At 44.1% G+C, this 72,089-nt stretch overlaps 1 protein-coding gene, 1 non-coding gene and 1 pseudogene across 2 annotated transcripts; 2 read left to right on the forward strand and 1 right to left on the reverse strand.

The window, feature by feature from the left end:
- Positions 1-1,934: 1,934 nt before the first annotated feature.
- LOC136507260 (uncharacterized) lies at positions 1,935-2,480 on the forward strand. Its single transcript, XM_066502043.1, has one exon. The coding sequence runs from the start codon at positions 1,935-1,937 to the stop codon at positions 2,478-2,480; it is 546 nt and encodes a 181-aa protein (XP_066358140.1).
- Positions 2,481-31,176: 28,696 nt separating this feature from the next.
- Positions 31,177-56,714, forward strand: LOC136507261 (cysteine-rich receptor-like protein kinase 44; annotated as a pseudogene).
- A 9,838-nt stretch (positions 56,715-66,552) lies between these two features.
- Positions 66,553-66,659, reverse strand: LOC136509803 (small nucleolar RNA R71). Its single transcript, XR_010772543.1, has one exon. It is a non-coding gene; the product is annotated as a small nucleolar RNA R71 (small nucleolar RNA).
- Between the last annotated feature and the right edge of the window lie 5,430 nt (positions 66,660-72,089).

Here is a 72,089-nt window from a genome sequence, read left to right on the forward strand (position 1 = left end):
TGGTGGACACAAAGCATTGATTTGCTGCCTCCTAACAAATCCAACAGCCATGAGCTACAGGGACTACCAGAACACTACCAACTCCCACATATATCTAAAATTAAGGGATATGGCGGTATGCATCAACGGTGTTCAATCCAAGCAAAATGCCCTAGTCCCGTAGGAGACCCATGTCGAGGCAATCCCCAAATGAAGAAACAAACAATAAAAGGGGAGAAAGGAGACCTGTGGATCGGATCTATCGCCTTTGCCGCGGCACACAACTGACGTGGACGCCAATGATGCCGCGCTCCACTGAGAAAGCCCCGCTGCCAGCCTCCAAATGGACGCTTAAGCCAGCACAACACACCGGGGATTCTCCGCCGCCGCAAGTCCAACGGGCAGATTTGTTTCCACTTTCAGGGGATATCCAATCCAATATATATAAATATAAGTGAACCTGTTGGCCATTCGCACAGAAAAATATTTCATATATAGAGACTCCAAAGAGATGTCAACACAGGTAGACATCTAGCGCAATGGAAAAGGCCTTCAGTTCTTTGAGCTAGGTCCCGGGTTCGAATCCCCTTGAACCCATGGTTTTTTTGGAAATTAAACTTCGGTGGCAACCTGTTCGGCACGGATGAGTGATGGCAGGTCCCATAGAACTGACACGCAAGTCCCACAGGTCAGATGGAGAAGGGTGGTCCCACATGAACACATCGGATGGAGAAGGGTCCCCGGTTCAGCACGGATGAGTGATGGCGGGTCCCATGTAACTGACACGCAGGTCCCACATGTCGGATGGAGAAGGGTCCCCCCGTTCGGCACGGATGAGTAACGGCGGGTCCCATACAACTAACACGCAGGTCCCACGGGTCGGACGGAGAAGGGTGACACGGATGAGTAACTGCAGGCAGCTCCTACATGGACACGTCGGATGGAGAAGGGTCCCCCGTTCGGCATGGATGAGTGATGGCGGGTCCCACAGGCTAACAGCGGATGGAGGTATGAGTGATGGCGGGTCCCACAGGCTAACGGCGGATGGAGGTATGAGTGAAGGCGGCTCCCGCAGGCAAACGGCGGAGGCTCCCACAGGCAAACGGCTGATGGAGAACAGACGGTGCGGAGATCTATGACGAAGTGTAGCCGGTCAGAATTCGAAAATATTCATCATAGAAGCGTAATCATTTCAATGACAAAGTCCCATTCATCACAGTTCTATAGAAATCATGACAAAGTAGCGATGAACAGTAGCACGAGCAATTCTATGACGAATCTGACGCAGATTCCATGATAGCTTTCATGACAATTTCTTTTTTAGTCATAGAAATGAAAATCGTCACAGAGTTCTATGACCAAACACAAAAGAACGTCATGGAAGTGACTCCTTTATGACAATTTCGGAATTTTCATTAGCGAAATGGACATAGAAGGTGAAATCTCTACTAGTGTTCCCGATGACACAAGAAATTCAGGAAACTCATGATCTTCCTTCTGAAGTTCAACAACTTGATGTGCAAGTGTAGCCAAGTCAAGGTGTTGAGCGCCCTTGCAGTACAAAGGGATTGGCTAAGAGGACAAAGAATTTTGATCCAAAGGAGGATCTAGTTGTATGCTCAGCTTGGTTGAACGTTAGCAAAGATCCAATTCACGGGGCCAATCAATCTCGTTCCACGTTTTGGAGTAGAGTTCATGCTTTCTTTGAGAAACACAAGACAACTGCAGCTGTTAGGATAGAAAGTTCCCTTATGCATAGGTGGCTGATAATTCAGTTTCAAGTGAACAAGTATTGTTCATGCTAAGAGTCGATTGAGCATAGGAATCAAAGTGGATCAACTATCCAAGACAAGGTTTGTTTTCCACATTGGTTCTTTGTTCTTTTTTTTATTTGGTTCATTTGAAAAGATATATACATTGAGAATTAACATGTACAGATTTCAGAAGCATCCGAGATGGACAAGGAATTAGACAAGGACAACAAGACATTTACTCTTATACATTGTTGGAACAAATTGAAGGAAGAAGACAAGTGGAAAGCCAAGAGGTTGGAACTGGCCGAGCAGCAGAACCAAGCAAGCAAGAAAAAACAGAAGGTTAACAAGGACTCGACCCCAAGGGATGTAGAAGCCACAAACACTGAAGATGTCACAGAGATTGCAGCTCCAGAATCCGAAGCAAGAAAAAGGCCACAGGGTGTGAAGAAGGCAAAAGAAGCTCTTAGGCGAGGAGGTGGCGAAGCTTGCTTGGAGGCTTTGGATAAACTGTGGGCTAAGGAGGCTTTTGACATGGAGAGAGAGAAGAAGAAAGAGGAAAGGTTCCTGGCTTCACTTGAGCTAGAGAAGAAGCGACTCACATTAGAAGAAAAAAAAGCTGAAGCGGACTTGATCAAAAAGGAAAAAGAAATAATGTCAATGGACATGAGCTCCCTCACCTCACTGCAGCAGCAGTACTACGAGACGATGCAGCAGAAGATTGTCGCTCGTCGTTTGGCAAATTAAATTTAGTTCATGTCATATTATTTCTGGAATTAGTGAACCTTTGTTTGTCTTTGTGATTCAGAAAACCTTTTCCATTATCATATATGTCGAAGTACAATTTCATCTGTGTTAGTAATATTCACTGAACTATTGTCGATTTATGCAGCAGTACTATTTTCTTTGTGTTTTCCATTATCATATATGCTTGTACGCTGGCTGCTATATAGTACTCGCTAGCTGCTGGACTGTTGCTTGGCCAGACGTGCATGGTACTGTTGTCTCCGATTGGAAAGAAGATTGCCGCGCTGCTGCAACTGTAGTATCAGATGGGAATGTGCAGAACTGTAGGTAGATGCTGCTGCTCGTGGCCGGCAAATGTTGCTGGATGGGACGTCGAAGATTTCCTGCTGAACTTTCGCCGCATGACGGCCTGCTGCTGCAGCTACCGGTACCAGATGGGACTGTGAAGATTTCCTGCACATCCCCAGCACAGTACCATGCAGCACCTAGCAGAAGCTAACAGACAAGCAGCGAGCAGCAGCAGCAGGTACTAGATTACTGCAGTACACAGGGTTTCTCTGATGCTGCTGCTCCGTGACGACAAGCAAGCACATAGGATAAACAGGTAGCACGATAATAGTCAAGATAGATCAATGTACTGATTACACACTTTTAAAAAAAAATGTTCATTACACTTGAGTGAAAACATAAACTGATCCGAACAATTAAATGAAAATACTATATAGCTAATATAAATCTGGATAATGGTTCCATAGGTGCTCGATGAGGTCTTCTTTCATCTGGACATGTGTTTCCTTGTCTGATCCTTTTATGTGCATCAATAAATTCAGCAAGTGTTCTAGTAGCCCGGCCATGAGAAGGTTCCACATTTTGACCACCATAATCGAACCGCTCAGTAGGATCGACGAATCCTTCATCTTCAATAATCATATTGTGCATGATCACACAAGCCCTCATGATCAATCCAATTGTCTCTGTGTCCCAAATGCGAGCTGGTCCTCGAACAATTGCAAACCTAGAGTGCAAAACCCCAAAAGCTCTTTCGACATCCTTCCTCGCTGCTTCTTGCGCTTTGGCAAAATATGTCCTCTTGTTCCCCATAGGAAGAGAGATGGACTTGACTAAAGTAGCCCATGAGGGGTATATACCATCTGCTAGATAATAACCCATGGTATAATCATGACCATTAACGGTGTAGTTCACCTCTGGAGCTCTACCCTCCAACAGGTTTGCAAATAAAGGAGACCGGTGAAGGACATTGATGTCGTTATGCGACCCAAGCATTCCAAACAAGGCATGCCATATCCAAAGATCGTTCGAAGCAACAGCTTCTAAAATGATAGTGGGCTTATCTACATGTCCCTTGTACTGACCCTGTGATTCTAATGGACAATTCTTCTACGTCCAATGCATACAGTCGATAGACCCTAACATTCCATGAAAACCATTTTGCTCACCGAGTGCCAGAAAGCATGTTGTGTCAGCCTCATTGGGATGTCTCAGGTATTCGGCTTCAAATATATCAACAACTGCAGCAACGAACCTACGTAGGCTCTCAAGTGCAGTACTTTCGCCAATGCGAACATACTCATCTATAGCATCAGCAGGAACCCCATATGTGAGCATACGAAATGCAGCAGTGACTTTTTGGAAGCAACTTAATCCAAGTACATTGGCCGCATTTCTTTTTTGCACAAAGTAATCATCGTGTGATTCAACAGCATTCATTATGCGTATGAAAAGCTCCCTACTCATCATGTACCTGAAGAAAACAAACAAAGGTTCAACAAGTCATATAATAATTAAGTGCATAGTACGGGGCTAATCAAAGGTGAATGAACACCAACCTTCGACGGAATAAATGTGGACCGTACGCTGGATTATCCGCCAAATAATCTTGAAACATCTTTTGATGGCTACCTTCTCTATCTCGATAAATAACAACATGGCCAGGGACAGAACCACCATGTCTTCGTTTATCATTCGAAGACGTTTGCACAATACGAGCAGCTATGAAGATAAAATAATCATCGTCGTCAGAAGATGAATCGTCATCCAATTCTCTTTGAAAAAGTGATTTGAAAGCACTCATGACGTCTAACCCGCCTACGAATGACAATTGTACAAGATCAAACAATCTGTACAGGATCCCGGCCGGCCGCAAGTAACTTCCAGCAGCTATGTTGGAAATCGAATTGTTTCTTCTAAAAAATCCTATTAAATCAAACGTGCACATTGTCTCCGTCGCTTCAACTGAACTGATCTACGAAGAAGCACGAACCTAGGAGATTGCCGGCCTGCCGTGCCTGGCGGATGGCCACGAGGCCGGCCTGCAGTGCCTGGGGGCCGGCTGGAACGACCTGGGGGCCGGCTGGGACTACCTCCGGCGACCAGGGCGACCTGGAGACCTGGCGACGTACGGCGACCCTATCGAAGACCCGCGCGACCTGGCGACGCCGCGCGAAGAAAAGACCGCGAACAGGCGACGGTGTGGGAAGAGAAAGCGCGGGGAAAAATCCGTGTGGGTCCACAATTTTGGTCTTTTGGAAGTGAATTATGGAAAACTATTGGAGATGAGCTTTTTTTTTCCTTTACCATAATATTTTGGGAGTTGCCAAACTCCATAATTTAGGAAACAAAATTTGCCAAACTGTTGGAGATGCTCTTACGTCTCGGTAGCTGTAATGAGCCTTGTTTTACCGTACCTCTTCTGGTCAGTTTCAGCCACATCATGCGTGGGTTGCTTGTGGAATATACCAGGATCCATGATAGTGAATTAGTGATCCTACTGCGGACATATATGCATATGGTATTTTGGATTGTGATGCACTACTATATATTAGCACATAGATGGCAGAGATCCATGAGTCGTCGTGTTCACAGCTTATACATTATAGGCGCTAGCTACTATTATATAGTAGCACATAAACCCGTACTTGTTGGTCCGAGTTTCATGCCAGGCCAAGGTGTGCACTACCGGACAGAGCATCTTTACCGAGGGCCTGAGAATTTGCCGAGGGCAAATGCTCGGGCACTCGGCAAAGAACAGCCCTCGGCAAAGACAAGTACACGGCAACAATAATTCTTTGTCGAGGGCTAAGGGCCGGCCCTCGGCAACATCGTCTGACACGACTTCCATCCCCTGCCGTCAATCTTTGCCGAGGGCATCACCGTTAGGCCCTCGGCTAAGACTTTTTAACCGTTTTTGAAATTTTTCTTTTTAAAAATTCTTTGCCGAGTGCCCGTGGCCCAGCACTCGGCAAAGACAGTATTTGCCGAGTGCCAAGGTGGCACTCGGCAAATTTTCAGTTTTTTTTACCCCAAATTTTTTGTTGGGTCCGCCTACATTGTTTACAACTTCATGTTCAAATTTGGTGCTTTTTCTAGTTTTTTTGTTATATTTGGTTGATTAATTTGATTATGTTGAATTTTTATATATAATTCAAATTTGAACTGCAAGTGCATGGAATATTGTAATCTAGTGCTTCGAAAAATGTTATTCATGGTATTTGGTGTATGTTGAGTCTCTATCCACGAACTCGCATCAAATTTCGCGCATCTTCTTCATGTAACATGACGAGTCACTTGCCGGAAAAGTGTTTTAAAATTATATAAAGTCCATACGAAGTCCGAAAATCACGAAACTTGTCGAGCTGTCATGTTATCGCATGTGTAGGCTGTGGTAAAAAATTGAGAATGTTTCGAGCAAGTTGCGACGTCAGATGCATAAAACCCAGACATCTCCACGTCGCAACTTGCTCGAAACTTGTGGAGATATCTGTGTTTTATGCATCTGACGTCGCAACTTGCTCGAAACATTCTCAATTTTTTACCACAGGCTACACATGCGATAACATGACACCTCATCAAGTTTCGTGATTTTCGGACTTCGTATGGACTTTATATAATTTTAAAACACTTTTCCGGCAAGTGGCTCGTCATGTTACGTGAAGAAGATGCGCGAAATTTGATGCGAGTTCGTGGATAGAGACTCAACATACACCAAATACCATGAATAACATTTTTCGAAGCACTAGATTACAATATTTTATGCACTTGCAGTTCAAATTTGAATTATATATAAAAATTCAACATAATCAAATTAATCAACCAAATATAACAAAAAACTAGAAAAAGCACCAAATTTGAACATGAAGTTGTAAACAATGTAGGTGGGCCCAACAAAAAATTTGGGGTCAAAAAAACAAAAAAAAACTAAAAATTTGCCGAGTGCCAGCTTGGCACTCGGCAAAGACTGTCTTTGGCGAGTGCCGGACCAGGGGCACTCGGCAAAGAATTTTTTTTAAAAAAAATAAAAACATCTTTGCCGAGGGCCCTGGATCTGGGCCTTCGACAAAGACCCAAAACCTAAAAAACCGACGTCGGCCCAAAATCCCCAAAATCCCTCTTCTTCCCTCCGGCCCGCGTCCGCGCTCGGTTCTTTACCCCCGCCGGGGCTCACCTCGCCGCCTGCCCGCCACGCCGCTGACCGCCCCGCGCCTGGCCGCCCCTCCCCCGACCTCAGCTCCCACCGGCGGCCGCCCCGCGCCCCACGCCGGCCCCCCTCTTCCACCCCAGCCACCACCGTCGGTGGCCTCCTGTAGCTGCGCCCGGCCGCCCCGGCGCCCGCCCCCGGCGTCCCGCACTGCCCGCCCCTGGCGTCCCTCACTGGGCTCCCCCGGCGTCCCTCACTGCGCGCCCCCAGCGTCCCGCACTCGGCACAGCCAGACTTGGGAAGCTGCGCGGCCGGAGCAAGTCCTGAGCGAGGAGCAGTGTGCCGCCGAAGCACCCCGTGGCCAAGGCCAAGAGAGCCGCCGCGCGCCCGCCCACACCAAGACCGAGAGCCAGCGCGCCGATCCGCTCCCGGTCGACGAGGTATGCCGCCGCTGCCCATCAATCTATAGTTGCTGAACTGCTGGTGGTGTCGCCCTAGTGGCTGTCACACCCAATTTTAAGGATAAAATTGGATGCATAAAACTCATGTGTGCCCAGGAATCATTCATACACACAAGCTGACAAATCATAAAAAGTATCATCACGGTGTCTCTTACATCACGAATTACAACACTAAATAGTCTTACATAACACAGCGGAAAAGTAAAGGATAACTCTCTCGTGGAACTCCATCACAGGGAAGGTCAACTGGTTGACCACAAGCCTAATAATCTTCAGGAAACTCCTCATACATGTTGTCATCTGTTACCCATCCGGGATTTTTATCCAAATATTGAAAGTAAACAAGCGTAAGTACATCCCGTACTTAACAAGTTAACATGGGTTTATGAAGCTCAAAAAGGTTGACTCTGGTTTACTGCAGTTAGCATTTTTAGTAAGTCAAGCTTTTATTCTCAGGTATTATCAAATTATGCTTAAGCTCCCATTTAATCCCAAATAAATAGGTATCAGGGTCAAGTGTATCATATATCATCATAGAACAACTTAAATGATCAACAAGTAGCCAGTTATTCTGTGAGTTTTCCGGGCCGCTCATGACCGTGAGCACGGCTGTTATAACAGTTTGTTACCCTCTGCAGAGGTGGTGCACATTCACCACGAGTCGTGATCCCCATATGCCCGGGTTAATTACTCCCATGTCACTGCCAAGGTGAGCGGACAGAGTACACTATGAAGCCATTTCATAGGTTTCTCTAACAAGTTAGGGCCGCTAGATTTCCTTGGCAGGCAGATGTAGGAACCCCCCTTTCCTATGGCACATATCCATCGCGGCTATACTCATAGGAACAGGGGCAGCCCTATACCCAACGTGGCAAGCCCCATTTGCGCCAAAAAGGTAACCTCTGACTAGCTAGAAAAGATCCTATTACCGAGCTAAAGTCAGAGCCATATGACTCTCCCGGTTGCACTGTCAGTCCCAGCTTTTGCCGACAGATAAGTCCTTATGGAGGGCCGGGAGCAACATGATCAAAAGTCATTTGCACCTTCGCCCTATGGAACAGTTGTTATAAATCATGTTATACTTTTAGTTCCATAGAACCATTCATCATCATGTAGATCAAGTTCAGTTAGAGCACTAGCAATCTACCCATATGCAATTAACCCATAGGAGACAAGGAACAGGATAATCAATCACTAGGATGTCCTTACGGGTATCAAAATTAGACACATGCAAATGAGTAATTGATTAAAGTGAATTAGGACATCAAGGTAGGCCCATGCTATACTTGCCTTGATTCACAAACTCTTGCTGGTCTTGCTAGTCGTCGAAGAATTCTTGGTCTCCAACGTTCTCCTCATCGTCTGAACGCGACCAACACGGCAACATACAACATCCCAAAAGCATTCATGCAAAGCAAACATTCTTATCATTAGAACAGTACACCAACAATATAGAAAACAAGATAAAATGTTTGTGAAAATAATCTATGTCTCGCTACGATCACGTCAACGCGGAGTTCACGAAAACGGAACTAAAATACGAAAGTTATGATTTAAATGGGATTTCCTATAGCAATATATTTAATTAAATCTAACCAGGAAATTAAAATGTTCCAAACTTGACTAACAGTGATTCTAACATGTAGATTATAAAATTACGAAGCTAACGCGATTTGAACGGATCAATTCGGAGCTAAAACGACAATTTTATAAGCAAAACAGTTCCAATGGCATTTCTGTAAATACTGAAAACGTATTTTAGACTAAAGCAGTGAACTTCACGTTTTCAAAACGAGATTGCGTACTCGGGGAAATGCGCTTTGGACTGCGGGTTAGGACTTAGAAATTACAGGGTCTCTTAAGCAAAATGACCCCCGAAGAGGTATCGGCCAATCAGAGCCGTCGGATTAGAAAGAAACGGCCAGAAACGGATCCGGGGGAGAGAGAAGAAGGCTGGCCGGCCGGAACAGTGGCAGCGCGGCGGCTCCGCCATGAACGGCGGCGAGAGCTCACCGGCGAGCTCGGTTAGGGCCCCACGGGCCACGGAATGCATATCCGAGGGCACCGGGAAGAAGCGGAGGAGCGGGGGATCATGGCTGGACCAAAAAGATGGCCGGAGGGTGCTGCCGTGGCGGCGGTCGCCATGGCCGGCGTCCAAGAGCAAACGGCGCTCGCGGCTATGGCGCTAGGAACCATCTAACGCCAAAGAAAAAGGCCGGGGAGAAAGAGGAGAGCAAGGGGAGGCTCACAGCGGGGAACTCGGTGACGGAGTCGGCTCGGGGAAGGCGGCGACGCGGACGGCGATCTTCGGTCGGCGGAGCTCCTCCATGCAGTGGTTGCTGGGGCTTCCGAGGCGAGAGCGAGGCGAAAACGGAGCGGGGAACAGCAGGGGGCGCGCGGGGGGGCTCGGCTTCACTTAAAAAGAGGCCGGGGCGCGGGGAGGCGCTCCCACGACGTGCGACGTGGGCGGCGGTTGCGGCTGCGCCAGGCGCGGGCGGTTTCCGAGTCACGCGGAGGAAGGGGACGGCGCCGACAGGCGGGGCCCGGGCGTCAGTGGCAGGGGAAAGGGGGCGCGGCAGTTGCTGCAAAGCCGTTCGGCTGGGCTGGGCCGACGGTACTGGGCCAGCGCAGAGCGCAAAGGGGGAGGCCGAGCTGGGCTGCGGGGTGCATCGCGCGAGCTGGGCCGCTGGAGGGAGCTGGGCTGGCGCGGTGAGGAGAGAAGGCCTGCAGGCCGAAAATAGAGAAGGAGAGGAAGAGAAAATGATTCTTTTCTTCTTTTTTTTAACAATTTTCCAAATCCATTTTTAAATAGGTTTTGAATTCATTTGAACTTTGAATCAAGATCAATCATCACAAAATTAGATATGCAGCAGCATGTATGCATCAAGAAGTTTCTAACCTTATTTTTAATTTTAATTCCACAAAATTTATTATTTTCCTATATTTTAATGCACACATATTTGCATAAATAAATCAAATTTACTAATTAAAAAAAATGTAATTTTTAGGGTGTTACAGTGGCGAAAAAATAAACTTATATTGTCAGATGTGTATTTAGACTACTTGTGCATGAAACCTTTGAATCCTACTTACAGTATTATATCGATTGTCAAATGGAATTACACTTTGATCAGTATTGCTATGTTGTGGCCCAACAAACATCTTAGAGTTTATTTTTTTAAGTAGCCTAGAAATATGCTGGATGTATAAAAAAAACACAAGAATACCGGTTTGAGCATGGTACTTAGTAGTCCATATCCGAACATATGTATGTAGTTCAGCGTTTTTCGGCGCGCCCGTCCTACATGAAAGCCTGGATATAGAGTTAACCCTCAACTCGTCATTACAGACATGATCATTTCGGCCCTCCAAACTCACAGCGCTGGGGTCCGAATGCAGAGCAGCCAATTGTCCCAACTGTGATGACGACTCCCCCTGCGTGTTCCACTCGATCCGCCGCGGCAGTAATGCTTCTTTCTCCAGGCGATCTGTCAGCTCTTCCACTTGCCTTCCTAGCTCCTGCTTTAACATCGGCACCCATCTTCTTGTCATCTTGACCACCATCAACAACAAACGTCTGATCCCAGTCCACGGCACTCCCTGAAAGCAGATTTCATTCCTTAGTTTCCAAATTGACCAAATCACAGACGAAGAAAACACATTAGTTAGTTCATGTCTTTTATTGGCCAGCCATAGACGAGTTGCAGATTCAAAACTTTCCCCCAGGTTCACACCCAGCAGATCTGAAATCGAAGACCAAAACAACTTGGCCACACAACACTCGAAAAACAGATGAGTAAGAGATTCCATCTCATTACACAGTAAACATGTAGGATCACTTACTTCCCGCCTTTTGGCTAGATTATCTCTAGTCAAAACTCTGTTATTAGAAACCAGCCACAAGAAAAGTTGTACCCGAGGTATACTCAACTTCCAAACAGAACTAACATAGATTGGAGCTACTCCTCTAAAGGAGATCACCGCATACAAAGATTGGACTTCATATCTGCCAGATGAGGTATAGTTCCATACAATATGATCCTCTTCTTCAGAGAGAGAGACCTCATCCAACAGAGAAAGCAGTTCCCACCAAAGGTTCATGATATTCTCTGAGACAGCTCTTCGAAACGTCAACCTAAGGTTTACACCATCCCAAACATCACTAACAGTTTTACCCTGCTGCTCATTAATTACATAAAGCGGCCAATATAAAATGGCCAGGCTGGTATTTCCTAACCAAATATCTTCCCAAAATCTTCCTTCCTTCCGTTGCCCACAATCCATTTGACACCCATATGGGCAGCCTGTGCAGCCCAGAGCACCCCTTTCCAAAAATGAGAAGCTCCCACATCCGGACAGCAGAGAATGTTAGGATTTTTAGTTCTATATTTAGAATCCAAAATCCTAACCCAGATGGCATTAGAATTTAAATGGTATCTGAAAATCCAGGCACATAGCAAAGACAAATTTAAGCTTCTTAAGTCAGGAATCCCCAGGCCCCCAAAGTCTTTTTTTTTTTGAGCAACCAATTGCCAATTTGCTAGATGGTATCTATGCCTATCCTCAGTATTATTCCACAGAAAGTGTCCCATTTGAGAATTGATGATCATGTCAATAGCCCATCTAGGGAATTTTATCATGGATAGAAGGTATATAGGAATACTTGCAAGGCATGCTCTTAATAGCTAGAATCAGCCTGCCAGCATAAGACAGCAATCTTCCCCTCCACCCAGCAATTCTTTTAATTATCTTATCTATCACAGGTTGTAAATCAACTCTTCTTAATTTGGTAAAATGCAAAGGCACACCAAGATACTTGATTGGGAAATCACTTAGCTTGCAGCAGAAAACTTTTGCATAGTTATTAGCACTATCTGGGCTTAAGCCAATGGTAAGCAAATCACTTTTATCATAATTGATTTTCATTCCTGACATCTTTTCAAAACAGACCAATAATCATTTCAACGTTTGTGCCTTTTCTATATCATCTTCTAAAAACAAAAGTGTGTCATCGGCATATTGCAGGCTGACCACTCCACCACTCATTACTTGGGGAAGAAGACCAGAAATCAAATTTTGTCTAGCGGCTTTCATAAGCATCCTAGAGAAGACATCAGCTACTAGATTGAAAAGTAGAGGAGATAAAGGGTCTCCTTGTCTGAGTCCTTTACCAGGTTTAAAAAACACGCTATTCTCATCATTCATTCTAATACAAATTGAACCACCTTGAACCAAACTTCTAATCCAACTAATCCATTTGGGGCTAAAGCCCCTAGACCCAAGCATATATATCCTCCAAAAAACTCCAGCTAACCCTATCATATGCCTTTTCATAGTCTAATTTAAGGATAACCCCAGCATCTTTCTGCTTATGCACCTCATGAATGATTTCATGTGCTGCTACAACGCTTTCAAGAATATATCTGCCTTTAATGAAGACAGTTTGATTTGAAGCTATCAACCTATCCGCAACCCCAATCAACCTGTTATTGAGCAACTTAGAGAACAACTTGAAACTACAATTAATGAGACTAATTGGTCTGAATTTCTTCAAGTTTTTAGCCTCAGGTTCTGTTGGGATTAAAGTTATCATAGCATAATTGATTCTATCCAGATTGAGCTTGCTACTCTCAAAAAGAGTCACTAAATTCATCAAGTCAGATTTAATGGTTTCCCAGAAAACTTGGTAGAACAAAAAAAGAAGACCATCAGGTCCAGGGGCACCATCAGCATAAGAGCCAAATAATGCCACTTTTACCTCCTCTTCTATGAAAGGAGCTTCTAACAGCTCATTCTCCACAGAAGACACTTTTTCATCCTCCTCCCAAAAGTCTGAATCTAACTTAACGCTGGTGTCAGGTTCTTTACGAAACAAAGACTTATAAAAAGTCCACAGCATGTTCTAGCATTTTATCATTGTCTTCCACCCAACCTTCTGGAGTTTCCAGACCTAAAATCCTTTTCTTCCGATTTCTTTGATTGGCAATAGCATGGAAATAAGCCGTATTCCTATCCCCCTCTTTTATATTTCTATCTCGTGATCTTTGCCTAGCCTTAATCTCTTCCATCCTCCAAATTCCCTCAAGGTCATCAGAGATCTTCTTCATTCTCATATTCTCCTCTAACTGCAAACCATCTTTTTCTAATTTCATGTCTAGGTTTTCATACTCCTTAAGGAGTTCTTGTTTCATCTTCCTAATTTCACCATTATTATTAAGAGCCCAACCTTTCACTTTTTTCCTAATCAATCTAACCTTGAACTGCCATATATCTAAAGGATCTGTGAAAGCACATGGAGTATTCCAGACTTTAATAACCAGATCTTTAAAATAGGGCTGTTCCAGCCACCACTTTTCAAATCTGAAAATATTTTGTTTTTTCTTTTCCTGACAACCCAGGTTCAAAATCGGTGGTACATGATCACTAACTGCCCTGGCTTTGACAGAAACAAAAGAGAGAGGATATTTTTGCTCAGAGACAGTGTTGCAAAACACTTTATCTAGAGCAGCAAAAATAGGTTGGTCTTGATTATTCGTCCAAGTAAAAGATCTGGAAGAATTTTTAAGCTCTATCAACCCAAATTTATTAATCCAATCTTGATTATCCTTAACAAAATCAGTTATGCATTGGAGACGGCCTTCTTTATTAAGGCCTCTAATGTTCCAAAAGGCACCTATCATTTTCCACTATTTTTTATTTGGAAACTTTGCCTTTAGAGGCAACTTGTACCCATGTAGTGTCATTTTCTTTCCTTTTTTCCTTAACCGGAGTGGCGTCATTCTTAGACAGAGGAGGAAACTACTCATCAACGAACACAGAGTCTAAGCTATCTGGGAGGTTAACCTCTGGGTTTTTCTGTTCAAATATTGTTCTATCCTCTAATTCTTTTAATTTCAGACTATCAATGGTATCATTCGCAGTAGAGGTATCAATACCCAATGAAATATTAACACATCTGGCTTTATTAAGTAAAGCAGCATTATTCTCAGAAGCAAAGGAATTTTTTGGGTAAGTACCTTTTTCGAGATTTTTAACCTTTTTCAGGTCCTGAGCTTTTTCCAGCATGGTCCTTCCATCCTCATGTCCTCTCCTAGGCCTAGGAGCCCTTAGGATAGGCCCCCAACCTGTCTTCCTCTTCTGGTTCTTCTTAGTTGCCCCTTTGTCAACACCTATATCTTCCAATTCCTCTATCTGATTAGGTAGAATACCAGACTCACCCAGAGAGACCATATCTTCCTCATCCAGTAAATCTTCTTCATCTTCTGATCCTTCTAGTTCCAACCTTTTCAACAATATAGAGCAATCCTCAGTAGCCGAGTCCTTTTTAGCCAAGTTTCTGAATTCCTCCCATTTTGAGTGATCGGACTCATCTTCAATCAGACTGTAGAACTTCTTCCACTTGATGCCACCTTCACCTCATATATATATTTTAATATTTATGGGCAGGCATTGCACAGCTAGCTCCTGTTGGTATTGGAAAGCTAGCTATATATTATGACACTTGTTGCATTATCGATTATGTGGCACTTATAGGTGCAAGTAAACTGATTAAAATTAATTTAATTGAAAAATAAAACAAAAGTAAAACAAAAGCTAGCTATATATTATGACACTTGTTGCATTATCAGTTCTGCGGTGACATTTAGCTATGCAAGTAAAATAATTAGAATTAATCATATTAAAAAATTGAACAAATGTTGGGGATGTAGCTCAATTGGTATATTTGGTGAAGGCATTTTGCACATACTGCAGAACAGCTGCTCTATCGAACTGTATGCTGTCCAGTGACATCAGTTGTGGACCTGCTGCTAGTGCGAGTGCTACAGCTACCCATCGTTGTCGGCCTTCGTGCCGTTGTGAATGTCGGCCTTCATGCCGTTCTTTTTTGCAGGTTATGGAAACCTCACCGTGCAGGGGAGGTGCTGCCGAATTTTTTAACAAATACTAACATGTTGCCTTTTTATATTGCAGAGGATCCGTCGGAGGGGACCAGAGGACCCCGATCGTCTTCGTGGGCGTTGCGGGTCTGCCTGCACCGCGTCGCCTCGCCACTGCACCGACTCGACACCGCCCCGCTAGCCTGACCTCATCGGCACCTTAGGTATAACCTCTCTATCCGTATCATGGTCGTAGGTCGCGTAACCCAGTTAGGCGTCTCCCGTCCGAAACAGATACGGTCGGAGGTATGCGGATCTTTGCATATCTGCGACCGTATCTGTTTCGGATTGTCCACATTTTTTGGACAGCCCGCGGATGCGTAGATGAGGTTAGTTTCCATGGTCCGCTCTGGTCCAAGGCAGACTTTCGGCATCACCTCCTTGTTGTTCTCTGGATACACACTCTCCCTTGCAGGACGTGTATCGGGAGAACGGCGGGGAGGTGCTGCCGAAATTCTGTCTTGGATAGGGAGCGGAGCATGGAAACTAACCTCATCTACACATCCGCGGGTGGGATTAGGACCTATCCTCACCTATTAGAGAGTAGGAACACCGCGTAGATGCAATTGATGGTTACATTACTATGTGCTGTATATGTGGAAGGATGGAAGACCGTCAGTGAATGTACACGGGCCGAAGAAGCAGGAGTGACTTTGACATTGAGTGGGTGAATGGGACAGATGCTTTCTTGGAACATGCATGGAGCTCGGGTGTAGCTAAAGGACATTCTAAACTTTGGTGTCCCTGTAACAAATGTGACAACAACATAAGGGTAGACAAGGTGACCATGGGTAAACATCTTGTGTACAATGGTTATACGGCTGGCTACCACCGGTGGATCCACCATGGTGAAGCAGATCGTATAAGAGCGGAGGTGGTGAGACCACGCCTCGAGGCTTTTGATGATGATGCTGGAATAGCAGACATGCTAGATGACACTCACCAAGCTCACTTCACAGAAGGACGTGAGAAGGAGGCGATGGAGGAAGCCGCTAAGGCCTTCTACGAAATGTTGGACTCGGCACAGAAACCCCTTCATGAGAGTACAACGGTTTCTCAGCTGGATGCCATTGGACGTGTTATGGGGTTGAAGGCCGAGTTAAATCTGAGTCGCGAAGGCTTTGATAAGATGTTGGCCGTGTTTGGCAGTATGCTACCGGAGAAGCACATTCTGCCGAAGAACTTGCATGAGTCACAGAAACTACTTCGTATGCTGAGGCTCGTAATGACAAACAGATGGACGTACTTTAATGACAAACATCCTGACAAAGCAGCTGAGGCTCGTAATGTACGTGTCGCGCTGGCAACAGATGGGTTCAATCCTTATGGATAGTTGTCTACCCCATACACATGTTGGCCCATGTTTGTTATCCCCCTGAATCTCCCCCCCCCCCCCGGCATCTCCTTTCAACGGCATAACGTCTTCTTATCGTTGATAATTCCTAGACACCCGGGGAGTAATATGAGTGTGTACATGTAGCCTATGATTGATGAATTGATCGACGCTTGGGAGAAGGGGGTATGGACATACGATCGAGCTACAAAATCATCCTTCAAGATGCATGTTTGGTACCACTACTCCCTGCATGACTTCCTGGCGTATGGGTTATTCGCCGCCTGGTGTGTCCATGGGAAGTTCCCGTGCCCAATATGCAAGGAAGCTGTGAGGTTCATTTGGTTGAAGAAGGGTGGCAAGTATTCGTCGTTCGACAGGCATCGTCAATTCCTCCCTTCTAACCATCCATTCAGACAAGACATCAAGAACTTTACGAAAGGTGTTGTAGTGATAGACCCTAAACCACGCATGAAGAGTGGTGCTGAGGTGCGTGTTCAGATAGATGCTCTCATGCCCAATGAAGGAGGTGGTTTTGTGGGATATGGTGAGGAACATATGTGGACTCATAAGTCCAGCTTGACGAGGCTCCCCTATTTCGATGACCTTCTTCTGCCACATAACATTGATGTAATGCACACCGAAAAGAATATCACCGAGGCACTTTGGGAAACTCTCATGAACACTGACAAGTCTAAGGACAACGTTAAGGCTAGAGTGGACCTAGCGACGTTGTGTGATAGACCGAAGCAAGAGATGCGGCCTCCTAGTGGCCGAAACAAACAATGGAAAAGACCTAAGGTCGATTTCGTCTTGGAACCCGATCAAAGGAGGGAAGTACTAAAATGGATCAAGATGTTAATGTTCCCAGATGGATATGCAGCGAATCTGAGCAGGGGAGTGAACTTAGGCACTTTATGAGTCAACGGGATGAAGAGTCATGACTACCACATATGGATTGAGCGGCTTCTTCCAGCGATGGTCCGAGGCTATGTCCCTGACCATGTCTGGCAAGTGCTGGCAGAGTTGAGCTTTTTCTTCCATCAGCTTTGTGCCAAGGAGATATCTCGGACTGTCGCTCAGGACTTGGAAAAAGCGGCACCTATGTTGCTCTATAAGCTAGAGAAGATCTTTCCACCCGGCTTCTTCTTACCCATGCAGCATCTGATTGTGCACCTCCCGTCCGAGGCATGTTTGGGGGGGCGTGCAAGCCCGGTGGTGCTATCCAATCGAGAGATGTCTAAAGACTCTTCGCAAGAAATGTACAAATAAAGCCAGAATTGAGGCTTCCATTGTAGAGGCAAGTCTAAGGGAGGAGGTGGCAAACTTCACAACACTATACTACAAGCCGAAACTTCCTAGCAATCATAATCCACTCCCTTGTTACAATGTTGGTGAAAATGAATGGACCCACATCCTGTTCCAAGGCCAACTCGGCAACGCAAGTGGATCGACCAATAAGATATTAGGAAATGAAGATTGGCGAAGTGTCATGCTATATGTGTTGACCAACCTTCCCAAGGTGCAGCCATTCGTCGAGTAAGTTCTCAACGAACTTGTTTCAATACGCCCTAAATATTCTTCATGCAACCCCACTGATTCTCGTTCGGACAGGGAATTTGTTCGTGAGTCCTGGCATCAATCAAGGGATCCTACCTCGCAGGAACATGACATCCTTCTTTCTCGGGGTGCGGGTCTGGGGAGGCATGATTTCATTTCTTGGTTCAAACAAAAGGTAATGTCCAATTTAGCTCCCATGTTCCATATTCCAAGTTTCTTGTTCATTCAATTAATATAACAACCTATCATGCTTGAGCTTGCAGGCCCAGATTGACTCGTCCATGAGTGAGGAGTTGAGACAGGTTGTAGGCGGCTATGATGTTAGGGTGCAGTCATTTACCGGTTATGATGTGAACGGATATCGCTTCCACACAACAAGATATGAGCAGACTCAGCCCAAACGGAAAACCACAAATAGCGGAGTTTGTACGCCCGGTACTGATGGCCTCGACTATCATGGTAGAGTTGAGGAAATCTATGAACTCTCATTTCATGGTCACAAACATAAACATATCATGTTCAAATGCCACTGGTTTAATCCTCGAGAAACGAGACGGACCCCTCATCTTGGGCTAGTCGAGATTCGAGAAGATTCTGTCTATCCAGGAAAAGATGTCTACATTGTGGCTCAACAGGCCGTGCAGGTGTACTATACGCGATATGCCAACCAAGACAAAGCGGATCTTAAGGGTTGGGCTATTGTGCACCAGGTGTCTCCACACGGTAAACTACCTGCCCCAAACGATGACGATTACAACTTCAACGCAAACACATATGATGGACAGTTCTATCAAGAAGATGGGCTACCAGGCACGTTTGAGATAGTCTTACCCGAAGCGATCGAAATGGAAGTAGACAACGAAACAGAGGATGACGAGGTTGATGGAGATGTGGTGCAAAATGCCAAGGACATAGAAATGCTTGACCGATTAAGGCTAGGCAATGACGACGAAGACAATATAGAACCTTTAGATAGTGTTGCCCATTTAGACAATTCTGACAGTGATGACGACACCTATGATCCTAATCATAAAGATTATTCCTAATACATGTAATACTACGTTTGTTTTAGTTTGTGTTTTCTTTATTTATTTTGAATCTATTTCTAATATATATACTAATAAGTCTTGTTCATTCTTTGTGATTGCAGGTGATGGCGATTAGCCATCCACGACGTGAGACGGCCTCCCTTTACGGGAGACCACACCCTCCCATTTCAGACGAGGGGTCGGGGTCAGGGGTAGCGTCCACAGGAGGTCAGAGGAGGAGGACCAGGGTTAGGAGGAGGAAGCGGACTCCTTCCCCGCCACCTTCGGACGAGGTGATGGAGGAGGAGCATGTGACGGCCACGCCCAAGGACGAGGTCGAGGACGTGGACGTCCGACAGACCGAGGGCGAGGCCGCCGAGGGCGACAGTTCCGCTACCCCGACTGTCTACCAGCGAGGTCCCGCGAGCCTCCCTCAGCCTCCGCTTCCTCGCAACCGGGCACTGATTCGCCCTATGGCAAAGAGGTAAGTAACTATAGATGTTATCACAACTACTTCATATGATAATGTTGGAAATCAAAAGAGGAACTGATAAATTTTCTTAATCACTTGTGCAGGGCATGGTTGGTTTTGTCGGGTGCTCCTGCACGCTCCCCCACGAGCATCCTTGGTGTTTTATGTAGGAAATGGTACCCCGGCCTTGTGAACGTGTCCGAGGACGTGCGGGAGCCAGCCTACACGTGGGACAGGTACCAGTTGGCCCCTGACGACAGGTACCGCAACAAGCAGGAGCGGGTACTGGTGGAGTTTTGGGTAAGTCTCTCTCGCACAACATTTTCATTGGGCAAGTCTTTTATTGAAATAATGAATGGATACATCGGTTTTGTATGCAGAGGTATTTCAAGTCGGAAGAAGGACTTGAGGCCCAGGCGGATCAGGCGGCTGCTACCGCCTATAGGAAGTACATCACCGACATGCACCACGAGGCGCGCGTGCAGGCCCACAGAGACTACTACGCCGTGGTGTTGAAGCAGTCCATCAGCAGGCCTGATGCAAGACAGGTGGAGCTGTCCCGGGCCCAGTACCTTGAGGTAGACGAAAAACATTAATAATGATTCATTTTGAGATTAAGTTGGTTTAATTTTATCTTTTTCTATGTCAAATAATCGATGACTTGTAGGTGATTCCCTGGTGGTGCCGATCCCACTCCGTGTGCTGGGAGATGATCGTGGACATGTGGTTGTCCAACGACTTCGCTCAGAACCACGCGAGGCAGCGAGACCAGCGTCTGCTGAGGCGAGGTGCTACTCACCATCAAGGCAGCCGCAGCCTCCCCGCCTACAAATAAGCATATGTAAGTAATTTCTTTTATCTTATTTGACGCTGAGTTCTGCCTTATTTCTCACCATCTTGCCGTCTTACTCGCAGGAGGCTGCACACCCGGGCGTGAAGGTCTCGGAGTTCTCTGCGTGGGCTGTCCCACATGGGCAGGGCATCTTCCTCTGTCTCCTTCGACCCGTCTGCCCCGCGCGAGGTGTACTCTGACCCGACCGTGCACACTAAGGTCCAAGAGTACACCTCAAAGGTGAGGGAGGTCCATGGGGAAGATTACGATATGCGCACTGAGCCCATTGATGCAGTGACCATCATGAGGCTAGGAGGACGCAAGAAGCATGGGCAGCTGTGGATTGTAGACAGCGCCATCGACTCCACCACGGTTCCCTCTCTCGACGTGCTCCGAGCACGGAGCACGAGCTCCAGCCAGCCCATACGCCCACGGCCTACTCCGTCACTGCAGCGGGTCGACGCTCTCGAGGTATGTCCTGTTTTACTCGTCATACGTTCATCTTTGCACACCTAAGTTACATTTGAATTACTGAAACATTAAAGTTTGTATTGCAGGCCGAGCTACAGGCCCAGAAGCTCGTGGTCGAGGCTCAGAGCGCGCAGCTGCAGGCCCAGAGGGAAGCGTTCGCGTCCTAGGAGAGGAGGATGCAAGAAATGGAGGCCTTCATGCGGAGTGTCTAGCAAGGGGGTGTACCTTTGCCGTTGGCAGCTCCTCCACCGCCTACTTCTACAGCCACTCCTGTAAGTATGAAAGTTCACTCTTACTAGATGCTTCCTTGACATACAACCATGGTTGACATAGAAACTTACTAGATGCTTGACATAGAAACTTACTAGATGCTTGACATAGAAACTTACTAGATGCTTGACATAGAAACTTACTAGATGCTTGACATAGAAACTTACTACATGCTTGCACTAGCTATGACATACAACCATGCTTGACATTCTCAATTTACTAGATGCTTGACATAGAAACTTACTAGATGCTTGCACTAGCTATGGCATACACCAATGCCTCACATAGAAACTTACTAGATGAATCTCACACATGCAACCTCTTATCCTTTTTGCAGCCTCCGTCGGCGGGTTCGAATAACCCCGCTCATGCGTCACCGAATGATGGAGCCTTTGCTTCACCATCGTGTCATAGGCCGCCTTTTTGAGGAGTTGTGCTTCGTCATGTGCTTGGACTTAAGCTTCACTTGTGGTTGTGACTTGTGCTTAGACTTGATGGACTGTGGTTGTGAATTTGTGACTTGTGGTTGTGATATTTGACTTGTGGTTGCGATATGTTGTTATTTGAGTTGTGGTTGTGATATAATGTGTGAAAATGGTTTCGTTGTGATATATATGTGATTATTGTGATGTTTGTGATATATATGTGACATGTGATATATATTTGAACTGTTTGTGTCAGTGGAATGCAAAAAACAAAAAAAATTACAATTTCAATTGATTTGCCGAGTGCAATGGTCATGGCACTCGGCAAAGCTAGAAAACTTTGCCGAGTGGCAGGACATTGCACTCGGCAAAGATTTTTTTTTTAAAAGCAAAAAATATTTGCCGAGTGCCAAGCTGGAAGGCACTCGGCAAAGAGCTTTTTTAAAAAAAAATAAAAAATGTCTTTGCCGAGTGCCTTACCGCCACGGCACTCGGCAAAGAGTTTTTGAAAAAAAAATAAAAAATGTCTTTGCCGAGTGCCTGGCCGCCGCGGCACTCGGTAAAGAGTTTTTGAAAAAAAAATAAAAAATGTCTTTGCCGAGTGCCCTAACTGTCAGCACTCGGCAAAGGCGCCGTCAACGGAGCAGCGCCGTTGACGGCTGCTTTTCTTTGCCGAATGCCGCCGTTGGCACTCGAAAAAGGATTTGCCGAGTGCCCGACAAATGGCCCTCGGCAAAGAGGCTCTTTGCCGTTAAATTTTTTTCCGAGGGCTCTTTACCGAGGGCGGTACTCGGCAAAGCCTTTGCCGAGGACTTTTGGGCCTTTGCCAAGTGCCCTGGGCCCTCGGCAAAGAGGGCGCCTCCAGTAGTGGTGGGTTGTCGCTGTTGTCGTAGTGTCGAGATGCATCTTAACCAGAAACTAAAGATGCCACCTACTCCTTGAGCTAATATAATCAGACCGGTTGGTGGACCCACATTTGGTACTCCCTCTAGTTCCATAATACTTATCGTTTTATGAAAAGATTTAGTAAAACTGGTGAAACTTTATCTCTCATCGCTAGCCTAGGAAGTGGCAGTAAAGAATGATTCCCGAGCTTATCGTTTCCCAATTCTTTACCGGGGCCGTCCATCTCCCGTCATGGTCCTAGGTTGATCATTGAGAAAAGGACTTCACGGTAGGCGCTCCATATCACCCCACTTGCTTGCTTGGCTCCAATGCCGATCGGCATCGGGAGCACAGTCAAGTGAATTCTTTAGTTCTAAAACTTTATAGTTCAATGTGCAGACATGTATAGAGTATGGTGCCTTTTCCTCTCTTTTTTTAGGAAGGGATTAAAGTGCCGATCAATAGCATAGCAAGACCAGGCCCGGTCCTGGGGCGGGGCGAGAGGGACAGACGTCCCAGGCCCAAGGAGCCGATGGGCCCCTCCCTAGGTATGCAGTTACTAGTACGCAGTAGTATTCTCTATTCCTGTCAGCCGAGAAACAAACGCAGACGACGCAGCAGCGACGCCGAGAACGACGCGAGACTCTTTGACTGCGGCCTACGGGCGCTCGGTGTCGAGAGTCAGGCAGAAGGAGACAAGCTATCAGATTAGATAACTCCTCTCTTACATGTGGCTCCCACCCTGTTCTCTCGTTTTTTTATCTACTTTATTTATTTTGTGTTTCCTCGTAGCTGCTTCCCGAAGCATCTGAACAAGGGAGTGGAATTAGGAAGTGATAACACAGTGCCCAATCCGCCCAATTATTTCCCACTCATTTCCCTATCCCATTCCTATTGTCCATCCAAACGTCACCTAATCATGTACAGCCGAACGCTAAGGTTAATCAGTGATTCAGATTTCAGAGACCCAGACAGACATCGTTTGGGAATTGGTATTTGCAAACTGTGATTTAACTAAATATTTAAATATTCAATCTGCTAGGCACTTGACTCCCAAAGATAGTATATAATTATTTAATTTTCGTGAATTTTCTCTTTCTATAATTGTTTAAATTTTGACTAATGGCTTCTCTAATTTTTTTAAGGTAATTTAGTATGTATACGAATTATTTCATATGAATATTGCTTTTGCATTCAGTTAATTGCTTATTAGTAATATTTTGTATATGTGTGTATATATATTAGCAATGAGTAGTAATAATAGTATTACCATGTTTATATAAAAAGGCCTAAAATTTTAGCTTCGTTCTAGGTCCAGAAAAACTTAGGACCGGCCCTGAGCAAGACTTCAACGTACTCTCAAGCGAGATTGAGGGGGACCTCCTATACTTAGATGAAAAAGTTTGTCTTAAATATCTAAGATTGTTTGTTAATTTTAAATTTTAAATTTCAAAATCTACAAACATACAACAATATTTTGGGACCCCTCAAAAACTTTTCAACTACAAAGTTGTAGATCGCGTCGAGGGCTAAAATTTTGATATAAAATTTGTCTTCACTCGAGTTCATATGAAAAAGTTATAAATTATTTTTTGATATAAAATTTTTGAATCGCCCTGTTTTGACTCAGATGAGATTCAAAACCAAGTTTAGGGACCGGGATGACACTACCAACCAAGTTTAAGGACCAGTGGTGATCACCTTACAAGTTCAGGGACCTGGATGACATCCGAAGCTAAGTTCAGGGACCTGGATGACACCCGAAGCCAAGTTCAGGGATAAAAAAATATTATTTTGAAAGTAGAGGACCTAGGTAACACCCCTGGCTAAGTTGAGGGACCGGCCGTGAATTTTTCTCTAAGGAAAATGTCATATCAGGCAGGGAATCTCTTTGTGAGATGTCATCATCCCAGGTTTTGAGGAACGCAAACAGCACCTTGGAAGGCAAACTATCTCAGGGGTCATTTAAAACCCACCACGCACCTGTCACCCAGGCGCACTATTAACTTCCCAACTTTTTCACCATCTCCTCTTCTACCTCTCGCTCCGCGGCGATGACCCCCCAAACCCTAGACCCTTCTCCATGAGCTCTTCTAGTTCTTCGGCCATCTCCATAGCCACCGATTCCAAAAGAGAGAAAGGCGAAGAGATGTCCTCTCACCCTGAAATCAAGAGTAGGGAAGTCAAGACGCTGGACCAGTGGTAGAGCAAGTCTACATCAAAGAAGGACAGGAGGCCTTGGAGAAGCAGGGGCTCCTTCAGCTGACAACCATCCACGAATGGCGTAACTGTAAAGGTGGAAGCCATCCCACTCTGTCGGAATTATGTGCTTCGGCAATCACTAGTAGAAATTTCATTTTCTATGACCATTTTCCTAATGACAATTCTGAAATGGTCATAGAAGAGTCACTTCCATGGCGTATTTTCCCGTTTAGTCTTAGAATTCTGCGATGATTTTCACTTCCATGACGGAAAAACAAAATGTCATGAAAACCATCACGGAACCTACGTCGGATTCATCATAGAATTGCTCATGCCACTATTCATCGCTACTTTGTGACGATTTCTAACCCAAAATTTTGCTTAGATTTTGAGTTACACAAAAAGGGGTAAAAAGGGAACTCTGAAAATCAGGGTTTTGAACTCAGATTCAAACTTGGTTTGTTTCTACTTTAATTGGTGATTAATTAGCGATCACAACTATCATCCAAATGTACCATTGGGTCATATCACACTTGACCTACCCAATGCCACACTTGTTTGAATCAAATTTAATTATGAAATTCATTTTAATAAATCTCCCAATTTGAATTCAAATTTGAATTGGAAAACTCAGAGCAAGTTTTGGGACCCAAATTCAAATCCAAACTTGGAGCTCATTATTATAAGTTGCACTTGAGTTTATCCCCTACACTTGACACTAGTGTAAAGTACAACTTTACACCTCAACTTACATAGGGCATAAACCAAGTATTTGAAATGGCATTCAAAATTAGGGTTTTTGGTTCAAGTCAAACTTCACCACAAAGCTCAATCAATCTATGAATGTAAACTTGTTTTAGTTGATGCACATCAAGATTGACTTAAACATGAATGCTTTGCAATGCATATGATGACATGACCAATTTTAGTTACCATAACACCAGGGGTGTTACAAAACGTGGCCGGGAGAGTCTGTGTGACGGGAGATAGGTTCCTCATCGTGAGGATTGGCGGGTTCCACTAGGGCTTGTCGAAGCCAATTCGAATAAGTCACCGCCGCTTTCCTTAACCCGATTGGAAAACCATGAAAAAAATCGTCGGGTGGTGATGTCGAATCTGATCTGGGTATCCAGTTTGGATCTTTTCAGAGTCAGAGCGCGGCGTCGAGGTCATTCTCTCTGCCGATGGTGGTGAAGTCATCGTGTCCGTAGTGGTTCAGATGTAGAGCGAGAGCGTGAGGTCCTAGCTCCACAGGGTCCTCCAATCCGGCGAAGAATGTACAGATTGGGGGAGGCTGCTCTTCTTCCTCCATGGAAGGTTCGGTTCATTGCAGATGCAACTCCCCAAACTGATCAGTAATGAAGTCGAGGTTGCCGAAGGTGATCTCCTCTCCTGACTTCATCTTCTCCGCGGCGTCATCAAAGTTGATGATGATTCCCATCTGAAACACAATATCAATCTATACGCGAAAGTCCCCTACTTGGCGCAATGAGACACAGGGATTATGTACTTCGGCAATACTATACGCGAAAGTCCCCTACCTGGCGCAATGATGATTCCCATCTGAAACACAATATCAATCTATACGCGAAAGTCCCCAACTGTCAGAATTATGTACTTCGGCAATACTATGGTAACGATCGCAAAGATGGAATCAAATGATAGCACACGAGACACAAGGATTTATACTGGTTCGGGGCACAGCGTGTGCTAAACCCTAGTCCAGTGGCGTCGTTGATGATCTTGATGTTCGTGTACTCAATTACAGGGGTTGTTGCTCCTAACTATGCGATAGCTATGGTGCGACGGTAGCGCCTAGCTCCCTCTAGATCGAGGGACCCTCCCTCTTTATATAGGCAGGGGGATTAGGGTTACAACGAAGACGATCGGCATTGCAGATTGTATTCCTAATTGGTTACAAGAGATCGATCCTATCTTTCCTAAGCTGAGATGGCGGCAGATATTCATCGTATCCCTTCTGCTGGTGCTCGTGCCAAATCCTCGTGGGCTTTATCCGGAGATGTCATCCACATGATGGGCTGGATACATGGCGGGTGAGGGTACCCTGGTCCAGTATATCCGACACACTCCCAACACCATGTTTGTTATGATGTTTGTCGCTCAGGTCCTAAGTGGGTTCAGAGCCCATCCTTCTGCCTTCCTGGAGAGTGTGTGCGAGTTTTACGAGATAGAGCTGATCCATCAGAACCCGAACACGGTTGTGATGCTTGGCATCTTTGCATTCTTTTGTGAGGCGTGCCTAGTGATTCCTCCTAGCCTGAAATGTGGCACTGCTTCTACTCACCATCTCTATTCAAGAATGAGTATGTTGTCTGGTCGATCGGGTTCGGTCTCTACAGCGCTAGGAATGTTTGACTTACGACAAACCTAGAACTACAATTATTTCGAGAGTAGATGCTAGCACTGGCGGAGGGTACTGGAGGCCAACCTGGGCTTGCCCCTCCCTCCACCCCCCCCCCCCCCCCCCCCCCGACACACACACACACATCTATTTTGCTAAACTCTACTCCTATGTAATTAATCAGTGTACACAAACACCCACAAAGATAAAGAGAGATCATTTTCCAGTGCAAAAACGCAAATATCATCCGTTGCACAAATAAAAAAAATCGCTAGCCCGTTTTCATTTGGTGCTACTTATTAATTAGAGAAAGATCTCTGCTTATTTGTCTCATGCTAGCCGAAACATTTCTTCTTGGCCCCTCCTTGTATTCACATCACGCTTCGCCACTGGATGCTAGTAGGGTAAATTGCTTCCCACCTAGCTGTGACATTTACTTGTTCCCAATCCAGTCATAAATCCGGCATGTAGACATCTGGTTTCTGATCTGCATGCTTATTGGCTGCTGGAGGATGTCGACATCACCCTTTTGTCTTTTTGTCGGAGACTTAGGTTACAGTGAAGTCAACATACAACCAACGAGGTTTGCTTTCTCTATTTAAAGCTGCTGGATGGCATCCTCCTCGTCAAGGAGCAAACCACTCATTTCCTGCAGGGGCAATCTCTAGGTATGTCCACTCTTCCAACGTCTTCCTTCATAGTTTCTTGTACGTTGCAGGTCTGCAATGCATGCAGATCAACGTCTTTTCATTTGTGTATTTACCGGAGTTGGAGAAGACGATGGTGGGTAGAGGTGAGCCCGAGCCACAACGGCGGAGTTGGTCCGCGTGCGGAGGGGTGGGAAGTGAGGAAGGGAGGTCTTAGAGGACGTGTTGCCTTCTTGCCGTTGTGCAATGTCTATTTAAGACGCGTAGCCACGAGTTGGGTCCCAGCGAAGTGGTGTGGAGGGGTTGGGCGGATATAGAGGGGCAGAGAGGATCATAGTTTTCTGGAAAAAAAAAGAGAGGATCAGAGGAGACATGATCCCTTGTTTTCTTGTAGAACTCATAGCATAAACACTCTCTGTATATCTCTTTTTCAAGCAAGTCTTCTAAGTAGAAACTCCCTCGTTTTGAAAATATACATAGTGTCTCTTGTTTTGGCTCGATCTTCAATTTGACTTTTTTCCTATAAATATGTATGTAATCTATAGCTACAAAAGCAATATAGCGTGAAAGCATTTCTATATAAAAATCTAGTATAATTAAACACCAAACATAATTATAATTTTACTATTCCTAATTGGAGTTTTTTCTCGGAGGCTCCATGTGGTGATCTTCAATAAGATGTGCTACAGAAAGCACAATTTTTAGAAAATCTCACAAAAAACCAAAACATGTATCCATTAATTTCTCTGCTTAGCAATCCATAACCGATGGATCTGCTACTAGATATCAATGAAGTAGTCACGAAACAAATTTTTTAACTCCTATCGGATGTCACGAGGCAATATATACATGTATAAACATTGAAGGAAAGAAATGAAAGCACCTCTTCCACCTCTTATTTGTATAGATGAGACAATCTTGGGTAGTCGTTGGTTATTCTTGAGTACTCGAAACTCTCCACCTCTTGCAATCAAAAAGCAACCAAAGGACCACTCGAGTGAAGGTTTGTTAATGCATTTCATCATGCTATTAACGTTAGAAATATGTTTCTTACATAGAAGTCGTAGGTAGCCCAATGTCTATTGACTGTCTGTTTTTACCTATTTGGAATAGAGAAAAATATACAAAGCTAATCCAGACATATTCGTATATAATTTAGTACTTGTAAGTAATATTTTCTTAGCACTATTAATTAGCTTTCAAACTATTGTATACATGTTTTTTAGGAAATGTATAAATGTAACTTAACCATTACATTACATTATTTGTGATACCAGCACACCAAGTAAAACATGCAAACGATATAATATGACAACTATTCATGTTGATTAAAAATGTATAAATTAAACTACTAGCCTATGGGGAAGCCCAGTTTGATGGAATAGTTTGATTAATTATTGTCAATCAAAGTATATAAACTGAATGTTCCAAAATAAACTACGTCTTTGTATTTCAGAATGGATGGTATAGTATAGCAAATCTTCTAGGCAAAGTCCAGTAAATAAAAACTTTTCTATCAATTTCTCATTACATCGCATTATATTCTAAGCATGGCATGGGAAAGTTACTAATGCCTCCTAATATGCGCCTTTGGTAGTGTCGTGAAAAAACGGAGGCAACACAAAGGCACAAACAACATCTAAAATTCCTCCCTTCCCCAAATTAACCTTTTCTTCCCGATATCCACCGCATCAACTGTCCTCAAAAGGGGCCACCTAATTACCAAGCGCTCACAAGAACTTGTCACGAGCTCGCCCCTGCCTCTCTCGCGACCCAGCCCAAGGCCCAGATAAAACCAAGGAGGAGCAAGCGCGCGACTTGGCCCAACACCCGTCTAAGCCCAGAAGATTGGATCGTGAATGCCCTAATGGCCCAAGACCCGAAGAAGGCATGATCGAGTAACTTGGAGGGAAGGTTAAGTAGAGAGGCAGTCTCCTGCAGTCTAGCTTCTTCCTTCCCTAGTCTATCGAATCCTGCTATGGACCTCAGATTATCACCGAGAACTATCCCAAGTGTGACACAACTGTCCGAACTCCCCAATTAATGCTCTTCGTACGTGCTCGAACCTTCCTCACCAGCGTACTCTAAAAGAAAATCAAACAAAAAAGTTTCATCTCAACAAAAATTCAAACCATGTTTGAAGTGACGAAAAAGATCCAAATCAAAATTCAAGTAAAAAATCAAAAGTTTCAACTCAATTGTTTTTGGAAAAAAAAATGGGTTACGCCTGCATCTTTCTTTGCCGGCAGCGTGCGCATGGCGTCAGCGCGGCATGAGGAGGCTGCAGTGGCATGCTCCAGCGGCTGTGTGTGCCCTGGATCTACGTAAGACAGAAGGGAAATGCGTGTGTCTCAACTCTCAAAGGACAAGTCAGTTGTTGCGTTTCTTATTTTGTGCACGTCCGACACAAATTAAACCGTGTGTGCACGTGCATATGAACCAAGAATTTCAAGCAACCCCCATTTCACCCACCCATTAACTGCTCCGCACGCGAGGTCCTCACCTCCTGTAGAGTTGGTTTCGGGTGCTAGAGTTGAAGGAGACCAAACCCCGCCATCTTTCAGACAGCCATCCTTCGTTCGTACTACAGTTTCTAAAACTACAATATTTATTTCATCCAAACATATAACTTGTTTTTAAAACCGAAGTATTTTCTAAAACTCTATTATTTTCTCAAAACTTCACAATAACTTTGTATCCAAATAGGGCATTATGCCAAATTCTTACGACTCAAAGAGTAATCAAACACACACACCCTTAGTGGTCAGACATATATATAGATGCGACCTATCTTAGTGGTGAGTGTGTGTACGTTTTTATAAAGGTGTACGCCTCTACTATGTTTCACAAAAGGAAAATATAGATGCCACTTGATATATACATAGCAATGCCACATGCATCCGGACACATGAAACCGTAAATAAGTTTTGGAGCCGATACGCAGCTAGGCTCCTACTGTTACTTCTATTGGCTCTTGTAAGTTGGTTGCTCTCATTTAGGTTGTTTTGTTTTACTGACTAGGCCACACTTGTTCATTTCTCTTCCTTAAAAATAAATTAAAAACACTATTGCACGTTTTGTAAAACTAGTTTTTTACTAGAACCAAACAAACTATAGTCGTCACCACTTATGCCACAATTCTTTTTATCTTATCACGATTCATATTTTACCGTTGACATTCATGAGCAAAACAGTATTTGTATGACACTGGAGAATTGGAGGATGAGTTTATTTTTTTATATTACAGACTTTTAGTTGATTTTCCAGATATAGAAGCACTACTGTTCTTTGTGAAAACTAAATATAAAATCATGTCTTACCGAAGGCTGTCTGGAGTAAGAATATCAACTCCCAAGGTAGTCCTTTGTTGGAGATAATGTCGTCGTCCGGGGTAACGAGTATCACATTGCAGTTGCTAAAAGAAATTACAAAAGATTTTTCTGAGGAGCAAAAAGTTGGTAGTGGCGGCTATGGAGAAGTCTACAAGGTATGATCGACATTATATTTCATATAACTTTTCGAGTGGTACTTGGTAACTCAACAAATCCTTGTTTTGTATGAACACAGGGAGTGCTTAATGGGGATGAAATTGCTGTAAAGAAGCTTTTCCCCGTGCATGGTCTTGATGATGTGGCATTTGAAAACGAGTTTAATAACCTTATGAAGGTTGAACATAAGAATATTGTACGGTTAATTTGCTACTGCTATGAGATAGTACATAAACATACTGAGTACAACGGGAAACTTGTTTTTGGTCAAGTAATAGACCGAGCACTCTGCTTCGAATATATGCAGGAAGGAAGCCTTGCCAAGCATATTTCTGGTATGATGGTGCTCTAACTCAATTCTGCTATACTCTATTTAGCTTTTGGTTGAAAATGATTCCTTCATTTTGCATCAGAGGAATATATACTTTTTTTTTCCTTCTGCAGCTGATTCGTGCATACATGATTGGTCCACAACATACAAAATAATTAAAGGAATTTGCGAGGGCCTACATTACCTCCACAAAGGACGAGGTGAGAAGAATTATATTTACCATCTGGACTTAAAACCGGACAACATATTGTTGGATAAGGATATGGTGGCGAAAATTGGAGACTTTGGCTTGTCTAGGCTGTTTGGTGAATCATAAACCTACCAAACAAGCATTAAGAAAGGAACAATGTAAGTTTGATATATGGTTCGTGTGTATAGATCCTCTAGTAAGCATAAGTTGTACTTTACTCTCTCCGTTCTAAATTATAAGTCGCTTTGACTTTTTTTGATTCATCCGTTTTGCTATGTATGTAGACATATGAACTAACTGTATATTGGTGTGGTTCTTATGATGTCATGCAGAGGGTTCTTGCCCCCAGAATTCACAAATAATGGCATGATGACACCAAAGAATGACGTGTTCAGTCTTGGAGTTATAATTTTCCACATGATGGCCGGAGAGAAGGGCTACAACGATTATTGTGATTTGCGCTCCGGTCAAGGGTTTTCAGAAAAAAATCGTCAAGAATTTATTGAGAGTGTAAGAATATTCGTTTGTCCATTTCTTTTTCACAGATGTTATTTCTTAGCATTTTATATACACGCGTACTTATATATTTATACATATTTGTATTTTTATTGCAACTTCACAGGTACAAGAGTACTGGAAAAAGAAGATGCAGGCAACTGAGGGATGTACATGGGACGAAACAGACCACCTAGGAGTGAAGAAATGTATTGAAATCGCAATGACTTGTGTCGAGACTGACCGAAAGGAAAGGCCTACTACAGAGAAGATTATCGACGAACTTGACAAACATGATGCTTTGATAGAGAAATTGAGAAGGGAAGATCCAAAATCACTTATAGGCCAGGTACGTATATGCCCACCATGCTCAACTCCAAATTTGATTATTTTTTTCGACTTTGCAAGCTTTTATAACCCTGGCTCTCCACCAACTGGCACACATAGCCTACGAAAACATGGACCATTTGTGAATCTATTCTGAAGTTGATAAACCTTTTAGAGTAAAATGTAACGCAGGTCCCTAAACTTTTCCAGCGTTCTCATCCAGGTCCCTAAACTTTGCTTTGACCATTGTCAACCTCCAAAGAGCTGCGCGGGTTTTTTACACCGATGTGGCATGCCAGATCGGCTGCTGACTCACGAGAAATTTGTTACCAGCCCCTGTATTCTCCCTAATTCGATTAAAGTGACCACCGAGATTTTTTTAGTTAATGGCACCGAGCAGTTGTAGCTTCGCAGGTTCCTGAACCGAAATAGTACCCACCTCCACCTCTCTACCCTGTGGCATGCCGCGCGCCCCGAGGTGGCCCTCCGTTGTGGCGCGCCACGCCGCCTACAAGCCACATGTCGACCTCAAGCCCTCGAGCGACCTTGCCGGTGAGGACGGTCTCCTCGCCCTCTGCCGCCTCAGCCACGACACCGGCCTCTTCAAGCGCCACCGCCATGAGCCTGCTCCGGTGCCAGCCTCCATATCCACACCTACTCCTACTCCCACTGAAACCACCATGCCCGCCAATGGCTTTCTTCATCCCGCCATAAACCGTTTCTCACTCGCGTTGCCGAGCTCAAAACACCTAATATGGTAATGTGGCACACGGGCCATCCTACTCATGCTAGTAACGATGTGGAAGCAAAAAGAAAGACTAGCAAGAGAGAAACTCTCGAATCAATAAGAACAACAAGCAAGAGAGATAAACACATGAACACAAGCTTGAAAGTAATGTGGAAAGTAAAGGTTGACATGAGAGTTTTTTTCTTGAGGTATCGAGGTGTCGACAATACCCTCTACTCCTTGTTGGAGCACCTTGCGTGGTATCGCTCCCCCTTGATCTAATACCGATCAAGTGCTCACTACCGGCTGTCCTTCCCCAATCTCTGGGCTGTTGGACTCCACACCGAGTACAAGCCCATTCCGAACTCCCTTGGGACTTCAAGCTCCCCAAGCACCTTGGGGCTTCCACGAGCTCCTCCTTGGAAGATTACCATGCTCCCCAACAACATAAGCCGACTAGGTGTTGTTGATACACCATGAGTAACAAGTTATTGAACCTCACTTGACCTCTCCACGCGTTAAGTGACTGGTAGAAACACTCTTGCACTCTTGAGAAACTAGAGATGGACCAAGAATCAAATTGACATGACCTCGCCACTCTCTAGGGCCTTGAACACTCAAAGAGAACCCCGGCTTGGTATTGCGGTCGTCACCACGACTGAGACCAACCACCGGCCTGGTATTGCGGCGCGGGTACCACCTGGTCCTATGGCACAACTTCCCCAAGTCTTGTCGATCATAGCTAGCGAAGGTTGTCACCGTGTGGGCACGGAGGTTGGCGACGGTCAGCCTGCATGAGGCCAAAAGCTGATCGGCGAGGATGGAGGGTGCAAGCACCGGCGTAAGCGAGCACGAGTGCCTCCTTGTGCATGGCCAATGGCGTCTTGTCGCATGTTGTGAGGAGCGAAAGGGAGATTTCACTAGCTAGCTGGTCGTTCTCGGTGACCACGACATCTGTGGTCTTCGCTACTTCTGTGAGTCACGCTAGGTCAAGGGTGCTTGGCAAGTATGGACGGTGCGAGCGTGGCCAGTGGGCGAGTAGAGGATGGAAGGAGGGAGGCAGCAAGCGGGTGAGCGTGGAGACGATGTCGTGGATGGAGGGGAGGCGCCCTCATGGCAGAGATGAGGAGGGAGATGATGGCACCCGAGGGGAAGGGGAAGCGCTTCCACGATCATGGACTTCATTTTTTTTCTTGAGTTAAGGAGAGTGGCAACATGATTGGGTGTGTTTGGAGTGGCTTGTTTGGCCCATCCATAGCCCAGAAGATGACCGGCAGCACTAGATTTGGCCAACGACCCCATGTACAGGAGGGAGAAAAGGAGATGGGAGAGGGGAAGAAGAAGCAGGCTCGTCGGTGCTGCTACTCAGGGGCGTGACCCTGAAGTCCCTTGAGTCCGCCCATGGCCTCACCGGCACCCTAGCTTCGTCCCCGTGGCCGATGTCCTCGCCATGTCAGCATAAAAAGTCAACTTGTCTGCAGGAGAAAGAAGAGGGGAAGAGGAGGAAAAGAGTGAAGATATAAATAAGTCAGGGGCTAGACATAAATAATTAGCTGACCTCAGTGTAAAAAACTCGCACGGATTGGTTTGGATGTTGACTACAGTCAAAGCAAAGTTCAGGGACCTAGATGATGGTTTTTTAGTCTAGGGACCTGGATAGGAATGCGAAGAAAGTTTAAGGACCTACGGTTCCCTTTACTCAACCTTTTATTAAACTCCCAAAGTTGATGCACAAATGGTAAAATATCTGCACTAATGAGAACCAGAATGTACTTGTACGCCAATCGTTCTTTTGATGGACATGAGAAACACTCTCAGGAAAATAAGTTTCTTCTTTGTTTTTTAGAACGCATAAGAAAATTACAAATTACCTTATCAGTTTTGCTAGAACCCAAGATTAGGATCAAGGGCACATAGAACTAAAAAGTTCATATATGGCATTTTACCAATTGCACATCAACTTTGAGTATATCGTCAAAGGGTCATCTACTTTAGGCATTTTGGTGATTGTCCAATGGATTTATTACAATGCCGGCACAATTGTGCAAGATAAGAAAACTGAGATATTATCAATGACCGAACCTATTGGTGATTTGATGACTGGCCATCATTGGCTGAAAATAACTGTCTAAGAGCTACTCCAGCAGCTCTCTTATAACTCATCCCTTAAAACACCATATAAGAGATCCTTATATGCCTTTTCTGGTTATAAGGGATGACTGCTCCAGCAGATCTCTTAAAACCTTTCCCTTATATTTCATTTTCACCATTTCTCTTCCATTTATCATATATCATCTCCTCCAAACACATTTTAACATCATAATAATTCAAATATTTGTGATTCAGGGACACACAATTCAACTACATTTCAAATTCATAATTCAGAATTTCAAATGCAAATTCAAATTCAAAATTCAAACAAAACATAGGTCCAAATGAACAACATAATCCACATAATCATTCGTCCAAATGCATGACATAATCCACACAAACATGGGTCCAAATGCATGACATAATCAACACAAACATGGGTCCAAATGCATGACATTATCCACACAAACATGAAGAAAGAAAGCATGCATGAAACATAGACCCTCAGCCACTCCCACTGCCACTCGAACTCCCACCGGATCTGAACATGGATGCTAGGATTTGGGCATGAAATGCCTCAAAGTACGCCCTCTGGCTGTCATCAAGGCTACTCATGTCCATGAGCATGATCTGGCGATCGGCCTCCCTCTACTTGGTGAAAGACTCTTCGGCCAAGATCTGCAATCTCTCCTTCTCAATGTCCACATTCTCCTTCTCCAAGGCCTTGAGCTCCGCCCACTTGTCCACCTTGAACTACTTCTCCTCCTTCTTGGTACACATCATCTCTTGCAGCAAGTCCTTGTACGCACCACCCATTGGCATCTTCAACTTTGCCTTCGTTTGATTTCTACCTAGAGGCCTCTTTGAGTTGGGTGGAGCTAAGCTTGGGGTGGGACTTCTACCTCTTTCCTCCTCACCCACATCGCCCTTTTTTCTTCTTCCTCTTCACCTTCAAGGTCATCATCAGCATTAGATGAAATGCTTGACCGGCTCTTCATGAATGAAAGCTCATTGTTCCTTGTTTTCCATTTCTCATGGTTCTTGAGCAAGTTCCAACAATGGAATAGAAGAAAAGGCCTATGGTTATCCTTCTTGTTCCGCTCCTTGTACATCTCTTGAGTGTAGGCACCCTGTCAAATTCAAGACAATGGTCATTAGCAACTATGTCAAGATGCAAGAGGCATTGTGGATGATTGAAAAACACTCACTAGCTCGATAAGTGGGACTCCTCTTTGATGCTGCCAATCCATTTGATCCACACAACTAGGCCACCTATTACAACACTCAAGAATGATACCCCACCAATGTTGAATTGAGTGCACGCGTGTGAGGGCGTCGGGGATCGCAACAGTCGCAGGCGTGTGGGAGAGTGCAGCGATTGGCACCGGAGGGACTGAGGGGTGAGCGATGAGGACTGATCCAAGCATTGTCAGCCATTGGATGTGAGTAAGAGAAAGGAGATGGTAGAGTAAATCTTGTCCATTTATTTGAAAGTTTGACTATTACTGGGTGCAATTTTCTTGGTGCGCTTAGTATAGCTAATGACTGTGGTGGACAGATGGACAGATTAGTGTGTGGCTTTAGAAAAGTTCAAACTGGTAAATTATTAGTAGTAGAGATAGTGATAGAGATAGAGATTGTATATATTTCACTCACCGCTTCAATGCTGGCGTGTTAAGGTTTAGAGTTCGAGTGCTGAGCATTCGGGTCACCGGTGTATTGTTGTCACGGCTTAGAGGGATACCCATGGAGCAGGTCGTCCGATAGTGGTGGAGCTATGAGGGCGGAGCGGCGAGGAGCTGCCGATCGTGGGTGTCGGGAGACCGCCGGTTGGGCAAGTGTCTAGACAGAGGCGCCACGTCATGCCAGATTAGCGCGGCGGCGGGTGGCTTTAAGGCCACCTCTTTTAAGGATTTCTATTGTGCCTCTTGTATCAGTCCTTGGATCAATAGCTGGTACGCACAACTCACAGAATAACATCACAACCATACTTCGATTATATTACAGGACCAGAATTCATACAGACCAGGTTTACATTACAATGGCTCTCAGGCCTAACAAAAGATTACATTACAACGGCAAGTGGGCATCCCATGCCTACAGGCAACTCAGGGTGCCGACGACCTCAAACCTACTCATCAAAGCCAAATTCCTCAACATTGTCTTCATCCTCCTTATCTGAATTCGACAAGCAAGGTACGAGTACATAAGCTACTTAGCAAGTCCTACCACAAATGAGATTGTAGATGCATAGGGGAGAACCAGGCATCAGGCTTTAGGGTTTATAATTTTGCATAAATGTAGTTTTTAATGCAGGGGTTTAGTTATAAATCATTTAAAGACCATTTTGGCGATACCCAAGTGTTTATCAGGTGTTTATCAATATTGGGGTTGTTGGCCCTGAGGGAGAATACTTCGATCCCACCAGTTCCCAAGTTTTAAACATCGACACGTCCGATGTACGGCACTACCAACACTTCCACTTCCAAAACCAGGGCTCACACACACAGCCCAAATCACACACCAAGGTGTACTCACACCCCATAATCAAAGTGATCAAATCGTAACGGTGTCCTTGACCGTGGACACGGCTATCCAGATAGATTTACACTCTATAGAGGTGTACAACACCCACAATATATGTCCGACTTCAACCGGAGCGACCGGTTGAGCGTACATAACGAGGTCGACACTATACCAACGTCACATGTATAACCACCCATGGGACGCCACTGCTAACCAGGGGCTATAGACAAGTCACCAACCGATCTCGGCTATAGACAAGTCACCAACCAGATCACGGGACTCTAGACAAGTCACCAGTCATACGAGACTCTAGACAAGTCACCAACCCTCATGTCCTGTCCTGGTCCCCATTGCTCTCAGCATGCGATGGTTGCCAGGCTACGCTAGTCTAGTGCAGGACCAAGTCCTACCCATACAGGCCATGTAGTTGTACGGTTATCGCTAGATAAGATGTCCAATGAACCAGTCCGTATGTGACCGAGCTAGGCATCTCCCAATAGGCAACCCCACAAAGGCGCAACCTACTATACTGAGGCAGACCACCACTGTGGAATCCTTGCCTTCCCCGTCCACTGGGTAAGTTTCATTAATCCCATCCCATTCTATTCCACCACTCACACCACCAAGCACACAACACCAACATCCATTTATTTGTAAAAGCATGATTAATGGAGTAGTGTATGAGTCATATTCATGAGTATCGAGCAATTGCATCTAAGCAGCTAGCGATCAAGGTAATCATCCAAACAATCAATATAGTTGATGTTGTGGACCTTCTAGGGTTTTGCATGTAGTAAAGGAAATCATTAACAAGGCATGGTATTAACACAAGAGGCAATAACCAAGCAACATTTCAATTACTTTATTAAGCATGCATATATAAGTATATAAAAACAGGCTCTATAGGGTTGTGGTTATAAAACATAGGTTCAAGATGATCAAGGAATGTAGGACTTGCCTCCAATGAAATCTTTTCCTTCACTTTCCTCAAAGTTCGGGTCCTCGAGTTCTTCGGTTATGTCTTCTTCTAACAATCACGGATTAATGACAATAAGCAACTACGATATAGACACTCAAATTAAAATAAATTCAAACATAAATTCAAATGAACTTCAAAAATTATGGAACTAGTTGGGTTGGATAGGGTTTGAATTTAGATGAAAGAATCGCCCAAATCGGAGTTACAACGAAGAATCTACGGGCTTCGAAGGATTTAATCTCCAAAAAGACATGGGTTTCCCTTTTTGGAAAGCTAGGGTTTCCCCGAAATGGAAACTTTCCACTTTGGCAGGTCCAGAAAGGGAATAGGCTGAATAGGGACATGTCCAGAAAGGGCATATACCTTATAGGGAAGGTTACCTTAAATGGAAAGGTTTAGGTTTTCTAGGATTTGGGAATTATTTTGCTAAAGACAAAGTTTGGAAAAAATATATATGTGTCACTGACATGTGGGCCAGGGGTTCCTGTGTACTGTTCATGTGAACTAAGTCCATGGCTCATGGACCAGAGGAGCTATGTGTCTGAGGTTTAGTGTGCACCGGGTCTATGGACCAGGGTCATTTTGATCGAGTAAACGGCTGACTCAAGTGACACGTCAGCCAGTAGACCGGGTCATTGCTGACATGGTGTGCTATGGGTTTGCCACGTAGGCCTGGCTGGCCAGAACCAACCAGCGGCTCTGTTCCATAGTGGGGATCAGCGGAGAGCTCGTCGTTGTCGGTTACACTGGTCTACTTGGACCAGACACTGGTGGACAGGGATCAGCTCGGAGAGGCGATGCTACTGGTGAGGGTCTCGTCGTCGGGAAATCACTAGAGCTTCACCAGTGGCTCGCCAGAGACGACGGCGGTGGTGGTTGTGCCTGGATCAAGGTGTGCAGTGCGTGTGTTTGTGCGTAGAAGAGTAGTGCGTGGATACTGCAAAGTTTCTCACATCGCGTGCTCGGCCAGAGCGGTAACGCCGGTGGCCAACGACGAGGTGAGGCGGCGGTGGGTTAGTGGTTGCCGTAGAGGTGGTGGTTAGAGATACGGAGAGGTTATGCTAGGGCTTGGAAACAATCGAGGAGAAGAAGGCGGTTCGGAATGGATTTTTTCGGTGGTGGGGAAAAATCGGGCGACGGCTCGGGTTGAGGTGGAGCTCAGTAGGAGCAGCTGTCCCACGCGTGGCTTGGCTACCGCACTGCGGTGGAGATATAGGGGTAGGCTTTAGGCGGCGTTGCACGTGCTCGATGGTCGGCCGAGATAGTTCAGGCTGGATTATGGCAGCGACGTCGACTTGCATAGCTCTGCTGGTCAAAAGGGGTGGGACCTTTAAATGAGCCGGTATGGGGGAGGGCTCTCGTGGCGGCTGACGTGGTCCGGTTGCAGGTCTGCCGTGAGAGAGGAGAGGGAGCGGAGAGCGCGGTGTGCGCGTGAGGTGGTGGCCAATGAGCGGCGCTACAACGTCGTGGTTAGAGGAAGACGATAAGGGCGAGGCGGTGGGTCCCACGCGTCAGCGACACGTGCATCTTTTTTTTGAGAATTACATAGTACAACGCAGACGCCAACAACACGCACGCACACTCACCCCTATGAACACACGTACACAAACCTTACCCCTATGAGCACCTCCAAAGGACTGAGCTGGCAGATTTGGAGATTCCCGAAGTCACCACTGGCGCCTCGTTGTCGACGGGAACATCGCTTACTATTTAAAGCATAATGCCGGAAAACCCTCGAATAAATCTAGGGCGTGAGCACCCGTGGCAAGTCGAGAACTTAAATCCGGGTGGGCAGGTTCCACCACAAGGAACCTAATCAACTGATCATCTATGATCAGTTCACAGCGACATGTGCATCTGGCCTGGCACGATGCGCCCTGGTTGGAGCTGGGCTATGCTGTGCCGGCTTGTACGCAGGCTAGGTTGGTGGACTGGGCTAGAAAAGAAAAAGAAAGGGAAGAACGATAGGGCTCGATTAGGTTTCACTACGTCAAAAAGCATTTCTAGGGAAGATTGTAGACCATTTGTAGGGGCGGTTTGCCCAGCCGCCTCTACTCAAGGGTCTCTACAAATCATGCATTTGTAGGGGCGGTTCCCAGGCCACCCCTACAAATCTATTTGTAGGGGTGGCTCTTATTACCAGCCGCCCCTACAAATCAATTTGTAGGGGCGGCTGGAAACACCAGCTGCCCCTACAAATTGATTTGTAGGGGCGGCTATAGTACCAGCCGCCCCTACAAATAGGTATTTGTAGGGGCGGTTCAATCTAGAACCGCCCCTATAGTATGTTTTCCCGCCAAAAAAATCAAATTTTCAATTCAAAATCGCTTTGCCGAACGTCCCACAACCAATGTTCCGAACCGCGTTCGCGTTGCCGAACGCCCCGCGACCAACGTTTCGAACCGCGTTCGCGTTGCCGAACGCCCCGTGACCAGCGTTCGCGTTGCCGAACACCCCGCGATCGCGACTACAAGCATAAGAGTATTCTATAAACTACAATTACAAGTCCAATTCACATGAATATATACAATCCATCATTAAATATACAAATTCCATACACATTGTTATCAACGTCCTAGAGCTAGCCTTTCAGTCTCACGAAGGTGTTGGTACTGAGGATTTGTACCTAACTCAGACTCTCGATCATGGTAGGTGCCTCTGACGTGTACAATCTGGTCCAATATGAAGTTGCAAAGGTCGCCGACAAGCTCTAAGAGTTGGTCATCCTTGTATGGGTCTCTTTTCATTCCTTTCTCTTCTCTCCACTACAAGAAAACAAGTTTCGGTTTAGTATTTCATACCATTTACGAAGTTTTTATACTACGGGTGAAGAGGTTCAAACTTACCCTTAAGGGGTGTCTCCTGTAGGCACCGGTGTTACCCATCATAGAACATATATAGTATCCACAATGTACACTCCTAGGCTTCTGCTTGGGGCACTGTGTGTTTTGCATATGAAAATGTTAAGTAATGCTTTTGACAGCCATGTAACGGAGTACTGAAGAAGTAAGTTACACTTACCGCACATAGTGTTTTTATAGCCAGCTTTTCCTTCCTTGCTGGATCATGCCTTCCATGATGATTAGTGACATAGAACCTAAATGCCCTGTTCAAATTATTTTAGCAAATACAACTTGTTAGTATCCAAAAGTGAACGTTACAAGTATGTATACAAACATATAAGCTAATGAGGATTGTCGATATGTATACGTCTTGAGAATTGATATGAAGTCTTTGTATGTCACCGTGTCCTTATCTAATGAATCAAAGACCCATGCCATGCTCCTCTCGACATCGATGGCTATACAAATCCAGTGGTTGCTGCATGGATTTAATCATAGAACTAGATAAGCCCTTTTTGCATCGAATGAAATATATCGAACAAAGCTTTAAGTATAGAGTTGAGCTTACTCGAAGTTGTATGGTAGCCATATAGTAGAGTGGTGTTGGAGATTTTTGAAAGCCAAGGCAATGTATGCCGCAACCTTAAGGGACTCTTCCCTTAGCTTCGCACTATGGATGCGCTCTTTCTCCCGAAGAGTCTTTGCAGCTGCAAGCTCTTTAGCATCCAGTGTCCACAGTTTAGGGTAATTAAAATTTGTTTGGGCTATAGCTTGAGGGTCTACATACCCGGCTTTCACACTTGGCATTTGTTTGACAATGTGCACTTGCATTCTACAAATCACGGCGTAGGTTAGTTACAACAAAATTCAAAGATTACATTCATATCATATCAGGAGGACAAGGACTTATAGGCACCACGTGCGAATTAGATTCATCTCCATTTCTCCCAGGTGAAAGCATGTGTGCATGTCATTGAAGTCAAAGACAATTTTTCCGCCTGGGCTTCCAAATGTGCTGGTGGGAAAGCATGCTTGTATGATATATATGCTCGTTGGGAGAACACGCAAGTACCAATCATGGAACCTTCTCATTCCAAGTGGTAGGCGCTGGATGTCCTGGTTTGGTAGGAAGGGCTTGCCTCTTTCATATTTTTTCGGGCAATCCTTTGACCATTCAATGGCATCAACATTTGGATACTGCTTTGCAATTTGGCGGAGTTTGCTACTGACGGCCTCCTCAGAACCCCGTGATGGGACTTTTTTAACTTGGTTTTCAGGCTTGAACTGATAATGGGAATACCACTTGGACACCGATGAGACGTCTTTGATTGGAACATAAACTGGCCTTATGTTGATTGGAATCTTCTTTCGGAGTTCCCATTCAGGCACGTCCTCATCTTCTTGTGCATCACCTTCTTCAGGAGGCACTCGTTGTTCATGTATCGGTTGTGCTTGTTGAGAAGACTGTGGCATCTCATGATGCACTTGCTCGGTACGAGCTGGAGAAGGTTGTGGCATCTCATCAGGCACATGCTCGATAGGAGGCGGGGAAGAATATGGCATCTCAGGAATGTGGGGGTCATGAGACGGTGAAAATATCTCCCCGGCCTCAACAACTCGCTCCAAATTTGGGAGAGGGGGAGGCGGCGAAGAAGTAGTCAATATAATATCCCGTTTGTGCCAGAGGATGAACCGCCCCATAACGTCTCCGAGTAACACCAGCCCCTCGGGAGTTGCGTAGTCTATCCTCCACTGCATGAACTCGGGCTTCACTGTATGCACCTCGACCCTAGTGTAGTCCGGCGGTATCTTATTATTGTGGTGTAAGCCACCGGGAGGATGTGCCACATCCGTTGCCACCTCCATCACAGTGTTCTACCGGCCGCTGAGAAACACCAAGGTGCAACTAGTAGGTTCCCGTATGAGATCAACTGGGGTTGTAGCTGCAGTGGAACCTTGGCTGCTAGGAACTTTCGGAGGGCTGCCAACTAATGCCAGTTCTCCCGGTGGCGTCACTAATATACGTGGCTCCGTAGACATTCCTTGCTCCTCCAGCGCCTTCGCAACTAGAGCCTTCACTTAGAGCTCAAGACTAGTCTCCCGGTCTCGGCCATGTTTCTTGTACATGTGCCTATCCTCTTCGAATCCTTGCTTCCAGGTCATCCTTTTCCCTAGCCCCCAAGTGCGGCCTGTGTGCTCCTTGTTTCCCAAGCCAAGGCTAAGCTCGTCCCTCTCTCTGGAAGGATTGAATGAGCCCGTCTCTTTCTCTTCAGCATATTTCAGTATCCTTGATACCGCCTCTTGGGTCTCTGGCTTATCAAACTTAAGATTACTGCCAGATGGTTCTGTACTCCTCGCATATATCCAGTTCCTTGAGCGTACCTTCAAGTTTGTCACATCGATATTCCCAGCAGCTGCGGCCTCTTCATCCATCTTCCTAAACTGCTCTTCCTTGGCATAGTAGCCACCGGGGCCTAGATGATGGTGGTATTTGTTCCTCTTTGCCAGCTCGGTGTTATGGGCACTGAGCTCCAATGCCTCCGCTGAAGTCTTCTGAGCCACGAGCTCCTCCCATTGACTAGGAGTTATTTTGCCGAACTCGTTGAAGGGAGTTAACCCCTTTTGGATATACTTCGTGTTGAGCTCCGACCTCCAACGTCGAAATGACTCTCCCATCATCCTGATAGCATTTTTTTACCAATTCGTGCTTACCCTCCGAAAATCTAAAATTGACCTTCAGATGCCTATCCCATAGTGCATTCTTTATGTTCTCTGGTACCTCTTTCCAGTTAGGGATTGCTGGGTTCAATTTATCTCTTACTAGGGCCCCGATCACATTACGGAATCGTCCTCTTAATTCCTTCGGCTCAAGGATCACCCATGCTGGCCCAACCTCCGTTATCACATAGCAAGCCTTATCTGGATATAGATTTCCTTTTCTATCCCCTCATTTCCTCTTAGGCTTGGTAGTCGTGGTTGTGTCTTGAGTTTGTGGAGCAGAGGCATCGTGATCTGTCTCTGTGGTTGTTGCCTCTGCTCTCCTTTCCTCTACTCCGTCTTATCCAGCGAGATGTCATGGACGTCGATGTCATCTTTTCTGAGTTTTAGGAGGGACCTGTATATAGGATAGGTCAAAGTGTTAGTAAAGGTAACACAGCCAAAGCTTTAGCAAAATTTACAAGCTAAGGCTTCTTCCCTACCTCCTCGTTCGGGTCAAAATCCTTGTCCAAATCTTCCTCCGTTGGCCTCCTTCTTGCTTCAGGTGGGAAAGGATCCTTAGGACTTTCATATCCCTCTTCTGACTCATCATCCTCTTCTTCTTCGCCTTCAGTAGCCTCTCCTTCGGGGCCTTCCTCCTCGTCACACTCCTCCTGAGTAAGCATCACTTCTAGATCCTTTTCTACCTCGTTATCAAACTGTTCTTGAGTAAGCTGGTCCTCTAGTGCTTGCTCCTCAAGGGTTGGCTGCTCATCATGCTCAGGGCATCGAGCTGCACTGTCTGTTGTCCGCGATATTATTTCGCGCTTTGTTTTAAAAGATGCAAGAAAGTGTGCTTTAGATATGCGAGAAGGTATAAGAAATCAAAAAGGTCTATAAACCAAAGTAGTCTTATAAAACAACAATATAAAAAAACGAGAAGTAGCAGTGGTAGAGGCCTCAGAAACATGTCAATCATCATCTGATCTTGAACTTGGAGCATCAAGGCATCATAACAGAGAAGAGAGGAGAAGGTAATGTAGGGGCGGCTGCTAATGATGCCAAGTTCCTCATAAGTTCTTGATCATCAGCTCATATTCCATATAATGTATGGACTTGGACAATTTCATCATTGGCAAAACAAAGGAGAGGAGAGGAGAGGGGAGATTTGGCAAAAAAAAGCAATAGCTGCTTAGCAAACATAGAGCAGTAGCTGATGGCAAAAATAGCCAAAAAACAGCAGTGGCCCACTGGTCCTATGCCCCCAAGCACGCAACTAGTAGATCAGCAGCAAGCTAGAAATTAAACAAGAAGATTAATTTCACCAAATTGATGTAGATGTAGCTAGCTGGCTGATTAAAATCCCAAGTTCATTAGGCAAGGACGAGCAAGCTGCTAGGCAAGCATATCATCACACAGGAAGTTCACAACTACAGCTGGAGGCATTAGCAGTACTCCAGTAGCAGTACATAGCAATACTAGCAGCTTTAGCTAGCTAGAGAGACCGACCGACCAAGAAGATGATCGACCAAGAAAATGCAGCATGAACTAAGGAACTTTCTAGCACTAGCATGAAGGTCAGCAAGAAGAGGGTGCTGAGGTAACTGTTATGGAGGCTCAGATGTGTTAAGAATTAAAGTTACCAGATCATGCTGATAAGAATGGAAAAGTTGCTGTGATGGTATGACAACATGTTAGATAGAGTAAGACAGCTAAAGAGCTGGATCTTCCAAATTCACAGAAGGAGAGGAAGACAGCAGAAAAAGACGCCTCAAAAACATGTCAATCATCATTTGATCATGAACTTGGAGCATAGTGGCATCATAACAGAGAAGAGAAGAGAGGAAAAGGGCTAGTAATGATGCCAAGTTCCTCACAAGTTCTTAATCATCAGCTCATATTCCATATAATGTTTGGACTTGTGCAATTTCATCATCGACAAAACAAAGGAGAGGAGAGGAGAGGGGAGATTTTGCAAAAAAAACAACAGTTGCTTAGCAAACATAGAGCAGCAGCTGTTAGCAAAAATAGCCAAAAAACAGCAGTGGCCCACTCATCCTATGCCCTCAAGCTGCACATTTGACAGATGAAAATCTGAACCATATAAAAATATATAGTTAATAGTACTGAATTGTAGTTTAGGACAGCAGCAAGCCAGCAACCATAGAATGTAGCCAGGAATAGCAAACTACAGGTATCTGTTGGGGAAGAACAAAGCAAACTATATAAACTGTTGATTGAAATGAGCAGTTCACTGAAAATGGGTTTAATCTGAATTTTTAGAAGCAATAGAGCAGTGAAGTAACAAAACAATAGTAACTATTAAATCAATCAAGTAGCAAGGACTGGTCAGGCGCTGCAAGTAGTTAATCACTAGCCTTGATATTAAACACATGGTATATGTATATTAAACAATCATTATTGATTCTATATATCCAACAAAAAAATGGGTAACTCAAGATAAGGTACAACCTCTTTTTATGAGAACAGTTGACTAGAGCTATTAGGCAAAACTAAATAAAATGAATTCTCAAATGTTACAAAAACAAGTTAGCTATCAGGCAAACTGAAATTACCAAGAGCATTGGCAGATTGAAATAAAGATCATACTCAACTGATTGAAATTATCAAGAGCTATATACGAGTGATTAGCTGGAACAATGAAAAACGGTAAAAGTGAGGTTTGCTACAAGTTTGAATAGATGCAGATTGCACACTGGCATAACTGCTAGCAGCTGGGCACACTGTCAGACAAAACAATAGTAGTAGCACTGCAATTCATTCCTAGCAAGATCTATACAGCAGCTATAAATGACTTAGAAAGTGGAGCACATGATTTGTTTGGACTGCAAGTTGCCATAACTACGTAAAAAGGCATGTCCAGTAAAGCTATCTCGCCAATTTCGGCAAGTGCGGGTGTTAGGACTGCAGCTGGCAACAAAGGCAGAACACTAGAAGCTGGCAACAAAGGCAGAACACTAGAAGCTGGCAACAAAGGCAGAACACTTCACACAACTGCCCAAACAAAGGTAGAACACTAGAAGCACAAATAACTGACATTTTCAGCAAGTGTAGGTGTTAGGACTGCAGCTGGCAACACTAATTTAGCGAGGGCAGGGCCAGCAGCTGATCGACAATGTTCAAGCAAAATAGCTTTTGGTTACCTGCTCCTGTGGTTTAGATAGATGTTAACTGCAGCCTGCAGGCTAGAGCTACGGCTGGGCTGGGCAGCTGGGTACTGAACATCCGAATATAGAGATCTTCCTCTTAAATCAAGAAACTAGAAATTGGATATACAAAGACAGTGAACGACCAGTGCTACGATTGAAAGATGACCAGTGCCCTCAGTCCCCCTCACCACGAAAGAATAATGTTATTTTGGACATTGACATGCTCTCCAAAAATTTATATTCAAATAAATAATTTAATTGTAGTGTAACAATAGAACCGAATGATATATAATTTAGTTAAATGGGATAGTGTAGCAATGCACAGTACAGTAATTACCGATACGTGGCTTACGTGAGTCTGTTTTATAATATAAACACAAATAAAGCAAGGTACCAGTTGCTATTATTGGCACTACTACTTCTTCTTCACATGATATATTTTTTCTGACCCTTCCTCTTCGTCTTAACCTTCTTATTATCCTATAAGACAGAATAAGTCTGCAAACGGCAAATTCTTAGGCGCTGCCTATGTTAGCTTTTCTCCACTCTAGAGTATCATCTTATCTTATTTAATTGTCTACTAATTTACTCTAGGCATGGCAATTTGCGCAGTGATCCTATGTCCATGGCAAAAAAGACGCACCAGGATGTTGCCCAATCTCATGCTTCACCTCAACATGACTACGTAGACAGATAGTTCCTTTCATTAGTATTGCTACCTCTTTGACACCAAATAAATTTATGTTATTTGCCCCATCCATAGTGTACATCACTATGGCCATCCTGGATTTTGTTTGACATGAGGCCTTGCATGACTACATTTTTAGAAAGTTTACTATGTGTAAATAAATTAGTGGACGATACTCTGTCCCTCTAAATGCAGCCTGGAATGACCCAACGTCATCGCTTATATGTAAATTATATCATGTGCCTGGATTTCCATCCCAGCATTTGGTTTGTACAGCATTACATGATCGCAAATCTGTAATTATTATTTACACAATAGTGGAGCTCGTGCTAAAACAAACGTAACTGTGAACAACGTTATGTGAATTCAGCCTCATAAGATTAGTTAACAGGTGTCAACTACATACCCGAGTTCCATACGTTACATTGCGCGATAAAGGAATCAGTGAGAACAGGCTAGCCAAATTTTGAACTTTGAAAAATAAAACAAGGTGTCTCGAGACAGCACATCTATTCTAAAATAGATAGATACCCACATAATTTGCAGAAGTGCGTTCAAAAGTTGCGGGAATCAGTGATACCCACATTTTTTCACATGACAGTGAAAAAATATAGCAAGGAACTGAAGACAAGAAGAAGGTTCAAGGGACGGAACAAACCTGAGCCAAGGGCCGGGCGCAGGTCGTCGGCGTGCAGGGGCGGGCGCCGGGGGCCGGGCGCGGGACGTCGGGGGTCGGTGCGCGGGGGAGGGCGCCGGGGGCCGGGCGTGGGACGCCGGGGGTCGGCGCGCGGGGGCGGGCGCCGGGGACCGGGTGCGGGTGTTGGCGTGCGGGCGCGGGCGCCGGGGGCCGGGCGCGGGACGCCGGGGGTCGGCGCGCGGGGGAGGGCGCCGGGGGCCGGGCGCGGGATGCCGGGGGTCGGCGCGCGGGGGAGGGCGCCGGGGGCCGGGCGCGGGACGCCGGGGGTAGGCGCCAGGGACCGGGTGCGGGTGTGGGCGGGCACGGGACCGGCGGCGGAAACCCTAGGCAGCCAGACGGCGTTGGAGGAAGAAGACAGCGCCCAGACGATGGCTCCCGTGCGCTTCTCTCGTATTTATACTAGGTACCTTTTGTAGGGGCGGTTCCTGATCCAGCCGCCCCTACAAATGCATTTGTAGGGGCGGTTCCTGATCCAGCCGCCCCTACAAATGAATTTTTAGGGGCGGTTCCTGATCCAACCGCCCCTACAAATATTTTTTTTAATTATAAATTCTATATTTTTATATCATAAAAACACAAAGTAATATAAAAAATTTGTGTATATACACAAATATAATATTTTTTATTATTCTATATATGAAGAAATATATATATAAACAATTGTAGTCAAAACAATATAGAAAACAAAAAAACAAAAATTAAAAATTTGAATTTTAAAACTTCAAATACAATTTTATGACGTTAAATGAAATAAAATGACAATGTTGTAAACATAAAAGTTGTATAACTCATCAACATGTACAACTTTTATTTTGGTCATCTTGTGATGTGACTTTGTTTGAATGATTCAAATTTTAAAATTCAAATAATTTCAACTTGAAACAATATTTTGAAAGAGTAAATGATTTCACATGAAAAAATCATGAATACCAAAGTTGTAGAACTCATCAATATGTACAACTTTTATTTTGATCATATTTTCATTTGACAAAATTTGACAGTTCAAATTTTGAATTTCACTAAATGGCAACTTCAAACAAGATTTTGAAACCTTAAATGATTTCAACAATAAAAGTCGTGAATATAAAAGTTGAACTCCTCACTATCTACAACTTTTATTTTGGTCACTTCTTCATGTGACAAAGTATTAGTAAACATTGTTCATAAATTCACATGACTCATAGTTTCATGAACTATACGAGAAACATGTTGATTTGTGAACAATGTTTACTATCACTTTGTCAGATAAAGAAATGATCAAAATAAAAGTTATAGATCTTGATGAGTTATACAACTTTGGTATTCATCACTTTTTTAGCTCAAAAACATTTAGTGGTTGAAAATCTCGTTTGAACTTGTTATTTTTTAAATTTGAAAATTTGAAGTGCTCAAACTTTGACAAATGAAATTTTGTAGTAATAAAGTGGATGTTCAAATAGAGTCATCTGGATGTTGCAAAGGGTAGTCTCACACACATGCATAAAATGTAGTCTCATACACATACAAAAAAATGTAGTCTTACACACGTACATAAATATATAGTCTCACACGCATGCATAAATGAAGTCTTACAAACACACACTTACACAAACACTCCACGTTCAATAACTAGCTAGCCTGCTATAACGACTTTCCCTTTGACACCTTTTCGTTCCCATGGCATTATATCTTTGGGGAGGTTCTTTTCCACAACACTGATCTTCTTAGAAAAGTCTATGAATAGCGGCATCTCATCGTACTTATTGTAAGCTTCAACATCATCCACGCCATCAACTCCAATAATGTGTTATTTCCTGGAGGCAACCACGTGCTTTGTCTTCTTCGGGGGGGAGGTTACTTTATGGGTCAGACATATAGAAAACTTGTGCGACACGTGAAGCGAGCACCCAAGGGTCATCTTGGTAGCCTAGATTCTCGAGGTCCAGGACTCTCAATCCGATCTCGTTCAGTTGGTGTTGTTTGATCCAGCGGCATCAAAACAGGGCCACCGTTATATCCCTTCCATAGTCAAGTTCCCATATCTCTTCAATGATGCCAAAGTATTGGATCTTTCGCCCTAATCCATCGAGAGCCTCTATTCGAACGCCGTTGTTTTGGTTCACATATTTACTATCCTTTGCGTGGGTATAGTACGTGTACCCATTGATGTCATAAGCATTCCAAGATGTCACTTGTCTCAATGGCCCCTCCGCCAACCTACTGATGATAATAGAGTCTATGGTTTCTTCAGGCGGTATGTTTTGGTCCTTCAACCATGTAGTTAGTCGTTGCTTGTGCTGTTTCATGACCTAATCATCCGAACGGCCATTTCTCTCCGCCATAATGATAGCCAAGTGTTCATCAATATATGGTTGCATCAGTTGTGTACCCTACAAGACACTGTAATGCGCCCGACTCACCTCTTTGTAATCATGGTCGATGAACACTTTTCTACCACTGGTGCCCTTCCCAGCCAGCCTACCCTTGTGACGAGAATCGGGTTTACCAATCCCTTTCTGTACTTTTAGGTACTCTTGACAGCACTCGATGACTTATTCTGTATGTGCATAGCATCAATGGCATGGGGGACCTCCAAGTCTGGCTAATAAGGCAGATACTGAAAGAAGATCGATTGATTCTTGAAAGGTACGCCTTCGACAGGAGGTGTGCTTCTATCTCTGTTCGTCCCATCCGGATTCTTCTTTCCATAGATGACGCGTATGTTTTTCACCATTCTGTACACATGTTCTCTGTTATGACGTCTCTCCGGAGGGGGTTCAATCTCTTGGGCGTTGTCATAAAATCTAAAGAATAATTTGCTACGGTACTTGTGACTTGGATGCATCCAGGTACACCCATGTAGTACCATCCAAGCAAACCAAGCATCCCGTCTTCCCTTTGATCTGTCCAGACAAAGCAAACAACGCGGGGTAATCATTGGTAGTAACAAATATTATTGCTCTATATATGAAGTCCTCCTTTCGGAACGCATCGTACATCTGCTCCCCATGCCTCCATAGCCTCTCCATTTTTGCATCAAGGGCTCGAGGAATACGTCTATATCAATGCCTGGTTGTTTAGGGCTAGAAATAAGAATAGTGAGGAGAAGGTACTTTCTCTTCTGACACAACCATGTTGGGATGTTGTACATGGTCAAGATCACTGGCCATGTGCTGTGGTTGCTCATCCTCTCATTGAAGGGATTCATTCCATCGGTGCTCAGGCCAAACCGTACATTCCTTGGGCCATCGCTGAATTCTTTGTGCTTCTCATCAAACCTTTGCCACTGACTACAATCAGTCGGGTGTGCAATCTTATCATCATCCACCTTGCGCTCATCATCCCACCATGTCATGAGTGCGACTTCTTTAGGGTTTAGGAACATACGTCTCAAGCGGTCGGTCACTGGCAGGTACCACATTACCAGGGCAGAAATTCTTCTCTGCTTTGCATCATTTCCTAATAGAGTGTCCTCTGGGGGCTGAGATTCTTGTACCACCTTTTTTGTACCCTTCTTATTCCTCTTTTTCCCCGTGGATGGTTCGTCCCCACCGTAAAGGTCATTGTTCTTGTACCGGCTGGCCCTACACCGAGGACATTTATCCAATGACTTGAATGTTTCGCCACGAAAAAGTATACAGTGGTTGGGGCATGCATGTATTTTTTCAACCCCCATTGTCAATGGACTTATGACCTTCTTCGCTTGGTATGTGTTAGCGGGAACTGAGTTTGGTTGTGGCAGCACCCATGACAGGAGATGCAATAGATTATTGAAACTATAGTCTGACCAACCGTACTTAGCCTTCAGGATGAGCAGCTCAAGCATGAAACGTAGTAATGTCCAATGTGTCGGACAGCCCTTTTCAACACCATACACAGTCTCCTTCGATGCTTTTGTCACTCTTTTCAAATTTTCTAGACCTTTCGGGCTATTTAGTAAAATCTCTGGTCCAAGGGTTCGAATCATGTCATCTAAATCATCTTCAACTCCGACATGTGCTCTACCATCATTATTGGCACCACATTCGTCGTTACCATCCCAACCACCAGCATCACCACCTTGTTCATTGCCAAACTCAAAATTCATTCGTACATCAAGCTCTGCTGAATATTGGGACAGGGATTCTATGGTTTCGTCGTCGTATTCCTCCTCATCCTCGTCGTTAACAATAACCGTTTCACCATGATGAATTCACACTGTGTAGTCCTCAACAAATCCTTGTATCCTTATTCTCTTTCAATGTCGTTGCATGCTTCATTGCGGCTTCAATAAATTTATCCACCTCTTCACGGAAACCTGCCTTGAACCTTAACGAACCATACATCCAAGAGTTCATGTACTCCATCTTTTACAACAACAACAAAACAAACATTAAAGGACTACTTATTCAGATATATATAAAAATGAATCAAAGTAATAATTATTTGAGAATAATTGTATATACCTCAGATATATATGAATATAAATCTAATATAATTACATGAAGCATATAAACACACCATGGTAGAGGAAAATTAATTAATGGCCCATTTATCCATAAATAATTAAAATACATATTTATTGATTACAATAAACAATTTCAAAGACAACAATTAGCAATAATTATACTTTACCCAATATCTTTTATACAAACCCTAGTCTAATTTTATCAAACATAAATTTACAAAAAACAAAATTAATAAAAAAACCAAACCCTAGATCTAAATCACATGCACATGAAACATCCATAAAACTAACTAATGGTTCACTAAAATCAAGAAACATGGACCAAATAAGGGTATGATCTTGTTCCCCTCCCTAATTTACCCTAGTACATTTAAAAGTTGGGTCTAATTTGCTCATAAATAGCTCAAGCACCATAGAAGAGAGAGAAAAACAAAACTCTAATTACTCACTAACCAACCATTAAAACTTCAAAAAAAGTGTGGAATAGCATTTTCTTACCTTCTACAACCTCTCCACCAAAGGATTTAAGACCAAAACCTTTCCCCCTTAGTAGAGCAATTTTTGGGAGGTGCCCAAGGCCTCCCCACCTTTTTTCACGGGTTGAAGTGAGTGACCCGAGGAGGAAGAAGGTGCTGCATCTGTTTTATATGAGGGGCATTTGTAGGGGCGGCTAGTGATTGAGCCGCCCCTACAAATCAGTGCTATAAATACGGGGCCATTTATAGGGGCGGCTCAATCACCAGCCGCCCCTACAAATAGCATTTCCAGGGGCGGCTGGTGATTGAGCCATCCCTACAAATCAGACCCTATTTGTAGGGGCGGCTCGTAACACCAGCCGCCCCTGCTGTTCCGTTTGTAGGGGCGGTTGGTGTCTGGGCACCCTAGCACGTCACTGTAGGAGCGGCTCAATCACCAGCCGCTCCTACAAAAAAATCGAACCGTTGCTAAAAATCGTTTTCTACATAGTGTTTTGGGTTGAAATAGAGGTTGGCTTGGCCTGGTTAGGGAAATGGATTCGGTTTTTAGTTTGGAATTTTTGTAGGATTCCAATGGAGTTCAAATGATTTAAGCATCCAAATAAATCCAATAAAACAATAAATGAAAGCATGATGATGTTTATGCATGTTTTCAAAATGATTTTTGAAAATGGATTTGATCCTCACAAGCTCTCTTAGGACCTAATTCATATTAGTTTGTTTAAAATTCAAAAAAATTTAAATTTTAGTGGTTTTTGGTCATGGGCCAAAATGGAGGGTGTGACAGAGGCAGTGGCGAAGTTAATGGTGAGGAGCTGCCGACGACGGGAGGAAGCCCGGTTGCTAGTGGTGGGCGGGTGAGCGTGCAGCAACGAAATGCATGGAAGAACAACAGTAGTGCTCGATCCGACAGTCCACGTGCATCGATCGAGAGGAGCCCCGATTGCTTTGATTTCGAGCGCCTGACTTACGGCACAATTATTATTTGTCAGAAACATCTTTGCCGGTTTTCAGAACCATCAGTCGTAATTGAGGGATTTTTAATTTTTCGCTTCTATTAATTGCCAAAGATTGAATAACCCTACAACGTAGATATCATCTATATGACCTTTTTACAGTCATACGTTTCATCCACCCTAATTTTATCCGTGGAGGGTTGTCTAAAGCTTCGCGATCGTTGTAACAAGATGCCGCCATTGTCTATGGCTGTATTTTTTTCGCGAGGAATCTGTGTCTGGTTACTGGAGTCGTCTGCAATAATCACACACACGCAGCCGGGTCTTGTTAGTAATTGTTTGGAACAATCTTATAGACAGGTTCTACGGAAATCCGACTGCAAAATGGTTGTACAGCATATAACCTGGTAAAAATAGACTAAAAGTTGGAAACTTTAAAATTTTCATAGAAACAATACCTAAAAGCTAGTCCTCAAAAATATTAAAAAAATAACAATACATAGGCGAGGTAATGTTATGATTCCAAATAAAAGTTCAAGTCCAAAATCAATTCCATCATCAGATATTAAAATGACAAATTTTGTATGCATTAGTGTGAAAATTTGTCCTTTTGTGCATATAAGTGTGAAATTTTCATTTTTTAATCTAATGAATGAGATTGAATTTGGACTTGAATTTTGTATGGAAGCATAACATAAACTTCTATGTGTTGTTTGTACAAAAAAAAATTAAGTTTCAAACTCTTAGTTTATTGTCATCTGATATGCCTCCCAGAGTTCTCTATCACACGACACCGGCAGACGGTTCTCTTGAAGCATCGTCTGTGGATAGAGGGGTGTTGATTTTCTTTTCTGATATCCCGTCAGGTTTGATGTTTTGTAGTAGTGCACCGAACTGAGTACCTCGACAATTATATGTACACTAATCCATTAGTTTTTTTCGCTTGCAGGAGAACTCAGATTTCAAGAGAACTATCGCGGTAGATCCTGCACTTGAGCTGCGCTTCCCCTTCGAGCCAAAGAGGGACGTATCATGCTGCTTGCAGCTAACCAACAAAGCGGACAGCTTCATTGCATTTAATATAAAAGCAGACCAAAACAAGTATTGCGCACAGCCAGGCAAAGGAATCATGTCCCCGTGTTCCAGGTGTTATATCACAATAACTTCACAAGCACAGGAAAAGGTACCGCTGTGCCTAGACATATTCGTTGTGCAGGGCATCAGAGTGACCCGGGACTTCACATCCGAGCAGATCACTGAAGACTTCCTCAAAAGTGCAACTGGGGTGGATGAGGTGATATTGCCCATTGTTTATGTCTAAGGTACTTCACCTGAAACAGGAAAACATAACTTCTAGCGCCAAATATGAATTCCCTAGCCAGATATATACAGCTTTCAAATCATATCTCTGTTCCCATACTTCATAATAAGGATCTCGTCCATCAATAATCATATCAATCATTTTTGGATGTTCAAATTTTATGAGTGTCGACATATTTTTCACAAGCAGTAAACTATCAATAGCTTATTGTTCATTTATATTCTAAGAAGCTTATTGTTCATTTCGACAAAGCGAAAAGACGTGCTAGTTTCTTCAGACATTTCTTATAATGCTGAGAAGCTGGATATGGAAACATTTTTAGGACCATAGTGTCCGAATTTTGTGGGATGCTGCGGCCTGACCAAGCGTTGCAATAATTTTCTTTTAATTTTTTTTTTCAGGTAAAGGGTTTTCAGCATGCGTTATGTTCTGGGTGCTTTCGGAAAGAGAATTGAAGACAGGACTTCAGCACAAGACTCGACATGTTCAAGTGTAGCTAATTGATATATTTCAGGAAAATTAAGATCAACCGGACTTCATTGTCTCGTATTCGATATCATTAAGACTATTTATTTCTACGTCACGGGTGGAATGCCACTCAATTAACTCTTCCTTAATTCGAAGACAACATCGTATTGGCATAATGGTAACCGTGTTGAAAATAAGATTATGGTTTCCATATTTGTAATATCACTAGCACAAAAAAACCCTTTAGGGGCACTTCAAGTTTTTTCACTTCGGGCGGTTTAAAGTTGTAACCGCTTGGACTGTCAAAATCTCGCCCGGGACTTAGGAACTGCCTGCACACTGCCCGGACTGATGATTTACACTTAGACCATCAGTCCAGGCAGTTCTTGAGGAAAACTGCGTGAATAAAAGTTTTGCACTATTTAACCCCCTTAAACATGGTCTAGAAAATTTTAAAAATTCTAAAAATAATAATAGAGGTAATAGTGAACATGGTACACATGTCCACAAAATTTAAGGGTCTAACACTGAATATTCGTGGATATATAAAAAAGACAAATATTAATGAATAGTGAACTATTTTTATTAATTATTTATTTATTTTTACCTTACAAAATACGTTGCGTTTGGCAATGAAATTTAGTGGACATTGAACATATCCACCTATACCTCGGGTATTTTTTTTGAACATTTTAAAAACTTCTAGACCTAGTGTGAATGAAATTTGCACAAAAGTTACATTTACACTTGAAACAATCTATGTCACATAACTCAACTTTCAATGCACATATATAGTCTAAAGTCTTCAAAAAATACATGAGGTAGGGGTAGTCATGGTAGACATCTCACCAAATATCAATGTCTAAATCACCATATATTTTGAGATAAAAAAACAAGCACTTAATGATTAGTGATCACTATTCACTAACACTAGTAGAGATTTCAACTTCTATGACGATCTGTTTTCATCATGGAAAGTGCCCAATTCATCATAATTTCACTTCTATGATGAATCTATGACGAAAAAACCCACGGTCGTGGAAGTGGTGTCACGTATGAACTTCTATGATGAATTTTAAAAAGGCGTCATAGAAGTGATCATTTCTATGACCAAAAGTTGGCCATCATAGAAGTGTTTTCGTCTGCGTACGGCAATAGACGGCCGTTATGCTGACATGGCTATGGTCAGCTGACATGGCTATAGTCAGCTAACATGGCTATAATCAGGTGACATGGCTAGAGTGATGTGGCCCCCTCCGATTCCGCCACGTGTCTTGTTCCTATTGGATCGTGTGTCAGGGTATTACTGGACCTTGTGTCGGGTTCTCACACGACCACGTGTCATGTTCTTATTGGACCTCGTGTCAGTTTCGTAATTGACCACGTGTCAAATTATTATTGGACCACGTGTTTGTTTTTTTTATTGGACAACGTGGCCTATTTTATGGTGTACCACGTGTCGTGTTCCTAATGGACCACGTTTGGGGTTCTTATTGGACCGCGTGTCATGTCCTTGTCATTCCACTTGTTAGTTTTTAATTGGCACACACGTCTAACGTTCATTGGACCATGTCTTGTTTTTATTTGTCCACATGTTCATTTCTTGTTCGATCACGCGTCACCATGCTATCCGTCCACGTGTCACATTTTTTATATGCCACGTGTCGAGTACTTGCAATTTCACATGTCATGGAATGGTTCGTCAACGTGTCATGATTTTATTTTTTTCACGTGGCCTGTCCAGATTCATCCACGTGCTCAACTATCATTTCATCATAAAAATAATTCAAGATCGTCACAACTGCAAATTCGCTACATTTATCAACAGATGACGACACAATTATTCAACATGGCAATCAAATTACAACAATTTATTGTTCAAACATCAGTAGCAAGCCACTAACAGAGTTTCGCCACATCAAACCGGCACAAGTCCACACATCAAACCACAAATGCACATCAAACCACAAATGTTCACTGAACCAAGCCCACACGAGTTGAAGACTGAGAGTTACCAGAATAGATGATGCACATGATATCCTCATGGAGCTTATTGAGCTCCTCCTGTCGCTGTCTCTTGAACTCCTCAAACTCTCTTTCAATCTTTTCTGTCTTCCTCTTTAGTTCATCCACTTATTCGACGGGGGCAACAAAACCTTCCTGTTCAGCAACAAGTTATTCGTGAAGCATTCTCTCCGCCGATGTCTTTGTTCTAGTGGAGCTTGTCCAAATTCCAGCATTCTTCCAAAAAAGGCTATTGCTCGCTGGCCTCGGAGGGGGCCTTGAACTGGGAGAGGTGGTGGACCATGGAAACAACTTCAGCACTAGTCATTGGTTGCTGCCCATCAGCAATAGGTTTTGCTCGCATAGTCTCCGTAGCTTCCTGCGAAATTCGAGCAGTAAACATTAGGTTATAGTCTTATAGATAGTGGAAGAGGAATTCCATGGAAAACCCTATAGATTAGGCAGAGGATCTTGGAAACAACATCAATACTGGTCATTGGTTGCTGCCCATCAACAACAGGTTCTGCTCACATAGTCTCCGTAGCTTCCTGCGAAATTCAAGCAGTAAACATTAGGTTATAGATTGTTAAAGAGGACTTCAATTGAGAAACCAAGAGATTAGGCAGAGGACCTTGGAAACAACATCAGCACTAGTCATTGGTTGCTGCCCATCAGCAACAGGTTCTGCTCGCATAGTCTCCGTAGCTTCCTATGAAATTCAAGCAGTAAACATTAGGTTACAGATAGTGGAAGAGGACTTCAATTGAAAACTCAAGAGACTAATTCATACGTAACAAATAATGCAGGTCTTTGATGACCGACTGTACTCCCTAGGCAATAGTTCAGATTATAAAATCTGAATTCTGAATAAAAAATAGTCTTTGATGAATGGTTCTTGCAAGTTTATCAAATCTTATCAAAGACGTGAAATTAAGATGAGTTGAGTTTAACACAGATCAAAGCCACACATGACTACTACTACTGATACGTGGTTTCACAGATAGTGAAAGATGACTTCAATTGAAAACCCAAGAGATTCATTCATAACAAGTAATGCAGGTCTTCCTCAGCCTTCTGCTGATATAGATTACATAAGCATAATGCGTAGGTACCATATTGATTGGTGCAAAATTACAACTTCAAAATTAAATGATGATGCCACATTAGGTTCTTGGTACTTTTGTTTCTTTTATTGCAATGGCTTCATCAAATTTCAAATAAAGCAAATAAAGGTACTTACAACTGCTTCTCTTGTAGCATGGCTTGGTTCCTTTTTGCCACTGGTATTGAAGCCCTCGGAGAATGCCATGGCATCAATCTCTTCATCGGGTCCTCTATGGGTTCTTTGAGCCAGAACCTGAAATTAGAGAAACAAACTTAAGCAGCAAGCACGTACAAATTGCATTTCTAACCAAATAGTGAAGCATTGCATTGCTACATACACCGCCCTCCCCTACGAACTCAGATACTCAATACAAGATAGAACAAGCACCTTAATTGCAAAGGGCACCGGCTCATCTTCAAAATCTGAATCTATTTCAGATGTATCACCAAATCCCTCAACTACCTCCCTTGGATCAGGTTCTGCTCGCATAGCCATTCGTTCTGTCTATCATCGTTCATAACCAGTTAGTGGTTGTTCATCTAGATTACAAAGTCATTTATTAACTAAAGCTTCTACTGAATGTCAATATAACAAAGTAGGAGTATGCAAATAAGCACCTAACTATAGCTTGTACGAAAGTTATCAATCCAATAAAGCTCACGTCAGCTACAATTGACTCTAGGAAATAAGTAACCCCATAGCTATCTACATATCCCAGGTTCAACCACTACAATACAACACACATCATAGAAGGAATTTGAGTACCTGTTCCTCCGCATTCACTGGCTATGCTACGTCATCGGCACCGTCTTGTTATCGTGGTCGCAGAGCTGGTGCGGTAGTCGTTGACGTTGGGGTACCAGATCCAGATCCAGATCTAGCTAGGGTTCGGTGATGGTGCTAAGGTAGGAGATCCAGATCCTACCTATACCGTCGTCGAGGCTGGTCCTTCTACCATGAGCTGACCTGCTGTTGAACTACAGGGATCCGCCTCTGGCTAGGGTTAGGAAAGGTATGAGAGAGGGTGCGGCTGGAGAGTGGCGAGGGAGTAAAGCAGCTTTACCGATGGCGCCTAGGGTTCAGAGCGGGATGGCAGATCGACGGGACGGCTGGAGAGTGCAAATCTAGGGGGCTTACCCCTCCTGTTTCCTAAAAAAGGAGTGTAGATCTATGGGCGGCTAGAGCGGGAGGAGAGACGGTGCCGCTGAAAAATGAAGATGGAGGCAGGAGACGGTGACTCCTTGCGCTTTTAAGTGGCCATCACAATACCACAAATGCCCTTGGCTAAAATCGATGTTGTGGTGAACCTATATTCTGCGCAGAGGGCAAAAGAGAGACATCTAATTTTTCAGAGCGTGTTGGTGGCACTGCTCGGCGCGGTCCCAAATTTTTGGGGTAATTCAAATTTTCACGCGGGCAAATCACCTGTGGGGGATATGACCCCCGTGTACCACAAGATGGTACATGGGTCGCACCACCAGAGGTGGCCCAGCCCACAAGATGAAGATGTGCGGCACACGGCATTGGTCGGCATACACCGCACATCTATTATATTGTACTAAATAGGATACTTTACTTGTAACCCTGTCCCTTCGAAGTATATAAGGAGGGACAGGGGTCCCCTAGAGGAGAGGCCATATCATACCAATATCTCAATACAAATACAACAGAGCACAAGACGTAGGGTGTTATGTCACGCTGACGGTCCGAACCTCTATAAACCTTGTGTCTTATGTCTCTATTACCATCCGGTTCCTAATTACGCGCACCTCTACCAATCAATCTACTATCATGGGTACCCCCCTCGGTAGACTGCTGACCATATTTCGTCGACAGTGGCGCGCTAGATAGGGGGTGTGCGTGCTGATCCTCCGGCGAACCAGATGGGATTTTCTTCACCAACTTCATCCGTGGCGACCTGGCGACTGGCGGCGGCATCCCTCGACAGACGGATCTGATTTCGCATCTACTGCACTCCAACGATCAAGCGGCGGCCAGCAATAAAGCAACATGGAGCTATGTTTCCATCAAAGATGCTAATCGGCCGTACGAGCAAACTGGAGCAATCGAAGAAATATTCGAGCACGTATGCATCTAGATCTACGGAGCAGTGGGATGCAGGCTGCTCGATGTTGTCACATGCAGTTTCATCTCGAAAGCTAATAAGTCAATCTTCAATCTATAATATCCTATGATATAATATGTATCCAGATACCTACATATACGCATAATTATTTCAAGAATCTAACTACGTTCATCATCGTTTCGTATCGTCAGCGGGATCAAGCTCGGAGGAACAAGTGAGAAAAAAGACGAAGAGTTCAACATGCATGGACATGTATCACAAAATCACAACGCACGGCTGCATGTACAAGCGGCTAGCAAGGCCAGGAGCAATGTACGTATACAAACTTGCAAGCCAATTTTTTACATCAAGATACATGCAAGCGGATCATGCAACCACAAGCAAACGGAGCACTTGCATGTACGTTCATGCAAGCTGACCAAGACATGGTGCCTTCGGCTGCTGTTTGTAAGACGGATCCAATTTTGGACTCCGACGATTGTCTCGCCGGGGGGCCGTGCTACTGCCTAGAGCGGCAAGGAAGATCCCGGACTACCATGCCCCACCTCTGCTGAACACGCCCGAGGCCTCCGCCTCCCCATGCGTTGGACTTTGTCAAGCTACGTCATGATTCTGCGCGTCCGTGAGCCCGGCCTTTGCACAGAACACGCGCTCCGACCACGTCGGATTGACTACGACTACAGCAGCATGTGAGTTGTCCAATTACAACAACCGAAGCAAGGCTCAAGCGAGCCACGCCGAGCCATCGGCGAGCCGCGCCAAGCCGTCGACGCCGCGTCGAGCCATCAAGCGAGCCGCCGAGCGAGCCACGTTGAGCCAAGCGAGTCCTCGAGTCTGTGACGTACGTGCCAGCATGAAGTCAAGCCGCCAAGCAAGCCAGAAGCAAGCCGTCCGGACTGTTGTCGATCTATCAAGCAAACCACGCTAAGCCATCGGCGAGCCGCGTCGAGCCATCAAGCGAGCCACGCCGAGCCATCGGCGAGCTGCGTCGAGCCAGAAGCGAGCCATCCGAACCACATCCATCTACTTGGCCACGACGACGACACGTCTCCAACAACAAGCTAAGTATTAATATTTCAATTAATATTCTATCCATCGTCATACATATCTTCAAAATTCTTTGCCGACCACTCTGAGGGTGCGCTCAGCGTCAAATTTTCTCCATACATACAAACTTAAAGATGTATATATTTTATGCCGATTAGCCGACCAGTTTTTCTTCCTACTTGAGTTTCTCAGAGCCGGCATTGTCTCCGACTCCTCTCCACACGTGCACGAGATCCGCCGTCTACGTTCCGGGTGGTCGGCAGTAGCTCCCTGGTGAGGCTGGCACTCTTACGCGTGCCTGGGCTCCACGCCTCATGCTCCGAGTTGTTGGCCAGACCAGGGCTGGCGAATCTCTAGGATGCGTTAACTACTCGCGCTAAATCTCTACATAACAAACTAGCTAAAAACAGAGTTTTTCGCTAAAGTTATGCCCAGAATATTATACTGAGTATAATACATGGTCAAATAAACACTGAGTGTTCACATCAACAGCTGGCAGCTGAACTGCATGAGCTATTTCGTCAGTGCTGATTTTTTCTCCAGAGTTTATATATTTTATTTTGTACATCATGTACTACCCGTTCTTCATATTTATTTTTCAGGGGCAAGGTTCGGTCACCGAGCTTATGCGTTAAGCTCGGGGACTGGATCAGTCGAAAGGACAGAAGGATCATCATCCGGGTGGTCGCACCACCTGGCAGTCAGACTTCACCGCTGATCAACTGGTCAGAGGGGTCTACGCTCACTTCATCACCGACTAGTTGCAGAACTGCTCGGTGCTCGCCGACCAGTTGGTCAGATTACTCGTCGGCGTTTGGATTCTTTATACAAAGCATCGCCAGCTGAGCTGGGGACTCGTCGGTGTTTGGATTCTTTGTGCAAGCGTCGCCAGCTGAGCTGGGGACTCCTCAGTGTTCGTCTTCTTCGTGCAAGAGTTGCCAGCTAAGCTGGGGACTCCCTTGGTGGTCGGATTTTTGCTATGCCTTCGCTTCGCTCTGATTAAGTTGGTGTGCTATCAAGTTACTCCATGCTATTCGGATCAAGGTGCTGATCTTGGGCAGCACGTCAGGGCCTTGATAAGTACATTTCAGACTTATTTTCATTGACCCTGATACAACGTGTTTATCCCACCTTCTATCAGGCTCGGGACTAAGTGGGCACACTTCACCTAGCGGTGAATATGCTTACTGTTTTTGCAACGTAGTTGTTAAAAAGTGCAGGAGGCGTGACCCCTACTTTAAATATGCTAATCATGAGGATCATCGCTTTCTCATTGTTGCAGAGTCAATGGTGTAGAGCATCATCAATTTTTCCTTAATGAAATTTAAGTGGGCACACTTCACCAAGAGGTGAGCTGTTTTTCTTTTTTCTTGGAGCACCATGCATCCTTCAGACAAGTCGCTTACCTGACAGACACGATGGTCGGCTGTTGACGGTCATTAAGTATCATTTTTAACCGTCAACGAGATATGAGAAAGGACCTAAAAGCAATCACCAACATAGACATAGGGGATACACTGACAGAATTCCATAGGTTTTGGTGAATGTATGTTTCTGCAGGAGTTAACTTGAAAAGAACCAAGGAGGACCCACATGTTGGATTAATGAAGAGATAATCAGGCTACGATAAATGAAGATGGATCTAGAAGACTCTAGGGGGACGGGACCAAAGGTGGGACCCACCTGTCACTAGGACAGGTCGGCCGACCTGTGGGCCCCACCTGTTGGCCTCCCCTTTCTACGTTGGTGCTCCACCACCTTTGAGATCCAATATCAATCGTCAATTCAAGTCGGTTTGATCCGTGGGCTACGATTCATCTCCCTGGGCTATATAAGCAGGGCCCTGGCCCCTGGCTCCAGGCATCAATCAATTCATTTGATCAATTCGTTCGATCAAGTCATCAGAGCCTAAACCCTAATCTCCAGAGCTCCATAGTTAGAAGCCTAGCTACATAGGTAGAATTAGAAGGAGGCAAGCATCGGCTTGGTTTCCGGATCTGTCAAGAGCTTCTCTCGGTAAATCCTTGCGACCTCTCCTATTTTCTATCTATTCATGTATTCTTTACCAGTAGCTACATTGGATATGACTTTGCTCTATTTGATTATGTTCTATATTATAATGTTCATCGTCTACTTTGATTAGATGCTTGGCACAGTTAGATTGGCTTTATATTCAAACATAAGATCGTATAGCGCTCATCCTTTGATATCATGGGTGGGTGGTAGGCATTGTGTAGACGTGGTGTCTCGGCCTTGCTTATCTGCGGTTGCACCTTATATTCTGGGTTCTGGGGTGGTTCACGGATGTGACACTCCCGTTGATTCTTCTATAGTCCCCACTCCGAATATAAGCCTAGTAGAATCCGGTTACAATGAATGTCTTGTTTCGTTCCTGATATTCCTTAGTAATATTCCTTATGCGTAGGTATAAACCTGTCTAGCCATGACTGCCAAGTATAATTGCACTAATCATTGTATGCTTTGACTTATAATTAGACTATGTAGGATTTATCTTTCCTATTCACCTAGCCATGCTAGTGCTATGGCTTGGAGTACTCTGATGAGATTATTATCATTTTATGACTTATCATTTATCATTTACCATTCATATATTATTATTATCTTGTGACTCACCCTGTATGAGAAGATATATAAGACATGGTTTGCCTCTCCATTACAACATGCAAGTGATAGTCCATTCCTTAGCCATCCCTTCCCAGTGGTAAAAATATAAATAACGATACCTGGATTACTCCCGGTAAAATGCTACAATGGTATTATATCTGTGCGCTTGCGGATATCTCATTCCATACATCCATTCCAAGGAAGCATATGCATTAATACCTACTAGTGCATTTCTGGCATCATGCTGGGGATGACAACCTAGCTTGCACGTGATGTTAGAAATGTCAACAAGCATTTTTGGCGCCGTTGCCGGGGAAGGTTGTTAGGCTATCCAAAAAGGAAAGAGACATCACTTGAATCTACTAATGAGATCGAGACACCATCATATCTCTACTCAAATAGGCTTACCCTTGTCTTTTGTCTATCTTTATATATTTTATGCAGGGTAATGTATGACTGGTTTTGACCTTTCGACAAATTATATTGAAGATCCTGAATTACTGATCAGACGAACAAGAGCCAAGCTTAAGAAAGTTCACTCATCTACATCTGAGCTCGAAGTTTCATCTACATTAGAAGAACATCAAGATTTATTTCAGAGCTTGACACCTGAGTTTGAAGCCATGGCTGACAAGTCACTCCGTGAGTTTTCTGCTCCCACTACGGACAACATCCGTACTAGACCTGCTATCAACATTGGAGACCAGCCATTTGAGCTCAAACCCGCACTTATCAACATGGTGCAAGCTAGCCAGTTCTGTGGAAAGGCACATGAAGATGCTAGTGCTCATCTGCAACACTTTCTGGAGATCTGTAGCACATTCACTATCAAGGGAGTCCCCAGAGATGCTATACTACTCCGCCTCTTTCCATTTTCACTCTTGGGAAGAGCGAAGCAATGGTTCTACTCCAACAAAGAAAAGAACACTACGTGGGCACTCTATTCCACAAATTTCCTGGCCAAGTTCTTTCCCGTAGGCAAGACAAATGCTCTACGTGGGAAAATTTCAAGCTTTCAGCAACAACATGATGAGTCTGTCCCAGAAGCTTGGGGACGTTTTCAAGATTACATCCTAGAATGTCCTCATCATGGAATGGAGAATTGGCTACTCATGCAAACATTCTACCATGGGCTCACCAACAGCACCCGTGAGACCATGGACGCTGCTGCTGGAGGTGCATTCTTATCACTCACTATCCCTCAAGCCACTGCTCTTGTGGAAAAGATGGTGTCCAACCAAGGATGGAATGAAGAAAGAACTCAAACCCTCAAGAGAGGTAGTGGTATGCACCAGCTCAAGGAAGTAGACATGCTATCTGCCAAAATGGACCTGCTGATGAAGAGGCTCGATGAGAGAGCCACTGAAAAGAAGGAAGTCATGCACATTCATGATTCTCGCATGACTTGTGAAGAATGTGGAAACACTAGGCATTCAGGCAACAACTACCCAGAGCTAGAAGATGATGTGAACTACATCAACAATAACTACAATCGTCCTCAACAGAATCAAAGGTTGGAACCAACAACAAAGGCCGAACTACTCAAGTAACTACTCAGGTAACTATCAAGGTAATAATGCTTTCAACCAACCACCTCTGAGAGAGTTAGTGATCAATCAAGGTAAATTAATGGTAACTTGTCTAAGAAATTAGCTTCCAATGATAAAATGCTTGAAATAATTAATAATAGAATGGATAGTTTTTCTTCTGCCATTAAGAATCAACATAGTTTTAATAAAATGCTAGAATCACAAATATCTCAGCTGGCAATATCTGTTCCTCTCGCCGACCAAGGTAAGATTCCGAGGCAACTGGAAGAATTAGAAACTACAAATCTTGTAGATATATTCAATGTAGGAGGCTACTATAGAGATCCATTGTTCAGAGGGTGGAAAGATGATTCCTTACCAACCAAGAAAGGTGATCCAGGAAGACCCGTCATCCCGATTGCCATTGGCCCGAACGAGTTCAAGGAAGCTATTTGTGACTTTGGTGCAAGCGTCAACGTCATGCCCAAGGTAATCTATGAAAAAATTCATGGAGATACATTATTGTACACAATCATGTGCTTGCAGACCAGTCACTGTGCTACCCGAAAGGCATCCTAGAAGACGTCTGTGTACGAGTTGGGAATTCATATATCCCTACAGACTTTGTGGTGATAGAAACAGGAGGTGATGAGAAGGCACCCATCATCTTGGGTCGTCCCTTCTTAAGCACCGCTGGAGCCATCATCTACGCTGACAGCGCTAAGATTTGTTTCAACATCAAAGGGCGAAAAGAGAAGTTCACTTTCAGGAACCGTACACTTGTCTCACCTGCACACCCCCAGACACCATACACTTACAACCTGGTCGAGAAGAAGAGGAAGAATAATAAGAAGAACAAGACCAAACAGACACAAGGAGAGGTAGTGAGAATGGTCAACGCAATCCACAAGGACTATGACCATCTCCTTAAATCCCCACACTTGGTCCAAAGAGATGATCCTGGAGTACTAACAATAGAGTGCACAATCATCAGAAGTTCCTTCCAGAAAACCTTCTGCGACACTGGGTCGGGAGTCAACATAATGGCCAAGGTAACCTATGAATATTTATTTGGCAAAATACCCTTGCATCCCACCTATGTGCAGCTGCAGATGGCGGACCAGACATTCCGATTCCCATAGGGGATAGCAAAGGACGTTCCGGTACAAATTGATGACCACTTCATCCCCACCGACTTCTTAGTTCTTGACATGCGAGAAAACGACCACGATCCACCAATTGTCCTAGGAAGACCGTTCCTCAACACCACGCGTGCAATCATCTACATAGGATCAGGAGAGATCCACTTCCACTTCCCTTCAGAGAAGCTGTGAGCAATTAAGAAAGAACAGGTCAAGGAGGCGTCGTTCTCAACGCCAAAAGAAGCAAGTCCTCACGAACGGATGGGCCGACTATGAAGGAGAAGTTATAAGGAGTGAAGACATTCCACCAGTCAAAGAAGCATCCAAGGAGGAATCTCCTTCACCCAAGACAAGCTCACCAAAGAAAAAGGTATGGAAAGAAAAAAGAAAGGTCTGCTTCCACTTCATCTACACTAGAAGAAGTACAGCCAGGGACAACATTTATTCCATCCGATGTCCCCTGGGAAGATTAAAGTGAACAAGGAGTCTTGTTCGGAGGACCCAAAACTCCGAATCCTCGCGCCGAGAGGTAAAACATGGTAACTATCCATATTTCCCTTTCTAATATTGCATTAATTATTTCCTTCAGCATATTTATTTTTCGTACTGCATTCATTTCCACTTTTGCCATTTCTGCATTAGAAAAGAAAATAAATATGTCTTGCATTACATCTTTAAAAAGTTAAAGCCCCATGTGGATAAATTTGTGGTGCTTACAGCCCATAGATGTGTCTACTGTGGTGGTATAAAAATAAATAAATAAATATGCATTCATCTTAGTTACACTTATTGCATCACATAAAGTATAAAAATACCAAAAATATTTAAAAGAGATCCTGTTTAAAATTCTGCTCATAAAACATAATCAAAGATGTTCTAGACACTCAAGGCTTAGTAGGTTTCCACTAACACTCAATCAGTTCCACAAGTTCTGCTGTCTGTTTGAGCTTCATAGGATTTGAAGGATCATGAAGAGCCGACAAGCGGAGAGAAGATGTGTCCACTATAGGAGTGCTGTTTTGACAGTCAATATTCAAAGATACTCTGGTCAAGGAAGTACATCTCCACTGCTGACCAGCTCACTAAAAGACTACGCCAACACCTAGCTTGGGGGACGGCATCCCCGTGTATCCAGCTAAGTATTTCTTTCAGTTTTAAATTAGAGTTTGCTTTGCTACAATCTGAAAATAATAAAAAGATGCATAACCATAAAACCAAATAAAGATTTCCCTTATTATATATTTCAATTATGTTAATCTTAAAGTTTGCAAAATAAATTAAAAAGGAGAGTGTACAAAAGTTTGCCTAATTAATTTGGACTCTTAAGATAGACTCTTATATGGAAATGATGAATAGTTGATCTACCGTAATTCCTTTCAAGTGCCTAGTTTTCAAGCTTAAATTCTCCCGAGTTTTGGATATGACTGTTTTGATCTAAGATTTACTCTGAACCTGAAACTTGTGGGTAGCGACTGCTTGATCTAAGTCTAGGCAGTTGACGGATATGATATGGGAAGGTTTGAGCTGCTGTTTATCTTGTTCCTAGAGATACTTGAGTTCCGCTGATTTATCATTTGAAAACTTAAAATGCTACATGATGAGTTCCTGTATGACGAGAGCTTTAAATTCCTACCACAGCCATATATACATGCTTTTAGTCTAGGAAAACCTTTACATAATTTTACTACTTGTTTATGCATTGAGTTTTGTCAAGCTGTGTAGACCCTTAGAAGCTTGACATATAGTTAAAATCAAGATCACGTACAAATGCTGCTTCTATCCTAGAAGTACGCATCCACATATTTCCCATTTTTCTATCCACTAAAAATGATTTACTCCTACACTGGGAGTGAACACCCAAAAATATATTTTCTATCCTTTGTCCCTATTGCCAATCAATAAAGCTCCAAGTATTTCATGATTATTTCATCGGCGTTCGTCTTTTTCGTGCAAGAGTTGCCAGCTGAGCTGGGGACTTCCTTGGTGATCGGATATTTGCTATGCCTTCGCTTCGCTCCGATTAAGTTGGTGTGCTATCAAGTTACTCCATGCTGTTCAGATCAGGGTGCTGATCTTGGGCAGCACGTCGGGGCCTTGATAAGTACATTTTAGACTTATTTTCTTTGACCCTGATACAACGTGTTTATCCCACCTTCTATCAGGCTCGGGACTAAGTGAGCACACTTCACCTAGCGGTGAATATGCTTACTGTTTTTGCAACGGAGTTGTTAAAAAGTGCTGGAGGCATGACCCCTACTTTAAATATGCTAATCCTGAGGATCATGGCTTTCTCATTGTTGTAGAGTCAATGGTGTAGAGCATCATCAACTTTCCTTAATAAAACTTAAGTGGGCACACTTCACCAAGAGGTGAGCTATTTTTCTTTTTTCTTGGAGCACCATGCATCCTTCAGAAGAGTCGCTTACCTGACAGACACGGTGGTCAGCTGTTGACGGTCATTAAGTATCATTTTTAACCGTCAACGAGATATGAGAAAGGACCTAAAAGCAATCACCAACATAGACATAGGGGATACACTGACAGAATTCCATAGGTTTTGGTGAATATATGTTTCTGCAGGGGGTTAACTTGAAAAGAACCAAGGAGGACCCACATGTCGGATTAATGAAGAGATAAGCAGGCTACGATAAATGAAGATGGATCTAGAAGACTCTAGGAGGGACGGGACCAAAGGTGGGACCCACCTGTCACTGGGACAGGTCGGCCGACCTAGCCTCTTGGTCGGCCGACCTGTGGGCCCCACCTGTCGGCCTCCCCTTTCTACGTCGGTTCTCCACTGCCTTTGAGATCCAATATCAATCATCAATTCAAGTCGGTTTGATCCGAGGGCTACGATTCATCCCTTTGGGCTATATAAGCAGGGCTCTGGCCCTTGGCTCCAGGCATCAATCAATTCATTTGATCAATTCATTCAATCAAGTCATCAGAGCCTAAACCCTAATCTCCAGAGCTCCATAGTTAGAAGCCTAGCTACATAGGTAGAATTAGAAGGAGGCAAGCATCGGCTTGGTTTCCGGATCTGTCAAGAGCTTCGCTCGGTAAATCCTTGCGACCTCTCCTATTTTGTATCTATTCATGTATTCTTTACGAGTAGCTGCATTGGATATGACTTTGCTCTATTTGATTATGTTCTATATTATAATGTTCATCGTCTACTTTGATTATATGCTTGGCATAGTTAGATTGGCTTTATATTCAAACATAAGATTGTATAGCGCTCATCCTTTGATATCATAGGTGGGTGGTAGGCATTGTGTAGACGTGGTGTCTAGGCCTTGCTTATCTGCGGTTGCACCTTATATTCCGGGTTCTGGGGTGGTTCGTGGATGTGACACTCCTGCTGATTCTTCTATAGTCCCCACTCCGAATATAAGCCTAGTAGAATCTGGTTACAATGAATGTCTTGTTTCGTTCCTGATATTCCTTAGTAATATTCCTTATGCGTAGGTATAAACCTGTCTAGCCATGACTGCCAAATATAATTGCACTAATCATTGTATGCTTTGACTTATAATTAGACTATGTAGGATTTATCTTTCCTGTTCACCTAGTCACGCTAGTGCTATGGTTTGGAGTACTCTGATGACATTATTATCATTTTATGACTTATCATTTATCATTTACCATTCATATATTATTATTATCTTGTGACTCACCCTGTATGAGAAGATAGAAAAGACATGGTTTGCCTCTCCATTACAACATGCAAGTGATAGTCCATTCCTTAGCCATCCCTTCCCAGTGGTAAAAATATAAATAATGATACCTAGATTACTTCCGGTAAAATGCTACAATGGTATTATATCTGTGCTCTTGCGGATATCTCATTCCATA

This window comes from Miscanthus floridulus, chromosome 15 (assembly GCF_019320115.1).
Source record: "Miscanthus floridulus cultivar M001 chromosome 15, ASM1932011v1, whole genome shotgun sequence".
Lineage (NCBI taxonomy): Eukaryota > Viridiplantae > Streptophyta > Magnoliopsida > Poales > Poaceae > Miscanthus > Miscanthus floridulus.

Excerpts from the sequence above, each read along its gene's own strand:
- LOC136507260 (XM_066502043.1), top strand. The coding sequence starts at position 1,935 with ATGGACAAGGAATTAGACAAGGACAACAAGACATTTACTCTTATACAT.